This window comes from Solanum lycopersicum, chromosome 12 (genome assembly GCF_036512215.1).
Source record: "Solanum lycopersicum chromosome 12, SLM_r2.1".
In the NCBI taxonomy this organism is placed as follows: domain Eukaryota; kingdom Viridiplantae; phylum Streptophyta; class Magnoliopsida; order Solanales; family Solanaceae; genus Solanum; species Solanum lycopersicum.
The window spans coordinates 38,346,140-38,418,228 of record NC_090811.1 but is presented as its reverse complement, the minus strand read 5'-3'; the positions used below and the strand labels follow the sequence as shown (position 1 = coordinate 38,418,228).

The 72,089-nt window shown below is 35.5% G+C and overlaps 1 protein-coding gene across 1 annotated transcript; it reads right to left on the bottom strand.

Annotated features, from left to right (window-relative positions):
- Positions 1–29,366: 29,366 nt before the first annotated feature.
- LOC101247795 (CBS domain-containing protein CBSCBSPB3) lies at positions 29,367–54,923 on the bottom strand. The gene is made up of 14 exons (XM_004252159.5): positions 54,549–54,923; positions 54,021–54,189; positions 53,296–53,428; positions 52,684–52,854; positions 42,801–42,879; positions 42,596–42,709; positions 42,404–42,470; positions 34,739–34,844; positions 34,582–34,640; positions 31,746–31,852; positions 31,528–31,664; positions 30,490–30,572; positions 30,294–30,383; positions 29,367–29,971 (listed from the first exon to the last, which is right to left on the bottom strand). The coding sequence occupies exons 1-14, from the start codon at positions 54,692–54,694 to the stop codon at positions 29,801–29,803; spliced, it is 1,632 nt and encodes a 543-aa protein (XP_004252207.1). The 5' UTR covers positions 54,695–54,923; the 3' UTR covers positions 29,367–29,800.
- Between the last annotated feature and the right edge of the window lie 17,166 nt (positions 54,924–72,089).

The following is a 72,089-nucleotide window of genomic DNA, read 5'->3' as shown; positions in this document are numbered from 1 at the left end:
ATGAAAAGATGCATATTTCTAATAAATGCCCATTTTCATGATTTTTATTCATTGTGTCATACTTAGTACACGTGGTTGTACTAATCCATGTTTATCTATCTCTATATTTGTTGGTAGATGAGGAGCATTTGGGAAGTGAAAACTTAGACTGTAGTATCGTTCAAGAGAAGTTGATGTATGTCCTAATTTGACTCGAGGGCATATATGTCTTTTATGTTTTCATTTGAAGTATTTCAATAGACTAAGTATTTCTATATCTTGAAGTATGGGCCGTGTCCCAAGTATTCTTGTGTCTTTAGATGATGAGATTGAGACTTAGTATTTCCTATTTCTTTATATGAAAGAGTTTTTAAAAACAATAATATGTTTTGTGAAAAGTTTTAATTTTTCACTAGTTTTCACTATGTTTATGCGATGAATGATATTTAAGGGATTTTACAAGACCTCCGAGAGGTCAAGTACGCCAGCTGCAATCCGAAATTACCCCTAACTTCTAGGGTGTGATTTCGGGATGTGACAAACAAGGAACACATTCTAGCAATACTATACAGAATCTGAAGAATGATGGACTGGTGGAAACTGCATGGCAGTTACTACTAGGAACTAGATAATTCACTGAACTACAATAATCAGTTGATGTCCAACGCTAATAGAGTGATGTGAAGAAGTACTTGTTATATGATCTCTTCCTACATTTTTTGTAGATTAAATGTAGATTAAGTTGTGTCTTTCTCATTTATTTTACTAAGACTATTTAGGTTCGATGATTTGTTGTGTATAAGGGTTTTTCAAGATTATATTTTCTCATTTTTGTGTGATGAATATAAATGTTAGTTTGACTAAAATTAACATCTTTGTAATTATAAAAACTTACCAATATTTCAGTCTCAATATTCTTAACAAAGTACCTTACAGTTTTGAGTTTGGTATGTTGTTTAAATTTACGGAAAAGGGCCTAAAATACCCTTTAAGTTTCATAAGTGGTACAAAACTACCCTCCATCCACCTATTGGCTCCAAAATACCCTTCTAATCCACCTTTTGGCTCCAAAATACCCTTGTCATCCACCTTTGGGTTAAAAATTGACCACTTATTTAACGATTTTAAATTTAAACTATTTAAATATTATTTTAATACATGGTTCTCAACTATTTGTTATACTTTAACTTATTAATATACTTTATAAATAAATCTACTATCCACTCATTACTAATTAAACCACACCCGATTAATAAACCTGCCCCATTACTAATACAACAATAGAAAAGCTATTGCCAATGAGTGTTTCAAAATATTTGAGGCGAAAATGTCTATAGGAAAAGATTATCATACATTCAAGTCCTCAATCAAAACATATTATAATTCAAGTGTCTAGTTAAAAACTATCGATAAACTTAAAAGTCTGATTATGTTCATCTTAATTATTCATTAGTCTCAATTATGTGATATTACTTAATGCACAACTTTTCTTAAAAATAATATTTTAAAGTTTTAATTTTTCAAACAAATAATAAATATTTAAAAAATTATATTAAAAAGTGCATGAATTAATTCGGAATGTACTACTTCTTTACCTTTAATCATAAAATTTGAATTCAAACTTGAAAGAGAATCTTATTAAATATATCCTCCTAAATAAGAGGCTCAACCTTAATTTAATTGGGGTTTCAATTCGTACTCGAATAATTTTGAGTGTCATCTTCAGAAATCTGTAATTTCATCATGTTTAGTAGTGTTAAGGGTGATTTTCATTTAGAATTGGTCTATTAATTGGATGAGGTTTAATAAGTAATGGGTGGGTGGTAAGTTGGTTTTAAAATGATGGTAATAAATTAAATTATATCCAATAGTTGAGCGTCAAGTATTTTAAAAAATATTTAAATGACTTAAATTTGAAACCATTAAATAAGTGGTCAATTTTGAACCCTAAGGTGGATGACAAAGGGTAATTTGAAGCCAATAGATGGGTGCAAAGGGTATTTTCAAGCCAATAGGTGGATGGAGGGTAGTTTTTTAACATTTTCAATACTTCAAGGATATTTTAGGTTCTTCTCCGTTAAATTTATTTATCATATCTAATGTTTTTTCAATTAATCCAAGGTGATTTCAATGTTCTACTTTGATCGATTTATAATCTCTTGAATTTTTTTACTTGTAGGATTGGTAACATTTCTTTCAATTTATTATTAGTCCATGTTGTGTAAAATTGGTTGTTTAAGGATGTTAAATAGTTGAACATTAGGATGTTAAATAGTTGATTTTGAATACTCACAATTCAATATTTTGCTTTACTTGGATGGATCCTCGAAATTTATTGTTCATATGATTGTTTAAATAAGGCAACTTAACCTTCCAGACAAACTTGAGAATCATTCACATTATTTCATAGTTAATAGCTAAAATTCATGTTCAATGTGTTTGTGTGTAATAATTGACTCAAAATTTTCAACCTGGGTAAATTCTTAAGTTAGAATTATATTTTGATGCTTTAACATTTGAATTGTCTCATTACTTGAAATAATATTGTATAAGTATCAAAGGGTTCTATCCTAACAACTCAAAATCTACAATTAGTCAATGTATTTAGGGCATGTTTGGAAGGACACCCTGATAATTGGATTTGCTATAGTTGGGTGTAATTACATTGTCTGTCATGTTTGATTGGACAGGTAATTACTTGATTCTATTTATATTTTTTTGTTTTAATTTCTTTTAATTCGATTATTTTAAGTCCATTTTTTTATATTCAAAAAATTTGTAAAAGCTTGCTTTTTATTTTATGTTATTATATTTCATTTTCTTCTTGCTCTCAACTTTACTTTACATGATTTTATTCTATTTTTTTGTATTGTCTATTTCTTATTTCCTCATTAGCATAATTTTATTAGTATCTAATTTTTAAATTAAAATAGAAGTTATTGTTAAGTAAGGTTATAGACTTACATTTTTTTTTAGGAAAAAAATAAAAACAAATCATATTTATGCATGTTATGTTGAACTTTTGTATAAGAGTATTATGTTAAATTTTTTGTTTTCAATTTTATAACTTACGTTATATTTTCAAGAGATAAGTGTCAAAAACACACCTAAACTATACCTTATTTTTGAATTTCTTACCTAAACTATTGAAAGTTTGAGTTTCATACTTAAACTATCACTTTTTAGTTTGAGAAACACACCTCTCTCTTTTATACCACTCTCATCATGGTATGTGTAATACACTCTCTCTCTTTTATTTTAAAAATTTCCACGTCACACTTCACATGAACAAAATATTCAACCTTGATAATATATAAAAAAAAATATTAGTATTAGTTAAAATTAAAAATTCAAAAACTATAATAAAAAATTTAAAAACTATTATAAAAAAATATTTTTTATAAAATAAAATTTAAAATGTTTTTCTTACCCCATCCATTTTTAAAAGTTTTTTATTTTGTTTAAATTTCTTTTATAAAAGTATTTTATTTTTTACTTCATCTCCTCCCCCTCATCAAATACTAATTTAGATATAATTCTACCCATCCCACTTAACCCTCCTCTTTCAAATTTTTTTTTTAGTATTTAGATATACATATCGAAAATATTTTCTACTTGCTGCCACAAGACTTTTTATATTTATTAATTGTTTATATTATATTTGGTACAGTAGTAGAATTTTTTTTCTAAAAAGATATGTACGTGCATATCTAATACAAAATAAGAAAAACGTAAAAAAAAAAATCAGGAGCGAAAAATTAAATAGGATGGGGTAGATTTTTTTAAATAAAATAATATCAATTTCTATCGGGGGAAGGGGGGAGGGAAAGGGAGGGGGAGAATGAAAAATAAAATTTTTAAAAATATTTTATAAATGATTTTCTTTAGAAAAAAATATCGCGGGGGAGAAGGTGATGAAGTGAGATAAGAAAAATAATTTAATTTTTTATATGTATAGTATTTCTTAATTTTTTAATTATTTCATTTTTATCTAAATAAAATATTTTATATATGTGGAATGTCATGTGTCAAATTTTTCATATAAAAGAGAGAGTACACTACACTCACCACTGATGTGTGTTTCTCAAACAAAAAAATTATAGTTTAGGTATGAAACTCAAACTTTTAATAGTTTAGGTATGAAACTCAAAAAAAAAAGTGAATAGTTTAGGTGTGTTTTTGACACCTATCTCGATTTTCAATTTCATTTGTTTTAGTAAGATTGAATTCACATTGCAAGTCATTTTTTAACTAGACTTGATGCATTATATTTTTGTCAAACATTTGATAATTTATGACATTTTATTTATATATTAATCTTTTTATCAAACATGTTTTTCACGATGTTGATAGAAACTTCACACTTTTAGTTTTTACAATCAATTCAGTTGAAATATATTAATTTGAAACAATGTAAAGCAATTATTTTTTTCATAAAATTAGTTAAAGAAAATATGTTTATTAACTAATATATTTTCAAAAAAGAATAAATATCTTAAATATTTAATTTCATGTCATTTATAAAGTTTTTTGTTTGTCTAGTATAAATTATATATAATTAATTATTATTTTAAAATTTAATATAATTTTATGATTGCAATTGTGCATCCAAACAGATATGAGGTTTCTACAATAGGAATCGGGAGAGGGAAGAATTTGAGTGAACGCTAGGGTTTTTTTAAAAGAACTTTTTCTTTTCTTTTATAACTACACCGTTTTCTTCAATTCATTAAATAGGTTTCAGTACTACATTAAATCGGTTTCAATACTATTTTCAGTTTAATTTTTTAAAATTATTTTTTTAATTTAATTGTCAGATGTCATCATTTTCTATGTCATCATAAGTGTATTGCACATTTTATTTTTTGATTGATTGTCAAAAATATGTATCAATTTTAAACAATAGATATTTTAAATATAAAAATATTTAAGTGTTTAAGTGAATTCTAAAGAAAATTTTTAAAGCTACAAATGATTTAGGCCTTTCAACAATATAAAGTAGTTTTTCTTTTGGAAAAAATACATGTATACACATTTTTATTTTCCTTAATTTTCATTATTACCTACTATTTTAAAATATTTCTAAAATCGATTGTTTTTTTCAATTCTTAAGTTATCAGATACATTTCTCCTAACACAATAAAACCACGTTTTCCTTCCTATTTTTGCTCCTTAAATTCCTTCCTTATTTCACTCCCATAATCAGATCAGTTAGAATACTTCTAATTTGAATTTTAAAAGGTTTCTCTCTCTAGTTACAGTAAATTTCAAATCACGTTCTCATCTTCTCCATTCTATTGTTGTTCAATTTCCTTTGAAGTTTTCATCTTCTTCATCTTACATTGATTGAATTAGATTCATCTAAGATTAATAATGCTAGTGCTTATGAGAACGTTGTCGTTTCTAATCAATTTTTCTGTCATTGCTGATTACAATCCCTAATATTAATCTTATTTTTTCGTTGAGGTAGAAATTTTTTTTATGCGGGTGTTCTTGAATATTCTTCCAATAGTATAGAAGTGACAGAAAAGACTGATGGTCAATTCAAGATAAACAATATTAGTTCATCAAGTTGTAATGAGTATATATATAATTTTTGATAGATGTCTGATATTTTCCTTTGTTAGATGTTTCAAAAATTTAATATCTTAATGAGAAATTGTTGTTCTCGTATTGTCATGTATCATAAGTTATATTGTTATATAGATACATAAAATTCTAATTTTGTTTTCTTTTGAATAGGTGTTATGAATGTATGGCTACAATTTGTAGAATCTTGTATCATATAAAATATAATTATATATGATACATATGTGAAGTTTAATTCGTATCATATATAAGTTTTTGATATATTTACACTTTATCAAGTTATAATGAGTATCTATATAAGATACACAACTAAAATACTTTATATTTGTTATTATGTATCATATACTTAAATTTTAATAAGTATAAAATTCAAAAATTTGTTCAAATGTATCACATTCACATATAAGATACATTACAAGTTACTAGTTTAACTGTTCTTCATTTTGCTTAGATAATATGCGTACACGAAATACAATCCTATTATAAAAAAAATGATACTGAAAAGGCTAATGCAATATATGTAAGTGAAAATGAGATACACCAAGGCCTAAGAGTGAATTCACAGTACTAGCTCTAGACGATTTGGTTAATGCTGAATAAAAATTATCTAGCAGTTGTTAGACATTTTTTTTACAGTGTTATTATATTTTAGATACATTAACTCTATTTTTAGAGTTTTTGTTTTTATATATTGTTTTAAGATACTCGCATTCAAGTTTTAGAGTATATGTATAATTTATTTATTGACTTTAACTTTCATTATTTTTAGTTGTTATTTACAGTATGGATTGCCATGCACATTTGTCTTATATACACAAAATTTAGATAAAATCAAGTACAAGATTCATTAATGCATAAACACCTAATATTATTTCTTCTATTAGTTTTAGTAAATTATTGATACATCGTGACAAGTAACCTATGTAATGCAATTTATAACTTCATTTACGATTCAATTATGTATTTAATTGATAATTTTGTTTTACTTAGTTGCGTATTGATTTGTGTTGATACATTGATTAATTAGTTGTAGTTAGTTCTTGATTCATTCATGTATCTAATTGACAAATTAATTCATATTTATTGTGATACATTTTGTTTTATTTTTGTAACGACCTGTTTAGTCGTTTTGAGCAGCAGACTTTATTTCTGGAAAAACTGGCAGAAGCGACGGACCACACGACGGACCGTCATGGGCACGACGGACCGTCGCAGGGTCTCGTTTCAAAACACTTAAAAAATCTGAAATTGGGTACTGAAAATCGACTCTCTGAACTTCGTGACGGAATGGCAGGACGGACCGTCACAGGCGTGACGGACCGTCATAGATTGTTCAGTGGAAATTGACTCTCTGACTCTTGCGACGACCTGCAGGATGGACCGTCGCAGGCACGACGGCCCGTCACAGGTTGCGCAAATTCCAGGCAGAATCGGATTTCCTTACACGTTTTAAGGGACGTTTTTGGACTATTCCTTCCTTAATTATAGATTTTGTGGGTTTATATTAATAACTCAAATTCTTGGGGGTTAAAGGAGGTAACCCTAAGTTAATTAGTGGGGTATTATTGCCATCTTTTACACTTAATTATATGTTAACTAGGGTAAAAGAAAGAGGGTTTGAATAAAGAAAATAGAGAGAACAAGGAGAGAGAGAAATTGATCGATCAAGAGGCAGAGGGAATATCAAAGCTTGGGAAATTGCTTGTTGATTCCAATTCTTCGGTGAAGGTAGGTTATGGTTTTCATGCTTCATAAGTAAACTCTTAATAGTGAATGATATGTATTGGTAGTATTGTAAACCCTACTATATGCTTAATTGTATGTTTGCATGAATATGATTATGTGATTGTGATAAGATAAGCATGATGAAAATATTGAATCCCAAATCTTGAAAAGAAACTTTAATATACATTATTAATGATGATGCCTTGGTATAGAAGAAGGCTTGATGAATTAAAGTAATGGGATTGAGGATGCCTTGGTATAGAGAAGGCTTGATGATTTACAGAATGATATTAGTGGATCGGAGTGTCACGTTCCGACACATAGATTTAGTGGATCGGAGTGTCACGTTCCGACACATAGATTTAGTGGATCGGAGTGTCACGTTCCGACACATAGTATTAGTGGATCGGAGTGTCACGTACCGACACATGTAGGGGATCGGAGTGTCACGTTCCGACACATGTAGGGGATCGGAGTGTCACGTCCCGACACATAGAATTAGGGGATCGGAGTGTCACGTTCCGACACATGTAGGGGATCGGAGTGTCACGTACCGACACATGTAGGGGATCGGAGTGTCACGTTCCGACACATGTAGGGGATCGGAGTGTCACGTTCCGACACATAGAATTAGGGGATCGGAGTGTCACGTATCGACACATAGTAGTAGGGGATCGGAGTGTCACGTACCGACACAAGAGGAAAAAAGATAATGAATCTTGAAAGATGATAATATATTCAATCTAATGAACTAAATTCCCAAATGAGTATGGTATTGAGGTTTGAGCCCTCATGGATGAACTTGATGGTACTTACTGATGATTATAGTACTTGTTGTTGCTACATGTTGAGTTTTATAGTTGATTTATGATATTACTTGATATATACTGTTCTCTATTTTGAGTTGGCCGATGATATCTACTCAGTACCCGTGTTTGTACTGACCCCTACTTTTATGTTTTTCCTTCTTGTTATTTGTGGAGTGCAGCAAACGTGCCGTCATCTTCGACTCAACAGTAACTCAAGCCAGTCTTCGTCACACCGGATCTTCAGGGTGAGCTAACGCTTCTAGCTTGGACTGGATCTTCTCCTTCATGTCTTGATGCCTTGAACTTCCGGCATGGACAAGCTTCTTATGTATTTTTAGCTTCTTAGAAACTCTTAGCATTAGTAGTTTAAAGTAGATGTTCTTGTGATGATGACTTCCAGGTTTTGGGAATAATAGATGTTGAATAATAATAGTTATTGATTTTATTAATGAGTTTAAGTCTTCCGCATTACTTTCTGTTTATATTATATTGAAATGTTAAGGTTAGATTGGTTGGTTCGCTCACATAGGAGGGAAAGTGTGGGTGCCAGTCGCAACCCGGTTTGGGTCGTGACAAAACTTGGTATCAGAGCATTAGGTTCGTTGGTCTCATCACACAAGAACAGGTCTAGTAGAGTCTTAAGGAACGGTAGGGGGACGCCTTTACTTTTCTTTGAGAGGCTATAAGACTTTAGGAAAAATTTCACTCTTTCATTCTTTCTTTCGTGCTACTACTTGAGTCCAATTGGTATCTAGGCGATACGAATTGGTATCTGACCATCTTCACTCTCTTTCGATGATGGTTAGAACTAGAGCAACGACTACGTCAACACCAACACCGGCCAGACAAGAAACAACTGAGCCAGCCACTGGGGCTGTGGCTCGAGGAAGAACAGCGGCAAGGGGCCGTGGTAGAGGTCGTGGAAGGACGTCCTCTAGGGGAAGAGGACGAGCACCTAGCCCATCTGATACTAGGGCAGTGACTCCTCCACCGACTGAGGAAGTAATAAGAGAAGGGGAGGATGGGGAAACTGAACAAGTGCAGAATGAGGGATTGCCACCCCAATCTACCCCAGAGATGATCAATCAGGTTCTGGCTTATCTTAGCGGGTTATCTGATATGGGCCAGACACCCCCAGTGTTTTCTGCACCAGCACCTCAGGCTCCGGAGGTACAACATGCGGCTACTATGGCTCCCCGCATGGATGTTCCATTGGAAATAGGCATATTTCCTCGTCTGACTACAGGGCCTGTAATGACAAGTGATCAGCATGAACTTTTCAGTAAGTTCTTGAAATTGAAACCTCCGGTCTTCAAGGGTGCTGAATCGGAGAATGCTTATGATTTTCTGGTTGACTGTCACGAGCTACTACACAAGATGGGTATAGTATAACGGTTTGGTGTGGAGTTTGTGACTTATCAGTTTCAAGGGAACGCCAAAATGTGGTGGCGGTCACATATTGAGTGTCAACCAATAGAGGCACCACCTATGACTTGGGCCTCGTTCTCTAGCTTGTTTATGGAGAAGTATATCCCCCGGACTTTGAGGGATAGAAAAAGGGATGAGTTCCTGAGCCTAGAGCAAGGTAGGATGTCGGTTAATGCTTATGAGGCTAAGTTCCGTGCACTATCCAGATATGCCACTCAACTCTGTTTCAGTCCTCAAGAGCGGATTCGCCGGTTTGTGAAGGGGTTGAGGTCAGAATTGCAGATTTCGGCCTTACAGGTAGCGGCAACGGCAAAATCCTTCCAAGAAGTGGTAGACTTTGTGATAGAAGTGGAAGGAGTGAAGCCAGACGACTTCACCACAACATCGACATCAAAAAGGCTTCGAAAGGGAGGTGAGTTTAATGGTTCTTACACTAGAGGACAGGGTTCGGGAAGTTACTCAGTCCGACCAATTCAGTCTTCACTACAGACTGTAGTTGGGGGACCACCTCAGACCGGTCAACACTTCTCCGAGGGGCCTATGATTGACTCCAGAGAATGTTATGGATGTGGGGAGATTGGACATATTAGGAAAAATTGTCCCAGACAAAGTTATAGACCCCCAATAGCTAGAGGTAGAGGTGGACATGGTAGAGGCCGTTATTCTGGAGGACGTGGTGGTCGAGGTAATGGTGGTCACCAAAACGGCAGAGGTAATGGGAAAACTGGGGCCACTACATCACAACATGGTAGGGGAAACGGACAGACGAACGATAGGGCCCATTGTTACGCTTTCCCTGGGCGGTCTGAAGCGGAGGCATCTGATGCTGTCATCACAGGTAATCTTCTGGTTTGTGATTGCATGGCTTCTGTATTGTTTGATCCTGGATCCACGTTTTCTTATGTATCTTCCTCATTTGCTAATGGTCTAAATTTACATTGTGAATTACTTGATATGCCTATTCGTGTTTCTACTCCGGTGGGTGAGTCTGTGGTAATTGAAAAGGTGTATAGGTCTTGTTTGGTGAACTTTATGGGGAGCAACACCTATGTAGATTTGGTTATCTTAGAAATGGATGATTTTGATGTGATTCTGGGTATGACTTGGCTTTCTACGCAATTTGCAATCTTGGATTGTAATGCTAAAACGGTGACGTTAGACAAGCCTGGGACAGATCCGTTAGTTTGGGAGGGTGACTACACTTCCAATCCGGTGCGTATCATCTCCTTTCTTCGTGCTAAGAAAATGGTTAGTAAAGGGTGTTTATCTTTCTTGGCACATCTCAAGGATGACACTACCCAAGTACCTTCGATTGAGTCGGTTTCAGTAGTTCGTGAGTTTCTGGATGTGTTCCCTGCAGATCTTCCTGGTATGCCACCGGATAGGGATATTGACTTCTGTATTGATCTTGAACCCGGTACTTGCCCCATTTCTATACCCCCTTATAGAATGGCTCCCGCGGAGTTAAGAGAGTTAAAAGCACAACTTCAAGAGTTATTGAACAAAGGCTTCATTAGACCAAGTGCATCTCCTTGGGGTGCTCCGGTTTTGTTTGTAAAGAAGAAGGATGGGAGTTTTCGGATGTGCATAGACTACAGACAACTGAATAAAGTAACTATTAAGAACAAGTACCCTCTTCCTCGCATTGATGACTTGTTCGATCAGTTACAAGGTGCTTGTGTCTTCTCTAAGATTGACTTGAGATCCGATTATCATCAATTGAAAATACGGGCAACGGATGTGCCAAAGACTGCTTTTCAAACGAGGTATGGGCATTACGAATTTGTAGTGATGTCTTTTGGTCTTACGAATGCCCCTGCTGCGTTCATGAGCTTGATGAACGGGATTTTTAAGCCATATTTGGACCTCTTCATGATCGTATTTATTGAAGATATACTGGTATACTCGAAGAGCAAGAAAGAACATGAGGAGCACTTGAGAATGGTATTGGAAATGTTGAGGGAGAAAAAGCTTTATGCCAAATTCTCTAAGTGTGAGTTTTGGCTAGATTCAGTGTCCTTCTTGGGGCATGTGGTTTCTAAGGATGGAGTGATGGTGGATCCTTCTAAGATCGAAGCAGTGAAGAGTTGGGTAAGACCTACTAATGTTACAGAAGTAAGGAGCTTCGTTGGTTTAGCTAGCTACTATCGTCGATTTGTCAAGGGATTTTCTTCCGTTGCTTCCCAACTGACAAATTTGACTAAGCAGAATGTTCCATTTGTATGGTCGGACGAATGTGAAGAAAGTTTTCAGCAACTCAAGACCTTGTTGACTACTGCACCAATTCTTACTCTGCCAGTGAAAGGTAAGAATTTCATTGTTTATTGTGATGCATCCTATTCGGGTTTGGGTGCAGTGCTAATGCAAGAGAAGAATGTAATTGCTTATGCTTCGAGGCAATTAAAGGTGCATGAACATAATTATCCGACCCATGATTTGGAGTTGGCTGCAGTAGTGTTTGCATTAAAGCAATGGAGACATTATCTATATGGGGTTAAGTGTGAAGTCTATACAGATCATCGCAGTTTACAGTATGTCTTTACTCAGAAAGATTTGAATTTAAGACAGAGGAGGTGGATGGAACTACTGAAGGACTATGATATCACTATCTTGTATCATCCGGGAAAAGCTAATGTTGTGGCAGATGCTTTAAGTAGAAAGGCAGGGAGCATGGGAAGTCTAGCTCACTTGCAGGTTTCCAGACGCCCATTGGTTAGAGAGGTTCAGACCCTGGCTAATGACTTTATGAGGCTAGAAGTAAATGAGAAGGGAGGATTTTTGGCCTGTGTGGAATCAATATCTTCCTTTCTTGACAAGATTAAGGGAAGACAGTCTGATGATGAGAAACTGCGCAGAATTCATGATAAGGTATTGCGAGGAGAGGCTAAGGAAGCACAAATCGATGAGGAAGGTGTTTTGAGGATCAAGGGAGGTATGTGTACCCCGCGTCGATGATTTGATCAACACTATTCTGACAGAGGCTCATAGTTCGAGGTATTCGATACATCCGGGTGCAACCAAGATGTACCGTGACCTAAAGCAACACTTTTGGTGGAGTAGAATGAAGCGTGACATTGTGGATTTTATTGCCAAATGTCCAAACTGTCAACAAGTAAAGTATGAACACCAAAGGCCCGGAGGAACACTTCAGAGAATGCCCATTCCGGAATGGAAATGGGAAAGAATTGCAATGGATTTTGTGGTTGGTCTTCCGAAGACAATGGGTAAGTATGACTCCATTTGGGTGATTGTTGATAGGTTAACTAAATCTGCTCATTTCATTCCGGTCAAGGTGACTTACAATGCAGAAAAGTTAGCCAAACTTTACATCTCGGAAGTGGTGCGATTGCATGGGGTTCCACTATCCATCATATCAGATAGAGGTACGCAATTTACTTCTAAGTTTTGGAAAACATTGCATGCGGAATTGGGTACTAGGTTGGACCTTAGTACTGCGTTCCATCCTCAGACCGATGGTCAGTCTGAGCGAACGATTCAAGTGTTGGAGGATATGCTTCGTGCATGTGTGATAGAGTTTGGTGGTCATTGGGATAGCTTCCTACCCTTAGTGGAGTTTTCATACAATAATAGCTATCACTCAAGCATTGATATGGCTCCATTTGAAGCATTGTATGGTAGGAGATGTAGGTCTCCCATTGGTTGGTTTGATGCATTTGAGGTTAGGCCTTGGGGTACTGACCTTTTGAGGGATTCGATAGAGAAAGTTAAGTCTATTCAAGAAAAGCTTCTAGCGGCGCAAAGTAGACAAAAAGAATATGCAGATCGAAAGGTTAGAGACTTAGAGTTCATGGAGGGTGAACAAGTCTTGTTAAAAGTTTCACCAATGAAAGTGGTGATGCGGTTTGGTAAAAGGGGTAAACTAAGTCCAAGGTACATTGGACCATTTGAAGTACTTAAGCGAGTAGGAGAGGTGGCTTATGAGTTAGCCTTGCCTCCAGGGCTGTCCGGAGTGCATCCGGTATTCCATGTGTCGATGTTGAAAAGATACCATGGGGATGGAAACTACATTATCCGTTGGGATTCAATTTTGCTTGATGAGAACTTGTCTTATGAGGAGGAGCCTGTTGCTATTTTAGATAGAGAAGTTCGCAAGTTGAGGTCAAGAGAGATTGCATCAATCAAGGTGCAATGGAAGAATCGACCGGTTGAAGAAGCCACTTGGGAGAAGGAGGCAGATATGCAAGAAAGATACCCACATCTGTTTAAAGATTCAGGTACTCCTTCCCGCCCTTGTTTTTCTTCTTGTGATCGTTCGGGGACGAACGATGGGTAAATTGGTATCTATTGTAACGACCTATTTAGTCGTTTTGAGCAGCAGACTTTATTTCTGGAAAAACTGGCAGAAGCGACGGACCCTACGACGGACCGTCATGGGCACGACGGACCGTCGCAGGGTCTCGTTTCAAAACACTTAGAAAATCTGAAATTGGGTACTGAAAATCGACTCTCTAAACTTCGTGACGGAATGGCAGGACGGACCGTCACAGGCGTGACGGACCGTCATAGATTGTTCAGTGGAAATTGACTCTCTGACTCTTGCGACGACCTGCAGGACGGACCGTCGCAGGCACGACGGCCCGTCACAGGTTGCGCAAATCCCAGGCAGAATCGGATTTCCTTACACTTTTTAAGGGACGTTTTTGGACTATTCCTTCCTTAATTATAGATTTTGTGGGTTTATATTAATAACTCAAATTCTTGGGGGTTAAAGGAGGTAACCCTAAGTTAATTAGTGGGTATTATTGCCATCTTTTACACTTAATTATATGTTAACTAGGGTAAAAGAAAGAGGGTTTGAATAAAGAAAATAGAGAGAACAAGGAGAGAGAGAAATTGATCGATCAAGAGGCAGAGGGAATATCAAAGCATAGGAAATTGCTTGTTGATTCCAATTCTTCGGTGAAGGTAGGTTATGGTTTTCATGCTTCATAAGTAAACTCTTAATAGTGAATGATATGTATTGGTAGTATTGTAAACCCTACTATATGCTTAATTGTATGTTTGCATGAATATGATTATGTGATTGTGATAAGATAAGCATGATGAAAATATTGAATCCCAAATCTTGAAAAGAAACTTTAATATACATTATTAATGATGATGCCTTGGTATAGAAGAAGGCTTGATGAATTAAAGTAATGGGATTGAGGATGCCTTGGTATAGAGAAGGCTTGATCATTTACAGAATGATATTAGTGGATCGGAGTGTCACGTTCCGACACATAGATTTAGTGGATCGGAGTGTCACGTTCCGACACATAGATTTAGTGGATCGAAGTGTCACATTCGGACACATAGTATTAGTGGATCGGAGTGTCACGTACCGACACATGTAGGGGATCGGAGTGTCACGTTCCGACACATGTAGGGGATCGGAGTGTCACGTTCTGACACATAGAATTAGGGGATCGGAGTGTCACGTTCCGACACATGTAGGGGATCAGAGTGTTACGTACCGACACATGTAGGGGATCGGAGTGTCACGTTCCGACACATGTAGGGGATCGGAGTGTCACGTTCTGACACATAGAATTAGGAGATCGGAGTGTCACGTACCGACACATAGTAGTAGGCTTGAGCCCTCATGAATGAACTTGATGGTACTTACTGATGATTATAGTACTTGTTGTTGCTACATGTTGAGTTTTATAGTTGATTTATGATATTACTTGATATATACTGTTCTCTATTTTGAGTTGGCCGATGATATCTACTCAGTACCCGTGTTTGTACTTACCCCTACTTTTATGTTTTTCCTTCTTGTTATTTGTGGAGTGCAGCAAACGTGCCGTCATCTTCGACTCAACAGTAACTCAAGCCAGTCTTCGTCACACCGGATCTTCAGGGTGAGCTAACGCTTCTAGCTTGGACTGGATCTTCTCCTTCATGTCTTGATGTCTTGAACTTCCGGCATGGACTAGCTTCTCATGTATTTTTAGCTTCTTAGAAACTCTTAGAATTAGTAGTTTAAAGTAGATGTTCTTCTGATGATGACTTCCAGGTTTTGGGAATAATAGATGTTGAATAATAATAGTTATTGATTTTATTAATGAGTTTAAGTCTTCCGCATTACTTTCTGTTTATATTATATTGAAATGTTAAGGTTAGATTGGTTGGTTCGCTCACATAGGAGGGAAAGTGTGGGTGCCAGTCGCAACCCGGTTTGGGTCGTGACAATTTTACATACTACTTTTAAGCAATCTTATCGTATCAGATATATTTTCTACTAGATCAAATAAAATTTTATATATATCTGATACATTACAATTAGAACATACTAACTCACATCTATAATAATCCATTACATATACATCAAATTAGAATTGAATCAAGCTGAAATCAATAATGTATCATGATTTATATGTGCATATATAAATTCAAAAAGAAAAAAGAAATTCACATGTATGTGATACTTTATATAAACAGTACAATAACTCATACCTCTGCAAACTCATAACACATACATCAAAGTTTAAATGTATCAAGTTCTAATCAGTAATGTATCATGAATTATCCAATACACAAATTTATGAACGTCACATAATGATTAAATCATGTGAATATGTGTTGCATACTTATTGTTTATCAGATCTTTAACTCAAAAATTGAAGTTATGAAAAATAAACATAACTATTTTTGCCAAGTGAATTATAAAATAACAACTTTCAATTGCCTTCATATTTGAGATCTGCCACCACACAATAAAAGCAACCACCAATACAAAAATAAAGATACCAAGAAAGTTGAAAAAGAATAATTAAGTCTTGTCTGTACAGATAATATAGAAGTCATCTAATCTTCAAGTTGATAATAAGCTAACTAGACTTCATACAATTGCACAACGAACAAGAATTAGAGCAGAAACAAATAAGTAACAAACTGATCACCATCTCCAAATAGATATATCATTGGTATATTATAATATAAGTGGTCCCTGAGCCACAATTATGATTTACAAAGGCCTCAAATTCTTTTGTACCTCAGCTAAAGATGGATATAATGTTGGTTGAACTATGCAACAAAATGTAACATAAGAAACAAGTTGAAAATTCAACAATCCAGTAGTGACTTGAGACATCAACAATAGCCATACTTCATGGGGCTCTTCTCAAGACCTCGTCTTCACCTACCCTCAACATAGTTTCACCCCCTATTATACCTAATATCTGATCGTCGATAGTGAGATCATTGTAGAGTTCTTCGAACCCAAAAGCTATGTTATTTGATTTTTTCTTCCTTCGAGAGTGTTAATCAAAAATCAAATATTCATGATGTATCTTACATTCTACAAAAAATTTTGAATCTTACCCAAGAGTTTCTTCGTTGAAATAGAGACAAAGATGAGCATGAATTTTGAATTTTGAATTGATTTGTTATTTTAGGATATATATTTCTCTGATTGGCAGAGTAAAAAGGAATTGAATAGCATAAATTATAGGACTTCAATTTGATTTATATTCTGTTTACCCTTTTTAAGGGTAATAACCATATATATAATGTATCAGAATTAATCTATCCTGAAAATCAATTATGTATCCGGATGACTAATATTTTAAGGGATTTTTGTAAAATAGAAAAGAGTAGGGATAAGATGTAATTTAGATTTTATACTATGGAATTCATGTAAATCATATTCTTCTTTTTAATCAATAATCATAGAATAACTGCATGTATAGACGTCAAAATGGCTTAGCCCATGGGCCGACCCAATCCAATCCGTTTTTGTAATAAGGATGGAATAAGATTTTTCAAACCCATTTAACACTACGACTTATAAGGACAAGTCATATAAGTCTTTGTCCCTTGAGTCTTGATCGGGGTCGGATCGGGGTTGGTCCATAAAACTATTTATTTAATGGTAACTTACAATAATTTCTCTAGTATATGAGTTAATTATTTAAATACACATTATATTGTAATACTATAAAGCTTACTAGATTTTGGTATGTCCAGATACATCTATCTCGGGATACATGAACTCAAAAATTAGGTTATTTTATTCTAGATACCCTCTATTCCTGTTGATCAGCATGTATCTAGGATACATAGACAATCTCACGCCCTCGCCATCCTATCATTCCCTTGACACTCTCTTATCTCGCTAGCGCATCTGTGATGCATCACACCTGATACATGTATCTCGTATATCTAGTATCCTAGATCTATGTTAATTACACTAGATTTTTAATTTAGTGTTATTGAAACAACATCATTGTTTTCCATAGTTGATTTGAAAATCTACTCATTTTCTTGATGTTATAGAATTTAAGTTTGAAAAGAAAAAAAAAGACTAGTCCGCCCCACCCCTCGGTCTCTTTAGAGTTTTAGGGTTAGATTGAGTTAAGCATTTTTAGGCTTTTTCAAATGAAGGGTCAACCCGTCAAAGCCCTTCAAATTCCATGGCCCGTGACGCTTGGGCTAGGCGGGGCTGGGTCAGTCCTCTTTGATAACTCTAACTAGATGTATCTTTTCAAATGATATATATATATATATATATATATATATATATATATATATATATAAGCATGAACTCATAACTTGAATGTTAAATTACCATAGTACCTCTAATTTAAGTTGTGACTTTTTCGATGAGTTGTGAATTTTCTGATAAAGTTATGATTTTTTTTAAAAGGGTTGTAATTTTTTCGATAAGTTATGACTCTTTCAAAGATTTGTGACTTTTTTAAATGGTTGTGATTTCTCTGAAAAGTTACTTTTTCGATGAGTTATGACTTTTTCACAGGGTTGTGAGTTTTGGTGCGTAATGACTTTTTTTAAAGGGTTGTTACTTCTTGGAAGGTCATGACATTTCAGATAAGACACAAAAAACACTTGTCCATACTATCCTTATAAATAGAGGGGCTTCTGCTAATTTTTCAACTACATTTTTTTTTAATTTCCTACTCTTCTTATTTCATTTTTTAAAAAAAAAATTGTGTGATTTATTGTCATTAAGTGAGTTCAAAATTTAGCGAAATATGAGGTATCACTATTCTGATGAAGTAAAATCTTCTATCCTAAGATGTTACATTTCATAAGCTCGACTACTTGAGGAAACTAATTTTGATGATATATAAATTATTATTTTTTTGCTAAATATATACTTTAGTATAGAACGTTTCAATCTATGAAGTTAACAAGATATAGTCTAAATTCATTTATTTTCGTCAAATATTTTTAGTTGAACAATAACGAAGATAAATTTTCTCTCTAAGCATTCTCAAAAATCTTTTACTGATGCTAACACCGACATTTCATTAAATTATGGAGAAAACATTGTTATCTATGTCTTGATTGTTTATTTTAATTTGTAAAAGATTTAGTTTGTATACACTATTAATCTAATTGTTTAAAAATTTATTGCAAAAAAGAAAACCTTGCTCAGTTAAATATGGACAGTCAAATAACCATATTTGATTTATGTATATAACCAATGGAAAAGTAAAATATGAGAGTCAACAACTTAAGAATGACATCGATTATGGTATTACATATAAAATAAAAATTATTATACAAAGATTAGTTTTAAAAAATAGTATGTAATGGTTCTCTTTACATGTTCATATGACATCTAAATAGTTTAACGAGAAATACACGTGCAAAGCACATTTGTATATATGAATTAATTATTGTTTTCATTTTAATAACATAAAATATATAGTAAAATATATTTCATATATATTATTTGAATAGGATAAATATTTATTAGTTAACAAATTTATCATCACAAAAAGAATTGTATTTTTAAAATAATATTTATCACCATACTATATCATCATATATCATATATCATATATTATATTATTTTATTATAAGTTGGAAGCTCCTAACTTCAAAGTTGAATTATCATTTTGCCCTTATTTTATTCGTAAAATAAATTAAATATTAATATCTATTTATATAAGTAAATATTAAATAATAGTATATTTAAATTCATGCATCGAACAAAATCTTAATGCAATCATATATTCATGTACTAATTAAATGTGGGTAATGAAGAGTAATAACCTTCAATCTTAATATGTAAAATAAGAGAGGGTAATGAAGAGTCTATCAAACACACTCACATAATATTATTTATATTCTCTTCTCTTTGTTGAGAAATATGTAATTTATCATAGTTACAAGGCAAACAATAAGCACTTAAATAATATAATTCAAGTGTATCATCTTCTTTCTTATTTCGAGGAATAGGTGGGGAAGGAAAAGGAAACAACGGATATTCTTCAATATGAAGTTGTACGTGAATTTTTATTTTTCATATCTCATGTCTTTATTTACTTTTCTTTCTTTTCCATTTAAACTAATTTTTTCAATAAATCTAATGTTACACCACCTAGACATTTTCCAATATTTTCCTGTATGCATATCTTTTTTATAGTCGATTCCTTTTATTATTAAAACATACGTTTAGTAATTAAAATATAATTTCTTCTGATATAGTAAAAGATATTTTTATGAAGCATTGAAAATATAAACCTTCTATAACACGATATTATCTTGCAATAGTTTGTTAAGATTTGTATTCTCTTATGTCAAACATACATACATAAGAACTTAGCGATAAATTTATGTAGGCACCACTATGATTATATAATTAACTTTTCTAATGTCCATTAAGGAACAAATGTAACAACCTGTTAGTCGTTTTGAGCAGTAGAGTTTATTTCTGGTAATAACTGTCTGGGTCGACGGATCCCACGACGGACCGTCATGGGCACGACAGACCGTCGAGGGTGTCTCGTTCCAAAACACTTAGATTCTGAAAATTTGGGTACTGAGATCAACTCTCTGAACTTCGCGACGACATGGCAGGACGGACCGTCGTAGGCACGACAGACCGTCACAGGGTCTTAAGTGAAATTGAGTCTCTGAACTCTGTGACGACTTAGCAGGACGGACCGTCGCAGGCACGACGGACCGTCACAGGCTGCGTAACCCTGACCGGGTCGGATTTCTGTTAAAATTTTTAAGGGGTGTTTTGGACTATTCCTTCTTATGATTATAAAGTTAGTGGTTTAATGTTAATAATTCAATTACTTGGGGGTTAAAGGAGACAATCTTGGAATAAATAGTGGGTTACTTTTACCTTTCTTTTATACTTAATTATATGGTAATTAGGGTAAAAGAAAAGAGTTTGAATAAGGAAAAAATAGAAAGAACAGAAAGAAGAGGGGAGAACGAACGAGAGAAGGAGAAACGAAGAGGAAAGCAAAGCATTGGAGAAATAGATTGCTTGATCACGATTCTTCAGTGGAGGTAGGTTATGGTTTATGCTATTTCATAGTAAACTCTTAATAGCGAATGATATGTATTGGGTAGTATTGTAAAGTCTTCTATATGCTTAATTGTATGCTTGCATGATGTGATTATGTAATTGTAATGGGTTGGAAAGATGAGGTTGTGAAGCTTAAACCTAAAACCCTCCCTGTTAATGATGATGCTGGTATAAAAGAAGGCTTGATGAACTAAAAGAATGAGGTTAATGGATCGGGTGTCACGTTCCGACACCAAGATAGTAGTAGTGGATCGGGTGTCACGTTCCGACACCAGGATAGTAGTAGTGGATCGGGTGTCACGTTCCGACACGAGGATAGTGGAGGATCGGTTGTCACGTTCCGACACCAGGATAGTAGTAGAGGATCGGAGTGTCACGTTCCGACACCAGGATAGTAAAAAGAATGAATCTTGAATTATGTTAATATACTCAAATTTAAAGAACCTACCTCCCAAAACGAGTATGGTGTGGAGGCGTGCGTCCTCGTAGATGTGCTTGGGTTGTGGCCAATGGTTAGGGTACTTGTTGTTGTTATCTGTTGAGTATGGTAGTCGATTTTATGTTATTATCTGATATATATTGCTTTCTATTTTGAGTTGGCCAATGATACCTACTCGGTACTTGTGTCTTGTACAGGCCCCTACTTGTATTTGTTTTCTTGTTATTTGTGGAGTGCAGCAAACGTACCATCGACTTCAACTCGTCCTCAACTCTAGCCAGTCTTAAGCATATCAGATTTCAGGGTGAGCTATTATTCCTAGCTCGGACTGGATTCTTTCCTTCGCGTCTTGATGTCTTAAAGTTTGGACATGGACCATCTCTTTTACTTATTTTAGCTTCTTAGATACTCCTAGATTTAGTAATTTGAGGATAGATGTTCTTGTGATGATGACTTCCAGATTTTTGGGAATAAGAAGTATTGAGTTTTAGAAGTTATTTATTGGTTATATTAATGAGTTTTAAGTCTTCCGCATTATATTCTTTTTATTATGGTTGAAATGTTGGGGTTTAGATTGGTTGGTTCGCTCACATAGGAGGGTAAGTGTGGGTGCCACTCGCGGCTCGTTTTGGGTCGTGACAAACTTGGTATCAGAGCATTAGGTTCGTTTGTCTCATCACACAAGAACGAGTCTAGTAGAGTCTTGAGGAACGGTAGGGGGACGCCTTTACTTTTCTTTGAGAGGCTACAAGACTTTAGGAAAATTACATTCTTTCTTTCTTTCGTGTTATTACTTGGATCCAATTGGTATCTAGGTGATACAAATTGGTATCTGACCATCTTCACTCTATTTCACAGATGGTTAGAACTAGAGCAACAACTGCGCCAACACCAACACCGGCAAGACAAGATGCGTCTGAACCAGCCACTGAGGTTGTAGCTCGAAGAGGAGCAGTGGCAAGAGGCCGTGGTAGAGGTCACGGGAGGACGTCCTCTAGAGGAAGAGGACAAGCACCTGTCCCAGCTAGTACTAGGGTGGTGACTCCTCCACCGACTGAGGAAGTAGTAAGAGAGGGTGAGGAAGGGGAGAATGAGCAAGTGCAGAATGAAGAATTACAACCCCAACCTACCCCAGAGATGATTAACCAGGTTCTTGCTTATCTTAGCGGGTTATCTGATCAGAGCTAGACACCTCCAGTGTTTTCTGCACCAGCACCTCAGGTTCCGGGAGTACAGCATGCAGCAGCTGTGGCTCGCCGCATGGATGCCTCATTGGAAATAGGCACGTTTCCTCGGCTGACTACAGGGCCTATAATGACAAGTGATCAGCATGAACTTTTCAGTAAGTTCTTGAAATTGAAACCTCCAGTCTTCAAGGGTGCTGAATCTGAGGATGCCTATGATTTTCTGGTTGATTGTCATGGGTTGCTACATAAGATGGGCATAGTGGAACGATTTGGTGTTGAGTTTGTAACCTATCAGTTTCAGGGAAATGCCAAAATGTGGTGGCGATCATATGTTGAGTGTCAACCAGCACAGGCACCACCTATGACTTGGGCATCATTCTCTAGCTTGTTTATGGAGAAGTATATACCCCGGACTTTGAGGGATAGAAGGAGAAATGAGTTCCTGAGCCTAGAGCAAGGCAGGATGTCGGTTACTGCGTTTGAGGCTAAGTTTCGTGCATTATCTAGGTATGCCACCCAGCTTTGCTTCAGTCCACAAGAGCGGATTCGCCTTTTTGTAAAGGGATTGAGGTCAGATTTGCAGATTCCATCCTTACAGGTATCTACTGCAGCAAAATCCTTTCAGGAAGTGGTAGACTTTGTGATAGAGGTGGAGGGAGTGAAGCCAGATGACTTCACCATGGCATCAGCAACTAAGAAGTTTCGTAAGGGAGGTGTGTTTAGTGGTTCTTACTCTAGAGGGCAGAGTTCATGAGGTTATCCAGCCCGACCTATTCAGTCTTCACTACAGGCTGTAGCTGGGGGTCCACCGCAGACCGGTCAACATTTCTCGGAGTTTGGAGGTTATCCCCAGACTCCGTCGTTCTCACAGAGACCTATGCTTGAACTCAGAGAGTGTTATGGATGTGGGGAAATGGGACATATTAAGAGATATTGTCCAAAACAGAGTTACAGACCCCCAATAGTCAGAGGTAGAGGTGGTCATGGAAGAGGCCGCCATTTTGGAGGAAGTGGTGGTCAAGGTAATGGTGGTCACCAAACCAACCGGGGTGGCGGGCAAGTCGGAGCGACTGCAGCACAACATGGTAGGGGCAACGAACAGACAGGTAATAGGGCCCATTGTTATGCTTTCCCTGGGAGGTCCGAAGCGAAGACATCTGATGCTGTTATCACAGGTAATCTTTTGGTTTGTGATTGCATGGCTTCTGTATTATTTGATCCTGGATCCACATTTTCATATGTATCTTCCTCATTTTCTACTGGTCTTAATTTACATTGTGAATTGTTTGACATGCCTATTCGTGTTTCTACTCCGGTGGGTGAGTTTGTGATAGTTGAAAAGGTGTATAGGTCTTGTCTTGTGACTTTTGTGGGGAGCAGTACTCATGTAGACTTGGTTATCCTAGAAATGGTTGACTTCGATGTAATTCTGGGTATGACTTGGCTGTCTCCAAATTTTGCAATCTTAGATTGTAATGCTAAAACTGTAACGTTGGCCAAGCCTAGGACAGATCCGTTAATGTGGGAGGGTGACTACACTCCCACTCCATTTCGTATCATCTCCTTTCTTCGTGCTAAGAGAATGGTTAGTAAGGGTTGTTTAGCTTTCTTGGCACACCTCAGGGATGATACTACCTAAGTACCTCAATTGAGTCGGTTTCGATAGTCCGTGAGTTTCTGGATGTGTTTCCAGCAAACCTTCCCGGTATGCTACCAGATAGAGATATTGATTTCTGTATTGATCTGGAGCCGGGTACTCGCCCCATTTCTATACCCCCTTATAGAATGGCTCCCGCTGAGTTAAGGGAGTTAAAGGCCCAACTTCAAGAGTTGTTAGGGAAAGACTTTATTAGACCAAGTGCATCCCCTTGGGGTGCTCCTGTTTTGTTTGTGAAGAAAAAGGATGGAAGTTCTCGGATGTGCATTGACTACAGACAACTGAATAAGGTAACAGTTAAGAACAAGTATCCTCTTCCTCGCATCGATGATTTGTTCGATCAGTTACAAGGTGCTTGTACCTTCTCAAAAATCGATTTGAGATCTGGTTATCATCAATTGAAAATACAGGCAACGGATGTGCCCAAGACTGCTTTTCGGACCAGGTATGGGCATTATGAGTTCTTAGTAATGTCTTTTGCGATTACGAATGCCCCTGCTGCTTTCGTGAGCTTGATGAATGGGATTTTTAAGCCCTACCTGGATCTCTTTGTCATTGTATTCATTGAAGATATACTGGTATACTCGAAGAGCAAGAAAGAACATGAGGAGCACTTGAGAATGGTATTGGAAATGTTGAGGGAGAAAAAGCTTTATGCCAAATTCTCTAAGTGTGAGTTTTGGCTAGATTCAGTGTCCTTCTTGGGGCATGTGGTTTCTAAGGATGGAGTGATGGTGGATCCTTCTAAGATCGAAGCAGTGAAGAGTTGGGTAAGACCTACTAATGTTACAGAAGTAAGGAGCTTCGTTGGTTTAGCTAGCTACTATCGTCGATTTGTCAAGGGATTTTCTTCCGTTGCTTCCCAACTGACAAATTTGACTAAGCAGAATGTTCCATTTGTATGGTCGGACGAATGTGAAGAAAGTTTTCAGCAACTCAAGACCTTGTTGACTACTGCACCAATTCTTACTCTGCCAGTGAAAGGTAAGAATTTCATTGTTTATTGTGATGCATCCTATTCGGGTTTGGGTGCAGTGCTAATGCAAGAGAAGAATGTAATTGCTTATGCTTCGAGGCAATTAAAGGTGCATGAACATAATTATCCGACCCATGATTTGGAGTTGGCTGCAGTAGTGTTTGCATTAAAGCAATGGAGACATTATCTATATGGGGTTAAGTGTGAAGTCTATACAGATCATCGCAGTTTACAGTATGTCTTTACTCAGAAAGATTTGAATTTAAGACAGAGGAGGTGGATGGAACTACTGAAGGACTATGATATCACTATCTTGTATCATCCGGGAAAAGCTAATGTTGTGGCAGATGCTTTAAGTAGAAAGGCAGGGAGCATGGGAAGTCTAGCTCACTTGCAGGTTTCCAGACGCCCATTGGTTAGAGAGGTTCAGACCCTGGCTAATGACTTTATGAGGCTAGAAGTAAATGAGAAGGGAGGATTTTTGGCCTGTGTGGAGGCAAGATCTTCCTTTCTTGATAAGATTAAAGGAGAGCAGTTTATCGATGAGAAACTGATCCGGATCCGAGATAAGGTGTTGCGAGGAGAGGCTAAAGAAGCAAAAATCGATGAGGAAGGTGTTTTGAGAATTAAGGGAAGGATATGTGTACCCCACGTCGATGATTTGATTCCCACTATTCTTACAGAGGCTCATAGTTCAAGTTATTCTATACATCCTGGTGCAACCAAGATGTATCGTGATCTAAAGCAACATTTTTGGTGGAATAGGATGAAGCGTGATATTGTTGATTTTGTTGCTCAATGCCCAAATTGTCAGCAGGTAAAGTATGAACACCAGAGGCCTGGAGGGACACTTCAGAGAATGTCCATTCCTGAATGGAACTGGGAGAGAATTGCAATGGACTTCGTGGTTGGTCTTCCAAAGACAATGGGTAAGTATGACTCCATTTGGGTAATTGTTGACAGATTAACTAAGTCTGCTCATTTCATTCCGGTCAAGGTGACTTATAATGCAGAGAAGTTAGCCAAACTTTACATCTCAGAAATTGTTCGATTGCATGGAGTTCCACTTTCCATTATATCAGATAGAGGTACGCAGTTTACTTCTAAATTTTGGAGAACATTGCATGCCGAGTTAGGTACTAGGTTGGATCTTAGTATTGCATTTCACCCTCAGACCGATGGTCAGTCCGAGTGAACGGTTCAGGTTTTGGAGGATATGCTTCGTGCATGTGTAATAGAGTTCAATGGTCATACACAATAGCTATCACTCAAGTATTGATATGGCCCCATTGGGTGGTTTGATGCATTTGAGGTTAGACCATGGGGTACTGACCTTCTAAGGGAATCGTTAGATAAAGTGAAATGCATTCAGGAAAAGCTTTTAGCGGCTCAAAGTAGGCATAAAGAATATGCAGATCGAAAGGTTAGAGACTTGGAGTTTATGGAGGGTGAACAAGTCTTGCTGAAGGTTTCACCCATGAAAGGGGTGATGCGGTTCGGTAAGCGGGGTAAGCTTAGTCCGAGGTACATTGGTCCATTTGAAGTTCTGAAGCGCGTGGGGGAGGTAGCTTATGAATTAGAAGTATTTCTGTTAAAAGTTTTAAGGTCGGATTTCTGTTAAAAGTTTTAAGGGGTGTTTTGGACTATTCCTTCTTATGATTATAAAGTTAGTGGTTTAATGTTAATAATTCAATTACTTGGGGGTTAAAGGAGACAATCTTGGAATAAATAGTGGGTTACTTTTACCTTTCTTTTATACTTAATTATATGGTAATTAGGGTAAAAGAAAAAGAGTTTGAATAAGGAAAAAATAGAAAGAACAGAAAGAAGAGGGGAGAACGAACGAGAGAAGGAGAAACGAAGAGGAAAGCAAAGCATTGGAGAAATAGATTGCTTGATCACGATTTTTTGGTGGAGGTAGGTTATGGTTTATGCTATTTCATAGTAAACTCTTAATAGCGAATGATATGTATTGGGTAGTATTGTAAAGTCTTCTATATGCTTAATTGTATGCTTGCATGATGTGATTATGTAATTGTAATGGGTTGGAAAGATGAGGTTGTGAAGCTTAAACCTAAAACCCTCTCTGTTAATGATGATGCCTTGGTATAAAAAAAAGGCTTGATGAACTAAAAGAATGAGGTTAATGGATCGGGTGTCACGTTCCGACACCAGGATAGTAGTAGTGGATCGGGTGTCACGTTCCGACACCAGGATAGTAGTAGTGGATCGGGTGTCACGTTCCGACACCAGGATAGTAGTAGTGGATCGGGTGTCACGTTCCGACAACAGGATTGTAGAGGATCGGGTGTCACGTTCCGACACCAGGATAGTAGTAGAAGATCGGAGTGTCACGTTCCGACACCAGGATAGTAAAAAGAATGAATCTTGAATTATGTTAATATACTCAAATTTAAAGAACCTATCTCCCAAAACGAGTATGGTGTGTAGGCGTGAGTCCTCGTAGATGTTCTTGGGTTGTGGCCAATGGTTAGGGTACTTGTTGTTGTTATCTGTTGAGTATGGTAGTCGATTTTATGTTATTATCTGATATATATTGCTTTCTACTTTGAGTTGGCCGATGATACCTACTCAGTACTTGTGTCTTGTACTGGCCCCTACTTGTATTTGTTTTCTTGTTATTTGTAGAGTGCAGCAAACGTACCATCGACTTCAACTCGTCCTCAATTCTAGTCAGTCTTCAGCATATCAGATTTCAGGGTGAGCTATTATTCCTAGCTCGGACTGGATTCTTTCCTTCGCGTCTTGATGTCTTGAAGTTCGGACATGGACCATCTGTTTTACTTATTTTAGCTTCTTAGATACTCTTAGATTTAGTAATTTGAGGATAAATGTTCTTGTGATGATGACTTCCAGATTTTTGGGAATAAGAAGTATTGAGTTTTAGAAGTTATTTATTGGTTATATTTATGAGTTTTAAGTCTTCCGCATTATATTCTGTTTATTATGGTTGAAATGTTGGAGTTTAGATTGGTTGGTTCGCTCACATAGGAGGGTAAGTGTGGGTGCCACTCGCGGCTCGTTTTGGGTCGTGACAACAAACGTGCAAAACACTAATTTTTTAAAAATTCATTAATTAACAATAGGAAAATCTTAAAATCAAACTATTAACGATGGACATCTTTATGTTCATTTGTATTTGGCAAAATACATAAAAAAAAATCTAAACTTGGCAGCAGAACTTACTTTAACCTTTAAACTACACGGGTGTTTAAATACCCCTTAACATTTTTCAAGTGATCTAAACACCCCCTTAGGAATGATGTGGCAGGGGCCAGGGAGAGTGAGTGTACTCTCCTTAAAGCGTGAAAAAAGAAAAAAAATTGAATCTTTTGAAGTCTTACACATGATCTTTTTTTATTGGTCAATATATAATTAATATTTTATAAACTTTTTATTGATACATTAACTATCTAAAAATATGTAAAAAAAAAAAAATTACGTAAAGGTATATAGAATTACTAGGTCCCCTTTTAATTTCTTTAATTTTTTTCTTTTCATCTTGTTGTCTTTCACAATGCACTTTTTTTCTCCATTGAAACACGTCCTCCATCTTCCTCCCACTTCAAAAAAAATTCATTTTACTAGTCCGTAAAATTCAATATCAAAGTCATTTTGACGTTTATTTCGCTCTATATTATTGGTGTCAATTTTGTAAATGTGAACTTTCGTAATTTTGAGTGACCCATTTTTATTTCTAGATCTATTCAAATATTTCTCATAGAATTTATATTTTTTATCAACTTTTTCATGTAATCTTCATTCTTATTTGAGTTGACAACAAAAAAGATTCTTCATCCAAAAGGGTAAACGCATGGAGTGGATTCGAAGAAGAGAATGTGAATATTATAGGGGAAATGCGTGGGGTGGATTCGAAGAAAGATAATGTGAATATTATAGTGAATAATTTCATTCTAGTTATTTAAAGAAATTGTTGAATAGTGTAGAAAAAAGTAAGTATTGAAGGTTGAAATGGTGAATAACAAGAAAGATGAAAGAGAGGGGCTGGAGGTGTGCATTTATAAATTAATTAATTGATATAATTAATATTAAAAGTAATTAATAGAAAATAGTGAATAAGTAAGAAAGAACTAAAAATCAATGATGTACCTACATAGTTATGATGTGTCGCTTACGTGGATATGATGTGGCGGGTGAGAGTGGTGTTACAGTCTCAAGTCTCACGATGAAAAAAAAACACTTCAAAGATGATAACGGGATATTTAAATGCCCGTGTAGTTTAAGTACTAAAATGAGTTTTACTGCCAAGTTTAGGGTTTTTTTTTATGTATATTCCCTTTGAATTTTAAAAGGGTTCAAATATATGATGAGCAGCATGATACGCATATGCTGTTATTTACATCCCCTGGAACTTGGAAGAATTCACAAGCTCCAGCAAAAGTCAGATGAAATGGTTAAATATTCGATCAAAATTGATTGATCTTACAACAGGCATCGTATTGTCAGATTACTGCTGTAACATAAGACTGATAAATTCTGCTTTTCTTTTTTATTTTACCCCTCTTCTCAACCAGTTGGCATTAGAGAGGGAGAAAATTCATCCTTTATAGCTACTGTTATGTATCAGCTGCCCTCCTCGACCAATAATAAAAGCCAGGCCACCAAAATATCACACCAATCAACGGGATCTTTATCGCCTTTTTAGCATAATAGAATCCTTAAAATTTGGCTTACCATGTATTGGTGCGCTTCAAATAGGCCAATACACCAACACTAGTTAGCACAACAGCACCTGCAAAAATCCCCATGCGCACTGAACCCCATCCATCATTCTCTACAGAGGGACTACTCAATCCTTGCACTGCTTTTACATCAGAATAATCTAGATGCAATCTTAAGACCTACAAAATAAATGTAGCAGTCATGAAAGTTGACAAATCCACGGACCAAAATAGATAGAGTTGGAAATTTGTCATGATCCCCGACTTTTGATGCTTTTTTTCCGGACGAATTAAACACATACAGATTGTTAAATTATTGGTTTCATTTCTGTGCCTTGTACAGCTAATTATCAAACTCCCTCATGCATTATGATCACAAATTCATTCTTCAACAAGGTGATGTAATTGCTTGTACCATCATCCTCAAAATTGACAACTCTAACTTAAAATGTATTGAAGTCAACACAAGAGGAAAAGCATAAACAAGGAGGCATCAGCATACCTTTAGTCCTAGTGATCTGGCGTGGCTAATTGCACCTACAAGATCACTATCAGTTGTCAGCAGAACTTTATCGCCTTCATCATCTTCATACTACAATAAGAACATAAAAAGTTTCATACCACCTTCATCTCCATATACTACATGAAAAACAGAACATAATTCATCAAGGTGGCACAAGATTCCTCTCAACACCTACCAAAAGTTGAGGACGATTTTGTTCATCTACTGCACCTAACCTTTGCACAACCGCAGTGACAAGCTCCAGTAAGCTCTCTGAGCCTGAGAAAGAAGAAGCGGAGTGTCAAATGCATGCTCTAGAATTAAGTTAAACTGGCGCATGAATAGAACCTCGTAAGATTTTAGAGGGAATTCCTATGCAGTAAGAGACTTAAATCTTTGGTGTAAAAGCTTGTCTAATATGCACCAAAACCAGCATAAGACATGTGCTTCAATCAGACATTTTAACCTTATTCAAGGAAATCTGTCCTGTTCAGCCAAAATTTACAGCGCTTTAATAATTGAAGTTCCAGTCTCTTCAGCTTGCACACTTCAAGGCTTAGTCAGACTCTAGTCTTTTAGTACAAAACTTCAGCAAAACAAAAACCTCAGAAATTCTCCACTTTTGGACTCTTGCAATGAACCACAAACTACATTCTCCAACCGCTAGGGAGGACATTCTCATGATAAAATGAAAAAATATTATCAAATACAGTTGCTGGAAGATATCTAAATGAGCTTCATAGCACCTCAGATGCTAAAAGTGATCATTATCTATCGCAAAACACAGTTGTTCACAACAAAAACATACATTCAGCAAAGTATTTCTAATAATGAAACGATAACAAGTAGAAACAAACAAACTATTCCCTTTGTTTCATTTTATGCATCTTAGTTTGACTAACCACAAAATTGAAGAATGTAAGAAGACTTTTGAATCATATGGTTCTAAGCTAAAAGTGTTATAACATGTCAAAGAATACTCTTTGAATCTTGTGAACTTAACATGTCATATCATCCCTGTCGAAAGCGTTTATTAGTCAAATGGCAATGTTGGTATTTAAGACCTACTCTATATAGAAAAGTGGCATATATTATTGGACAAAAGGTAAGGTCTGGTGCAAATTTAAATGGAGGGAGTATATCTTCTTGTCAAGGAAAATCAAGTAAATTCAATGATACAGAAGGTTGAATAATGTTCCTAGTGCACTATTGCAATAAAGTCTGCAGCACTCACCAAAATTAAATCTGTTGACACGACCTTTAAGGTCAACAAATTTGAAAGCAAATGTATTTCCAAGACCCAATAATGGATATCCAGATTTTCCTGCTTCTGCCCCTTCTGACATCATCAATTGAGACATAGACATCTCACTGTATTTTAAGGAATGAACAAAGCACGGTTAGCTTTTATATGCCCAGGTCATGAAAGCAACATCTAGGAAGCATAATTACCTGAGAGAATCATAATCGTCAGGTGGCTCCAGGTTAAGTGCCGAATCCCAAAACTTCTGCATCATAGTATTGGCCATTTCATTGACAGCACCTGAGCTGTTCTCCACCTTTAGAAAAACAGCAAATGTTAGACAAGCTTCTCGGGATTGCACTCCTTCCTCAAAAAACTATTATACGCTCCTTTAGATTGAAGTCCTTTGTCAATCTGGACGTTGAATTAATCGTCTTTTTTTGGGCAAAATCTTTTTAAATGTTAAAACTTACCCCACACTTTTATTAATTTATTAAAAGAACTATCTATAATGACTCCAGCAAATTCTATCTACCCTTTTTGGTCCTTTGATCTGGACATGCAAGCTCGCCAGAAGAGATTGTTCATAGAATATGGAAAGATTATATTAAAGAATAACTAGTTAGTACCGTCTTCATTATTTATTTTCCACTGATGAATCTTCGTATCAAAGGCGCATTTAAGCTTTGAAGCGAGGCTCAAAACGTGTTGAGTGTTTCGTCTCACTTTATGTGCGCTTCAGTGCCTTCATCAAGGTTCTAAGACAAACTCTTCCTTGCCAATGAGCCTCTTATGAAGAAGCGACACTAAATAATTGATATTTCACTTCATCGCAAGAAACAATTAAATTCTTTGGTCATATATTTATAATCAAATGCTAGCTTAGAAACATAGGAAGGAATACAACAAGTGTTGCCTTCTTTAAGAATACAACATGACTCTTCTACCCATTTCAAAATCGATCCCTCCATTGAGTTGATACATTCTAGTAGAAGCCTAATGCAGAAAATATAACCACGACAGGCTTAAAAAAATATAAAACTTTAAGGATCACCAACTAATGAAACGATATAATATAGAACATCTAAATGCTCAATACTATTGAATATGGTCTGCATGTCATATTAATCAAAAAACACTTGGACAGAGCTCTAAAGGGAATCTATGTAGCTCGTATCCTTCAAAATCCTAGCCGTAGTTTGTCGACCTGACATGATTTATGTATGTATGCAGTGTTGTGAAAAGCACAGAAAAGCGCGCTTAAAGCGCTTCAAGGTGAAGCGCTACTGATGCGCTTCTTTCTCCTAAGGCGATGCGGTCTAAAAAAGGTGTACGCTTCAGATAAAGAAGCGAGAAGCGACACTATGGAAATAGCAATAAAGCGCGCTTTTTATAAAAAGAACGACAATTAGGGTTTTTAAAAAAAATATAGGTTTTTTTTATAAAAAAAAAATCTAAAATAGATACAACTTAATTTTCTTTCACGACTTTACTCTTCTTTCGCTGCTTCTCTTCTTCACGACCGCGAGTGCGTCTCTCTTAACCAGCTTCATCTAATCGGTGAGTTTCTTTTCTCTTCGACCTGCTTTTCCTCTTGCTGCTCTATTTTCCCTTTGCTCCTCTTTGGATAATGCAAACAAGACTCTTCTCTTCTCTGATGTAGTTTTTTCTTCTTCTCTTCTTCTCTGCTGCGATTGGCTACTGTTTCTTTTCACAATTACTGACCTGTTTTTTTTGTTAATATTACTGCCTGCTCTATTTTTTCCAATTCTTTTGGGGGGTTTTTTCGTTTTTTTTCTGTACACTGGCTGTGATCAGTGTGTATGCTTGCTGCTCTGTTTTTTATTTTTTGACACTTCATTTTTGCTTATAGAGTTTGAGGATCTTGTTGAAGAATAGGAGTTTGAGTCTTCGTGATTTAATTATGTTTTTGATTTTTTGTTGTATATGTTATGACTTATGAGTATTATTGACTATCTATTTTCATTTAATCTGAGAGTATATTACCTCTATTCAGTTATTCAATATTATTTTATTTTTATACTAAATGTCGCTTTTTAAAAAAAAAAGTGTGCGCTTCACTTCACGCTTCTCGCTTCTGTAAAGCGAGCCCTCGTCGCTATTTTCTGCCCTCGCTTCCCAAAACGCTTCTAGGTGTGGGATTCACACTAGATTTAGTCAGTCAACCTAATTTGTTCTCTTTGAATACACTATGGCTAAAGAAGTATAGATTGACAAGGTAATTGGTCTGATTTCAGTTTATGTGATATAAGTGTCTACAAAGAATTTAATTGTACTAGCTTTATATCCTGTTTGGCCGAACTTGTAAAATCATCTTATTTTGAGAATTACTCTTTCCAAAAGTGTTTTTCAAAAAAATACTTTTGGTGAGAAGAAGTTTGCATATCCCATAAATTCAAGAAAACACTTTTGAGCAACAATTATTGTTTGATCAATCTTTTTAGAAGTGCTTCTAAGTATAATTTTTTCAACCGTGCTTTAAAGAAAATATTTTCGGGAAAAAGCTACTTCTATTAGATTCTGAAAGACAACTTCTGCCACTTCCTATAAGCACTTGTTTTCTCTTAAAAGCATGGACAAAACCTCTCTTTTTTCTCTTAAAAGCTTGGACAAACACCTCTCTTTTTTAAATAAGCACTATTTGGAAAACAATGTACTTTTGGCCTCTGAAAAATTTGGCCGAAGTCCAAACAAGCTATTAGTTAACTTAAGTAAAACGTTAATTAATCATCAAAATATTTACTTATATATGCCATAATGTACATTTATTCTCTATATCTCAACAATCGTACCTATAAACCTATATTCCCGAATTTCTTTTAAAAAAATAAAAATTTAGGTGATGATGAATGTAACTGCTAGATCCTCACCCGTGTCAGGTGCCCACACGCATATTAGAGCAACAGTGTGCCAAACCATACATGAGAAACAGGTCATTACGATGATCAAATTCACTTCATATAAGACAAATTACAAAATAGGAATTCATCTGTGATCACACATAAGAAATGATTAGATGTTTACCATAGATATAGCTGCATGAGTTATCTGCAATACATCTATGCAGGCGACAACACATCCATCTGCAACAATATAGGTTAAACTTAACAGCAAAAATCACTTTTCACAATTAATATCAGAGCTACAAAAATAAACAAAATGTCAAGAAGCAAATACTCACCTCTATCTATAATAGGAAGGTGTAGAAACTTCCCATCATGCATTATATGCAGAGCTTCAAGTATCGTTGTCTCTAGTGTTGCGCATTCAGGGTTTGAGGTCATTACCTGAAAACATGACTAAGTCTCAGTAGAACTATTCTTCCTTGGATAAGAGAGATACGACAAAGGAAAACCAAAACAGAATTTTTTGTGTACAATCCTGCATATTCTTGAGTCCTATCAGTTCCAAGCTATAGACTAAAAGAATCCTTTCCTCTCCCAAGCTATTCAAGTTAAGAAGATATGATGGCATGCATTCTCTATAAGAAAAGTGTGTTCCAAGTGTGAAGTGGGACAAAAGGAATATCACAATTGTTCTTCTAATAAAAACTTTTGACCAGAACAGCACCACAAGACCGGAACAAACCGATACCGGATGGCAACGGAAACGAGTTGACCGGTTCGTTGACCGGTACTGGGATGAATCGTACCGAAATTACCGAGACGGATACTCGGTTCCGTCCCGTACCACTATATACCAAGATGGAATCGGAACGGACTTGAATGGAACAGGATGAGATAAACGGGATGACACATCTAGTTATTTCAAAAACTAATTTTTTTGAATTACGAAAATATAAATAATTTTTATTTTTCTAAGTTCAAATTAATATTTTTTAAATTTATAATATAATTTTTTAGTCAAGTTATTTTATGGATATTTTTTATAAAAATTTTACTTATTAAATTTGCAAGTTAAGTCTAATTAAGTTTTCAAGATTTAAATCTATTGAAGTTTATAAGTTATTACATATTATTTATTAATATGTTATAATTTATAAGTAATATTTATACCTTGTAATTAAAATAAATTAAATTTGTAATTTAAAAATAAAATAAAAATAAGGATAAAAAAATTACACAAATTAAAATATATCAATTTAATTTATTTAAATTTGTAGTATAAATTACAATTTCAATTTACAACTACTAGTAGAATGCATAGTTTACACAACCACATTCTAGGAAGGGTTCTGTTTCAACTAAGTCTCGAATGTAATACTAATAGGGGAAGTTGGGTTACTTGGGTGGTACTTATTTAATATAAAATATAAATTATAATTTATAAATATATCATATATAATATAAATTAATTAATAAATATTATTTAATCGGAATCGGACCATAACCAAAATAAATCGGTACCAGTACACCGGTACCAAACTTCGGTTTCGTTCCGTTCCGTGTCCCGATTCAGGATGTCCCATTTCGTCTCGTAGGCAACCGAATCGGGACGAACCGAAACAAATCGGAAGGTACTGGACCGGTACCGGTACATCCCGTTCCGTTGCCCAACCTTAATGCTGGGAGAATCCTACATCTCTCCTCCTCTTTTCCTGCATTTCCATCAATGTTCCAGCATTTTAGAACTTCTGTGATTCTCCCTGGTTTTGTCCACTTGATCTTCCTTTTGTGAATGAACGTTTGCCATAATTGATCTGTCCATTTGCAGTGTAAAAAGAGATGGTTGACTCTCTCCACCTGTTCTTTGCATAAATAACATCTAGAGCAAAGGTTGTGTTTCCTCTTGTTCAAGTTTACATGTGTCAAGACTTCCTCTTTTGCCAAAAGCCATGTGAAATAATACACCTTATATGGGATTTTTGTTCTCCAGATCATCCTCCAAGGCCATCCTACTTGTTGCTCTTCAATGGGTCTCAATTCTCGATATGCAAATTTTACAGTGAACTCTCCCCTTCCCATATCTATCTATCTTGCTCTTCTGTTAGATTAGTAGCCCTAACCATTGTCATGAAATCTGGCTATGGATGCTATTTCCCAGTCATTTAAGTTTCTTCTCAGATGTAAATTCCACCCTTGTCCTGTCCATAAGTCTGCCACTAATGTTTCATGTGCTCGACTTAGACTATGTAGCTCAAGGAATGCTTGTTTGGGTATCTCCTGTCCGCACCAAATGTCATTCCAGAAGGCCACTTTCTCTCCATTACCAACCTTACATTTTGTTCTATCTTTGACCAGTAGCCATAAATTCCTGATTGATCTCCACACACTACAATCATAAGGGCTGGTCACCCCTTCTATCATCCACATGTCCTCCATGCCATATTTTGCCGTTATTACTTCCTTCTATAGAGATTTTTGGTGATGCACTAGCAACTCCTCCCATTTGACCAAATAATACTTCTTATCTTCACTGTCTTTCCATAGAAAGTTCCTCCTAATTGCATCTAACCTGTTGGTTACTTTGGTTGGTATAGGGAATATAGACATCATGTATGATGGCAAGGCATCTCTGTTGACTAGAATTAGTCTACCACCAGAGGATAGATATTGACACTTCCAATTCACGAGCTTCATTTCACACTTTTCAATTACACCACTCCATATTCTACTTCATTTGCTCTTAGCCCCCAAAGGCATTCCCAAGTAGGTTGTTGGTAGTTCACCTACTTTTCCTCCAAGCTTGTAATCTAAGTCCTCAATATTTGGTACTGTGTTCACATGATAAATGAAACTCTTGTTCCAGTTCATGTGCAAACCTGACACAACCTCAAAAATATTTCAAATGACTCTCAAAATTAGCATGTGCTTCATTACAGCTCCACGGAATACTAAAGTGTCATCTGCATATTGTAGGTGAGTGATCTCTAGATTGTTTCTCGAATTCTCCCCTACTTCGAAACCTCTAATCCAACTATTTACTCTTGCAGTCTGGAATAGGTTGCTCAACCCTTTCATAGCCAATATAAAAAGAAAAGGAGATAGGGGGTCCCCTTGTCTCAAAACCCTGGTTGATGGGAAAAACCCACATGGGTTTCTATTGATCAGGATAGAGAATATCACTGAGCTTATGCAATGTCTGATCCACTTTAACCATCTTTGACCAAAACCCATCCTCTACATCATCTTCATCAAAAAGTTCCAATTCATGTGATCATATGCCTTCTGGATATCCAGCTTGTATAGGATTCCAGGTTGTTTGTCCTTTTTCTTGGAATCAACACATTCATTGGCTATCAACACAGCATCCATGATCTGCCTGCTCTTGATAAAAGGCAATTTGTTGCTTGTTCACAAAGCTTATGCATCACCTTCTTTAGTCTTTCAGCCAAAAGTTTTTGCAATTATCTTGTAAACTCCCCCATAAACTTATTGGTCTGAAGTCATTAAGTTCTTCTGCCCCTATCTTCTTAGGTATCAAAGTCACAAAAGTAGCATCTATACTCTTCTCAAATACTCCTTTCACATAGAAGAAGTTTTGTACTGCTACAACCAATTCTATTTTGATGATATCCCAACACAGTCTAAAAAAAACGATTGAACAGCCATCCAGTCCAGAGGCTTTATCCCCCGCACATGCTTTGATGCATTCTAAAATTTCCTGAGCTTTAAAAGGGGCATCAGTTGGTTGTTGTCATTTTCAGCAATCATAGGACAGTGCCTCATTTCCAATTTTGGCCTTCAATCCTCAGTTTCAGAGTATAGATTCTCATAGTACTCAGTGATCTCTCTTTGAATTTCAGCAGGTTCAGTAACTCTTCCCTGACTTTGATTTTATCAATAGTATTGACTATTCTGTGTGAATTTGCTACCTTGTGGAAGAATTGGTGTTCTTGCCCCCATGTCTGAGCCAAACTGCCCTAGATCTCCGTCTTCATGTTGTTTCTTCATTTTTGACTATTTCTTCCAAATCAGTAGTAAGAGCTAATCTGAGCTAATGTGGAAGCTATCTCCCCTTCCTCCAAAATTCTTTGATCCTGTATCATTTCAATTGCTGCCAATTGATTGAGTACAAGTTGTTTTCGTTGTTTCAAATTCCCCTGACTGGTCTTGCTCCATTCTTTCAACTTTTCTTTCAATGCCCTCAGCTTTGCTACCAGTACAAAATCTAGTTTTCCTTGGAAATTAAAAGACCCCCTCTATACCTTTAATCTGTCATTGAAACCTTCTGTAGTCATCCACCAATTTTCAAACTTGAAATATAATTTGGTTGACCCCCATTCTCCACATTGTAGCATCAATGGGAAATGATCAGAGACAATTCTCTAGAGAGTAGACTGCTTGATATTCCTGAATTTTGTATCCCAATCTTCAGAGATCATGAACCTGTCTAGTCTTTGCTGCTGAGGAATGTCTTTCACCTTTTTTCCATGTGAACTCTCCCCCTGCTAAGTCCAAGTCCATTAATTCTATGTCTTCAATGAACTCTGAAAGATCTGTCATTGACCTGCTGATTCTACTGCCGTTGATCTTCTCAGAGGGATATCTCACTGTATTGAAATCTCCGCATAAGACCCAAGGACCTATAAATAGACCTCTAGGTGCCCCCACTTCCCACCAAGTTTCTTCCCTTTCAACTTTGTCATTTGGGGCATAAACTCCTGTTAGGTGCCATTTAAAATCCTGGTTTTTGCCAGAGAAACAACATGAAAGTGAGTATGCTCCACCACTACTTACTTCCCCTTTCCATATTCTTTATCCCACACAATTAGTATGCCTCCCCTAGTCCCACTAACTTATAGTTGGACATAATCTGCAAATCTACTACCCCAAATTTCTTTAACTATGTTTGCAGTCCCCCAATCCCCCCCCCCCCAGTTTTCTCTTGAAAACACACATCTGCTTTCCAGATTCTTAACATATTCCTGATCATACACCTTTTCTTCCCACAATGCAGTCCCCTCACGTTCCAGGAAACAATGTTTAAATTCATTGATTCATGATGGACAAATACCCCCCATTACTTCTAGTGCCATTACTGTGAAACTTAGAATCTAGTTGCAGGTTCTTTAGTTCCAATTGCCCTTTCTTCTTGCATGTTGGTCGTTCACTATGCTTCCCCTTACTTTCTCGCTTATTACTGTCAATTTTCATCAATAATTCCTTCCCCCTCTCCTCACTCCTTCGAAATTAACCCAAATTCTGAGCTCAATTTGATTATATTTTATTGTATCCATTCTAAGGTGCTCAGTGTGTTATACTCTTCCTCTGGGAATCGGATGCCCAGTGGGATAACATCCTCTGGTCCTCCAATTGTATTCTCCTCTGCCAGTGCTTGTACCATTATCCCTGTACTTTTCTCTCCCAATTCTTCTTTATTTTTTACAATCATGTCCACCATGTCTCGCAACTTCCAATTCCCCTTCGTCCCTATTCCATGGTGTTATCTGATTTTGAGCTTTATTGTCCTTCCTTTGATTCGTTGCTATCTCAACGTTAAAAATGTCTTCTGAATAGATTTGTAAGGCTTTGGCTCTAGCCTTTTCTCCAGCAATTGGGTCCAAAAGAATTGTGCCCAAATTTGGGCCCAGTTTCCTTTGACCTAGTTTTTGTCAGCTATAAACATTATATTCTCCCCTTTTAAATCTACCTACTTGCATGAGAGACCCCTCACTGGAAGACTTGACATGCCCATCCACTTTTTAGCTGTTATTATCTCTTTTGTTATATGCAAAAGTAGATCTTGGTTATTGACTACTGAGTATTTTTCCTTCTCCTCTCTCCTCTTCTTGAGAATTTCATTGTGACTGGAGCTTCACACCACACCAGAATGGTGTAAGTGAAATCATCGCAAATTATTTCTACTTCTCTAGGAATCCATTCGCCGTCACCTTGTACTTTTATTCTAGCCTAGTGAAGATGATTTTGAGAGAGGTCTCCTCCTCCGTCTCGATATAGCCTCAACATAGGTTACCAATCTCTTTGAAAACCTTCTTCAACCATAGATTCATAGGTAAACCTAGCAGTCTGATCCATACCCAATCTCTCGTTACCTCTTCCAGCCAACACCCAGTTGTTGGTTTCCACCATTCAAGTTCCAACTTCATCTTCTTCTAGGTCTATTGGCCTGTTAAGACATGCTCTGATGCTAGTCTTGACGCTAGTTCAAACATAAAATGGTCGTCGTTCATGACATACACTTCGACTTCTATCGCCAACTTCCAAGAGTTACCGACACATCTACTTACATCATTCAAGTTAGGGTTTTCATTTGTTTGGTATTGGAATTTCCCTACTAAGCATCTATACAAGAGGTCCTTTTATGATTGCGATTTGCCTCCTGTGATCCTTAGTCTGTTTGTTGTGATTTGTATATCTGCCTTCTCCGTTGCCTCCGTCACCCATCTATCACGAAAAAGAGCTTCTTTGTAGGACTTGTGGAATTGTTTGTTTTCCTTTACTGTTAACCCCTGTGTTTCTTTTGGTTCATAAATAAACCCAACAATCTTGTGAGCTATATTTCCCCAACCTTCTTTGAATGTAGATTCTGGAGTAACTATGACAGATTTTTTTTGACCTTGTAATTCTATAAAACTGATGTATCTTCCGCTACTATTGTATTTGAGAGTGCAATCGAACTCTGCAAAGTGGTCCTTCATGTTCCACCTCTTAATTGTCCTCCCTTGCACTTTGGATGGTTCAATAAATACTGCAACCAATCATTTCAAGACTTTAATGCTAATTTCCACTCCTCATCCAACGTTGGTTGCTTTCCACCCATACGAACCAACTCCCAACATTGTCTTTACATCTCGTAATGTCTTAGGACTTGAAACCTGCGTTGTATGTAAAAGATGTTATCTTCCCCTATTGGATGTGTTCTGGCGAGCTTGCCGGATCCACCCATCTGAAACCTAAAGGTAAAACACTTTAAACTAAAAATTGACAGGCCTCGATATCTGTGTCGGAGAGCATATATAATGCATTGACGTTAATGCATGTTCCCCATATTCAGTACATCCAAAGTACTGATGCATATTGTACCTACATTTTTTTTTATAATATAGGATCTAACGCTCCTCCGGTAGAGAGCTCATGCTCCGAGGGCAAGTCGTCGTCATTTTGTTGCTTTTAATGTCTTATCAATTTTTCAAACTTTCTACAAGGTTTAGGGTTTGTTCCTAACCACAACAATTGTCGTAAAAGGCTTTGTCAGACATAGTTGGTTTTCGCATTATGTTAAGTCATGTACTCTTTTGATATTTCCTTACGAGTGGAAAGAGTTTTGAGACTTATATCTCACCTTATGTTAAAATCTCTTTATTTGATATTCATAGCGTCATGCTTATGGCAAGTGGCTTGTTTACAAGGTCTCATTTGTCATGTCACATCTAGGGTGTACTTTGTATAGTGACAGTGAGACTAGTGTTTCTCAACCTTTTTTTTATTTACTTTTTCTTTTCTCAATGAAATGACTCATTCTTTCTTTTCTTCTAGTATGCAAGTCCTCTTAAATAGCCACGTCTTATCTTTATAAGCTTCTCTTTTCTACTTTCCTAGTATAATTACTAAAGTAATCAAAGCTACAATTTAATATTGTACATTAATTATATTTCGGGTTGATTAATTGTAAATGAAAAATTATTTTTTGTGATTGAAGCTATCGTTTAGTGGTTTCCGTTTGAAACTTTATTCTAATAATATCATCATTATTATACACTAGATAATAAGACAAGTAATTTTTATTGCAGTTGATTATTACAAGTCCTTTAATCTATTTACAGTCAGTAGTATCTAACTTCCGGTAAGAATTATGTGCTTCACTTCTCACTTATGAAGGTTTTGTATGTTTTTGCACTTTGTGCTGTCAAAAACAGTAGAGTACAGAAAATATTTGGAACTCAATGGAATTAAGATAGCTAGAGATGAGGAGAAAACAAAACCTTTTCCACCAGTGTCAGCTCAGGGGATAGATTTTGTGCTACAACACGCATAAGAATATCTTTTGAGCTGCATCACAATACCAGCAGACATCTATTAGCTATCCACTACGTAATTGCCAAGCAGTTGGCATGAGAAGATAATAACATTAGTAGATATACATAGAATTAGAGCTTGTTAAGAAAAGTAAATACGTTAATATCCCTTGAATTTTGTTTCCAACAGTAATTAAAGCTGAGTTGACCCGTAATTCTCGCATCTTCTTAGCAGCAACATACACAGGATCTGAGGGGCATACTATTGCTACCCTGATGACACATAGCAAGATCAAAATCAGGCACTAAAAGTCAATCTGAACACGTTCTCAAATTTAAGAGGTGGAGGGAAGTTGAACTATACTTGGTATTTTCAGAAACAATGGCTGACAAAGAGGGCTTGAATATCAGCTCCCGCAGGGTTTCTATAAATGCAGATGGAGCTGAAACAGAGTGCAGAAACCATAAGGCGGCAGATTACCATACTTCAGACATATAAGTGTAGTAGGAGCTTAAAGTAATCAGGAGCAATCTGCTGTAAGCAACAAATTGAGATGAATGCAAAATGACAAGCATCAAGATAGAGAGTTTATATTGCTTGTATATGTTCGCTAAGCAAACTTGGGTCCATGCCTACCTAATCATCAACTTTGTTTCAAAGTAGAACATTCAACTCAACATATCCATTCACTGGTAATGGCCTTTCTAAGGCCAAAAAGTCCATGAAAAGCATATCAAAAGCATTGATCTAGCATTTGGTTGCAGACCTGCTGTTAAAAGATGTATAAATCATAACTCTCTAACAAATAGCACTTCGAATACAATGGCAATTCTAGCCTACTTACTTTTAAAAAAATTAAGATCATTTTTGTAAAAGTTAATATACACAGTATGTTCCTAAATTACGCTCTCTTAAGTGGGCCTAGGGGTTGAATTGATCTCAACCAAGCTGTCAAAGTGTCTTTGATGTTCAGTTCTACGTAGTGCTACTCCATTAAAGTATATATATAACAATTGATTGGTTAAGAAAAATATAAGTATTAGTAGTTTAATTTAATACATTCAAGTTTGATTGAATTACATATTATTAGTTTAAATTAGAACTTAAATTTAAATAGCATTAACACATAATATTGAACACAACATAGAACTTTACTTACAGGCAAAAATCTAAAATTACAAAAAAATTAAAATTAAATTCAAGAAATTTGTACAATATTACATTTCTTTTATGTTTGAGTGCTTAAATTTAACATGTTAACTACATTTTTATTTTAAACATGTAACTTTGTATATTACTACAACCAGTACTGTACATAGTACTGAGCCATATTTACAATAAGATCATCAAATCCAGCTATCTGAACCTAAATTGAGTTCAGTACATCAATTCTTTGGCACCTTTGCATTTAAGGAAGAATCCCATAGTGAAAGTATCAGGGCCAGGGGCTTTATCGATTGCACACATCTTCAAACAGTCTAGAACTTCACTTTCCTCAAAATTTCTTCTTAAATGCATTTTCTCCTCACCATTAAGTGTGGGGCAATTGTTGTTCCTGAATGCTGAATGCAGGCCCAACTGTTTGTTTCAGTGTACAACTTCTTGCAAAACTTTACAATTTCCCCTTCTATTCTTGAAGGATCCTGAGAAGGGGTTCTATTACAAGTTGATCGATGTTATTGTATCTTTTGTGAGCATTGGCCATTTTGTGGAAGAACTTGGTGTTCCTATCCCCTTCTTTGAGCCATAGTGATCTGGATTTTTGCCTCCATGAGATTTCCTAATTTTTTATAGTAACTCCTCATATTCTAGTAAAGTTGAATTCTTGCTTGAAATCTCCCATTCTGATAATCCTAATCCTCTGCCCTTTATAATCTGATCAAACTCAGTTTTTTGAGAACTCTCTTTTTTGATCCTAGATTCCCTTGTTCACTAATGCTCAATCCTTAAGTTTGGTTTTTAGAGCCTTAAGTTTTAAAACAAGAATAAAGTCACGTCTCCCGGAGAAGTTGAAAGAATGCCACCAGCTATTGATTCTATCAGTGAACCCTTCTATGCCATCTATGCCAAGCCACCAATTTTCAAATTTAAAGTGCTTCTTCTTTTTGTTCCATACATCCCCTTGTAATGCTACAGGACTATGGTCTGATATGAGTCTCTGTAGAACACTTTGCCTTATGTTATTGAAGTTGTCATCCCATTTTTCTGATATCAAAATTCCATCAATTCTAGAGGTTGCCTCGAGATTGTCCCCTTTGAACCACATGTAATTGTTGTCTTCTAGCTGTAGGTTTACCAAATTTAGGTCTTCAATAACATCTGAAGATTCCTTCATGACTCTGGTTCTTCTCTCACAATTTCTTCTCTCCGAGATAAACCTTACTACATTAAAATCACCACATACAGCCCAAGGTCCTTTTATTATACCCCTTATAGCCCCCAATTCCTCCCAAACAGACCTCCTTTTTATATAAAAATTAGGGCCATACACCCCTGTGATATGGCAAGAGTAGTTGTACAATTGAGACTCAAATTTACAAGTCAAAGTGTACAATCCAGTTTCCACAATGTTGCCTTTCAAGGCCCTATTGTCCCATAACATTAAAATTCCCCCTCTAGCTCCACTAGCCTCCAAACTTGCATATTTGATCCACTACCTCCCCATATTTGTCCAACTTTTTCTTCCACATTCCCCTCTAATTTGGTTTCTTGCCGACAAATGATATCTAAATTTCACTCCTCCATCACACTTTTAACCAATCTTCTTTAGTCCTTGTCATTCAGTCCCCTTACATGCCATGTAACTAACTTGAATTTCATCAATGACATAGTCATATTTCTCCCCTTACTCCTATTCTAACTATTTCTTAACGACTTAACATCAAAATTCACTAGGCTTTTCAATTCTTGGGAGCCTCGAAGTCTTGTTTACATGCACACTATTTCTGGTTCCATTCTCCTTGCTTGTCTCGCGCTATCCACTTGTAATAGCCTCTTCTTCATGACCCCAGAATCTTCCCCAACTTGATTAAGTTTTGTTGTACCCATACTGATGTCTCCCTTTCTTTATTACTGACCACTTCTTGTTGTTGAGTCTGTAGTGGTTCTGCCTCTTCTATCTCTCACTCTCCCACTTCAGTGATCGATATTTGGTCTCCTATTTTGGAAGTTCTGATGTCCTCCACTTCTGTATCTATCATGTTTGTAAGAATAAAAATAAGTATTTCCTACTTAAAATAGGAATAGGAATAGGAATAAAAATTAGAATAGGATTCCTAATTGGAAAAGAATTCTAATGTAGTGTCTATAAACAGGGTATCAATATAACAATTTAGACAAAAAATTCAATAATATTTTTTCCTATATATTTCTTATATGGTATCAGAGCATTGGTGAGAACTTCAAGTCACTAGTGTCAAATTTCGGTGAGGACGGTGGGACTGATTTGTGTCATCTTTCATTCTGAAGTTGTTGTGCAAAAGACAACACCGTCACGAGGCTCGGGAAGCCCAAGTGACCAAACCCCAACTAGACCCACCAAAAAATACCCATCCACGCGCCCCCACGCGCCAATCGGAGGTGGAAATTTTCCGACGAGATTTGTTCACGTGCCGGCGCGTGAGTGCTGCTCCTTTCACTTTTTTGAGTTTTTTTTCTTCTGTTGGGGTCGTCTAGTGTTTCTGATCAAAACCCATATAGTTTTTTCCAGATTCGATCACCAAAATCAGGGTTCCAGTGATTTTAAGGGCATTTTACGGCAATATCCTGGCAAAATTAGAATTTTCATGCCAATGTGGGCAGATTTCGGCAGCTTCCAAATTTTCAGACCAGTGTAATAGCTTCCGACAGTTTCCCACGTACATACCAGTCTATGGAGAATAGATTGGGGAGAGTACGTTTTGAAAAATCTCGATCCAAGTGTAGTCATTGTCATAAACCTGGACGCACTCGTGACATATGTTATATTTTGCATGGTCCCTCACCTAGTTATGATCCTATGGTTATAAAGGAATATACTGAGCTCCTTTGAAATCGCGCAAATACACAACATTTTGTAAAACCTCGATCCAAGTGTAGTCATTGTCATAAACTTGGACACACTCGAGAAATATGTTATATTTTACATGGTCCACCACCCAATTATGATCATGTTGTTCTAAAGGAATATAGAGAGTTCCTTCGGTATCGTCCAAATAAACAAACATTTCCACAAGTAGTTTCGGTTGCATAGCATGATGTTTCTGTTGCGAGTAATTCGTTTACTTGTGTGTCGCAGTCTAGCAACCTTGGATCATGGAACATAGACTCAGGGGCTTCTGATCATAACTCGGGTAATAAATCACTTTTTTTTATATTGTTTATTCACAATCTCTCCCAGCTATTACTTAAGCCAATGGGATTCAAGCAAAACCAAAAGGGGTTGGAAAAGCCAAACCCGTATCGTTTGTCACCCTAGACTTTGTTCTTTATGTCCCTGGTTTCCCTTTTAATCTAGCATCGACTAGTCGTTTGACGAAAGCCCTACATTGTAGCATAACTTTTTTTATGATTATTTTCTCATGCAGGACCGTAGTACGGGACAAACGATTAGAAAAAGACATGAACCACAAGGCCTTTACTATCTTACCTCTTCTAATTCCTTAACAGCATGCTCTGTTATAGATTCCCTAGATCTAATTCACAAACATTTGGAACATCCAAGTCTATTCAAACTGCAAAAGAATAGGTATGATCCTATGTACTCCAACAACAGTAGTGAATAATGCCCATACTTGTGTTGTAACTTCACAATGCAAGAATAGGTGTTTGTTGGTTTCTGATACCTCCTTGCATATCAAGCATCTAGAGGCTATATTGATCCCCCACTTTCGTAGTGCCTCATGTGTCAAGCATGCTTTCCTAGCAAGGATAGGAGTTCGGCTACCCATGCCACTTCCTTGTCATTTAAGAACTTTCTAAAGATCAAGTTCACACCTTGTGGTGACCACTTCTTGTATGTTGAAGTTAGGATTCAGGCTAATTAAAAACAAGCTATGAAAGAAAGATTGATAATTCCCATGACCACTCCAATTCTCTTTCGAGAACAGAAACTTGTCTCCCCTTCCAATTTTTACTCTTAGGCTTGAGAGAATCAGGAATGACAACCAGAGATTCCCGATTGACTTCCAAACCCCCACACCACAGGTGTGGGACACCTCATTTGTGTACAACTGGCGGTTCTGACCATAGTTATGCAAAATTACCTACTTCCATAAGGAATGCTCCTATTGGGCAAATTTCCAAAGGCATTTTTTGAGCAAATTCACCAAATTAAACTTTTCTCAATCTTGTTTCCTTGCCTCAAGATGTTCCTCGACAGATTGTCCAATATTTTCACCACCTTGTCAAGGATGGGAAATAAGGACATCACATAGGTTGGCGATGAGTCTAGGACTACATTTATCAATACAACTCTACCACCCAAAAAGAGGTACTGTGATTTCTAGAGAGCTAGTTTCTTTTATGTTTTCTCTATTATTCCATCACATATATTCATTGCTTAGTGTTTGGCACCCAGTGTCATTCCCAAATAGAGTGTGGTTATCTCCCCAACCTTCACTTCAAATATCTGAATTTGTTGTACATCTTTAACTGGGAAAATGTTATTTTTCCTCTAGTTAATATTCAAACCAAAGGAAGCTTCAAAGACTACTATGATTAGCCTTAGGTAGCAAATTTGTTCTTGTTTAGCTTCACTATTAAACTACTATGCCAGTAGCATATAGTGGATGAGTCACCTCCAAAGTTTCATTGTTTCTGTTCTTAATGGTGAAACCCCTTATCCAGTTATTTGTTGCAGCCTTCCTCATCAGATTGTCCAACCCCTCCATAGCTATAATGAATAGAAAAGGGAGTGGGTATCCTCTTGTCTAAGGCGCTGGAAAAAAAACCTGCAGATTTTCATTTATCAAAATGGAGAACCTGGTAGTTTTAATACACAATGCTATCCACTTAAGCCACCTGTTCCCCAATCTCAGTTTCCTAATTGTATTCAACATGAAATTTCAGTTAATGTGATCAAAAGCCTTTTCTATTACTAGCACTCTAGCTTGCACATAATTCCTAGAACTTCTTTAATCCTAGTGTCAATGCACTCACTAGCAATAGAATCAGCATCCATTATTTGCATCCCTTTAATGAAAGCCATCTTATTGTTGTTTATAACCCTGTTGATTACTTTCTTTAGTCTCTCCTCCAACACCATTGCTATGACTTAATAGACACCAAAGAGCCAGTTGATGAGTCTGAAGTCTCTTAGATCATTTGCCCCTACACTCTTAGGGATCAAAGCTATAAAAGTGGCATTGAAGCTCTTCTCAAACTTCTGGTGTGAGTGGAATCTAGGAAGTGTCTACATCAGTTTCCCCTTTGATGTTTCCCAAAGGGATTGGAAGAAAGCCATAATCAAGCCATCTGGGCCAATAGCTTTATCAGCAACACACATCTTAAAACCTGCAAGTACCTCTTCTTCCTTAAAAACTCCTTCCAAACTCTCTTTTTACTTTGTTGAGATTCTTTGTACTTCATGTATGTTCAAAGGTCTCTAGATTTCTGTTTCTTTGTAAAGATTTGGGCAGAAATCCACAATAGATCCTCTGATGGCCACAGGGTCATTTGATTGTTCCCCATTGATCATCATGGAGACAATTGTGTTGAGCCTTCTACGTGAAGTAGTCATTCTGTGAAAAAACTAAGTGTTCTTATCCCCACTATTGATCCACTGAACTCTATCTCTAAGAGATCTCTTCATTTCTAGCCACTTCATCATATTCCATAGCGAGACGAGCCTTTATTAGCTGCTCATCATCAATTAAGGGTCTTCTCTCCCCGATGGTTTCCAAGTCCCCTATTTGATCTAAAATATAATTTTTCCTTGTCCTCTGGTTCCTTGTGCTCCTTGCATTCTATGAGTTTTGCCTTTAACAAAATTAAATTTTTTTGCGAGAATGTAGCCAAAAGTGCAAAAAGAAAGAAACACCACCATTCTTAGACTTTTTCTTCATAACCTTCTACATTCAGCCACCACCTTTAAAATTTGAAGTACAATTTTCTGAATGTTTCACCCATACAAGTCAAAAGGATGGGATTGTGATTAGATCCACGTCTAGGAAGAGAACTTTGACCAATCTTAGTGAACATTTCATCCAAAGGGAAGGAGTACAACAACCTACCTATTTTGGAGGCATTGAGGTGAGTCCCCCCCCCCAAGTGAAAGACCCCGAGAATCTATGAGTTCTAACTCGTTGATGCAGTTGGAGAAGTCCAAAGGGAATCCTTGTGTTAAAATCTCCTCAAACAACCCACGATTCCCCCCACACACATACTCCTCATTGCTCCTAACTTTTCCCATAAATCCTTTCTTTCATTCAAGCAGCAGGATGCATAAACAGCTGTGAAAAACCAATCGAGATCCTGATTTACTCTGCCTAATTTATAGGTAATCATTTGGCTACCACTCTCTAATACTTCCCTCCTTCAAGCCCATTTATCCCACATGATCACCATTCCTCCCTTAGTCCCTATTGCTTTCCGTCCATATTCCCCCATCCATCTATTTCCTTCCAGTTGTTGTATATAACTTCCCACTGTCCCATTTAGCTTTATCTCCACCATGACTGTGATATATGCTCCCACCGATTGAATTTTGTTCCTAACTAGTTCTCTTATCTCCTTCGTGTTTAACCCCCCAACATTCCAGGCTAGAATTTTCAACTTCATCACAACTGAGCAGTTTGTTTACTCTCTACTTTTTTATTTACTCCTTGGATACGTATCCTAGAATTTAACATCAAAGACAATTTTTTCATCTGCTTAAAAATCAATTGCTTATCCAAATTTTATGTTGATATCATAGTTGGAGAAGTCACCTTCTCTCTCCTTTGATCAATCTTTAACAAAAGTGAAGTAGCCTCATTTAAGTTCGAGAATATTGCTTTGGACCCACAGATTTATTTTTTTTCCTTTGCGTCTTTGTTGAAAGGCATCTACATTTATAGGAGTTGGGCCACCCAATGAATTTCTTTTTCAAATTGCCTATGTCATCCGTCTCTCCTTCACTTCACTGCATTCCTCACTTTTTTTATTCAAATTTCTCTTTTCTGCATATAGTTGGGTTTTGGCTCCCAAAAGATCTATTCTTTATGGAACTATTATTTTTTCAATTTCAATATCAGGCTTTGGTTAACATAAGGTAGATAGTTGTCTTGAACTTATATGGTGATGGGCCATAAGTTAATTTCATTCATAAAAGGTTCAATATTCTTTTGAATAGAGGATCGATCCATAAGCTTTGGCCCAAGAGTGCTTAGCTGATCAAAATTCTTGGTAGGCTTTTTCATTAAACCCTTATGCCCTTTCTCATTTGAATGAGAGGAAGGCCCACTTTCTTTTAAATGAAGAAAAGGCCCCCAACATAGCTAGGGCAAAAATGGTCCACTAGCCCTACTCCTTTTGAATAATTGCATACAGCCACATGCCCTTTATCTATGTCCATTATGTAAAAACCAAGATCCTTTCCATTATCCAGCAAATCTTCTCTTTCCCCTTACTCTATGTTTTCCCTTTCTCCACAGTTGATTGACACAAGATGTCATCACTTTCTTCATGAAAAATTTTATCCTCTATGGTTCAACAACCCAAATTTTTTCAAATTTTGTCGGCACCTCTACCGATACCGATAACTTGAATCTCCACTCCAATCTTTAGCTTTAACCGATGTCGGAATATTTTCTAGCGGAACCTTTACTTTAATTTGAGCCCATCTCAAATGATTTTTGAGCTCCGTCTCCAACCATCAACCCCATTTTTCCCGATCTGCTTTATAACCCTTAACATAGTTGAAGTGGTAGACCAAGAACCTAATTCAACACCAGTTGAAATTCGTAGAATTGAGTATGCTCCAACTATGGGCGACCACCAATCTAGCTTTGAGTTTTCTACCCTGTTTTCTCCAAGATCCTTCTATGAAGTGTTTTATGTCCTTCACACTTTGGAATGCAAATAAGAATTGACTATTTTTTTATTTGGCTAAAGATAATGATAATCTAATCAAGGCGAGGAAACGAAGAATGCACTGTTAGAAATGAATAATAATTGCATTTAAAGAAGAAACAAACAAAATTTCAAAAAAGTATTTTATGCAGTTGACCAAAAAAAAAAGAACACCCAATTGAAATAAACAGTCTTTGCTTGAAAAAATGCACATTCTTTTTCCTTTGTGTAGAAAATTCCAATTTGAACTTCATTATTTCGGCTAAAACAAATAAAGTTCCAACTAAATTTTGTAAATATGGATCCAGAAAGAGAAAAAAATGTATATAGTTGAAATAAATTATCACTACATCTGTAAGAATAAAAAGCACATTCGAATAAAATGTGCAATGTATATTTAGAAAAAATATAGAGAAATAAAATTGATTATGTGACAATTAATAGTTGAAAACACCCACTTGAAAGCTGACTTTTTCAATTTTTCTTTGCTCCCACGCACCTAAATGAGAGTACATTCACTCTCTTTGCCACATCAGCATGTCAAGACTATCAAATTACCAAATTAAGAGAGAGGTCAATGCAAAGTTCAAGTGTGAACCAAATAAAAACTCGACAAGTCTATGGGGCTCTCGATCTATTCTGACTAAAATTAATGAAAGATGTACATGATTATTAATTTATTATAATAAAATAACAATCATTGAATTGACATTTTGCTAGCTTAATTAAGATTAATGGATGAATTTTTACATCACCAAATGTGCCAAGCCAGCTTTAACCGAGGCAAGCTAAATTGTTGAGCTAAATATAGTGAGCCAATCCCCGAGCTAGCTCAGTTCGTTGCCCAGGCCTACTCTAAAGCATCCCTTGCTATCTACTACATAGCAACTCTCCTGCAATAAATATTAAATCTGAACAACAGAAACAAATTTGTTTGACATGCACCCAAATCTTGCTTTCATGTAGAAGCTAGAATTTTCAGCTAAGCTCTTCAATAGAAATCGTAATTACCCAACCATGACAAGTAACTAGTTAGCAGTGGAACTTATGGGTCTGGTAAGAGCTGACATACCACAGGGGAGTACTGAAAAGTTTCACTATAGATAGAGAAAATAAATAGAGGTCTCAATAGATAACACATAATATTAATTTTGGTACATGATCGCAGCAACTAACTCTTTCACGAAGCAGTATTATAAAATGGAGCACAACTAACCCGAGAAGTTGTTCCCCCACTGTCGTTCAACTCCTTCAACAGCTGCAGCAATTGCACTTCCCTGTTCTGCAGCCTTCTCCATCCTTGATATAGCATCAAAAAGGCATTTTGTGATATCCAGCAATGCTATAACTTCACCATTTTCCACAACAGGAAGGTGGCGGAATTTACCTGTTGATATGAGCAAAACAAGACAACACAAAAATCATAATAAAGAAATAAGACTCTTATCAGATTACTTCAAGGTAGAAATTTGTAAATACACACTGAATGTAGGATATAAAAGTTCTATTAGAAAAAAGAAACACTAGTATTAATAATCTAGCAAGTTTAACACCAGATCAACGTGTATCTCAAGTACAAGACAAGCACATTAACAAGCAGCTTCCAACTTCATAAACTAAAGCAATATGCCATGTCTTCTGCCAGTTTCAATTGCTACTTTTTCATGCTAGTTACAGGAATGGAAAAGGAAAAACTAATCTTGCTATATTAATTGTAAAGTAATTCCTTGATGAAACTAGGTCTAGGTCTATGAACATTTGTTATGATCTCCGCTCTTTTTTAATGGGGGGGAGAGAAAATCTGAATATAATATGTCAAAAAAGACACCTTGCACCATCTTCTGAAGGGCTTCAATAGCCGATGAATCTGCAGCCACAAAAATGGGGTTCCTGGTCATGACCTTCGAAATAATTGTTTGCTCAGGCCTCAACTCCTCAGCTATAACCCTAGTTGCAATATCCTACACAAAAATCCGAAAGTAAAAAATCAACAAGGCAATAAAACGAGAAAGAACTAATTCTCAATGCTTCTATAGATGTCTTTAGTTTTACTTTTGTAAATGTACCTTCCATATTTCATTTAATAGTCTAACAACTCTCTAGTCTACTCATAGATAAGGGAGGAATAACCTTGCCATGAAGTTGGGGGTTCTTGTCACCAAGGGAAAAGCTGGAAAAAGACACAATTGGGCTTCTGTGGATTTGGGGAGAAGTGTTGGGTTTTACCATATCTAGAAGAAAATACTAAAAGAAAATGAAAAAATACAGCCTCCTGATCCACTTATCTATTTGATTGGTCTCACTGACCACTATCAAGTTCATTGAATGTTAATTATACAGAACTCTATAATTATTTTTTTTGATTAAGGTGTCGCTCAATAATTGATAGAATGGATATTTTTGTTCTTCTTGAACAAACTAAGTTCTACAGAGATGCATAAACCCTGGAGTTTAAAAAAAAGTTTACAAAAAGCAGTACAACAAACATGTGAATGCATTCATCAAAGCAATCACATAAAATGAAAAAAGAAAAAGGGAGCATTTTCAGAAGACCTTGTCAGTTACTATGCCAGAGAGTAAGGCGTTTGCATCAGTCAGTAGAACGGCATCAATTCGTCTGGCTGCCATCCGCCGACATGCCTCGGACACAGTGGTGCCCTCCGGAATTGTCAGTGCCTTGGATAACCTTAGCTTTTTCACTGTTCTCTCCCCAGCAACGGACCTAAAAGAAGACATGTGAGCATCGAAATGCACAAAACGTGCCCACTACCATGCATAAACATTATCACAAAAGTAAGGTAAAATATACGGTTCCCCTACAAGCAAGTGTTTTTTTGTCAAACTTAGTGAATCTTTTTGTGAAGGTAAAGGTAATACTATTAGAACAGTAGCCAGAAGGTAGTAGAAAAAGATGATAAATTGCGGTTTCCCTAAGATTTCCCGAAATTGTGTCTGAACATTTAATAAAGAATTTAGAAAAGAAGTACTTCATGTTCCACATCTCATGAAAAGCAAATAGAGGTTGACTTCCATATAATAGAACATAAAAAAGATTGGATTGATATCTTATTGATATCTTACGAGTGAGGTGGAGAAGAAGGCTTGCTCTGGCTCTGGCTAGTAGGAGGATTTGTGTCAGATTGATTGACAGATTTCTTCAAAGTTGAAATGTTTCGTTTCTGTACCAAACTATTGCGCCTGGGCGCTGGAGGCACTTGACTACTCATAGTTTTTTCCAGAATTTTCAGAGAATATGTCTAAGGCATCAACACATCGAGAGAGAATTCAATGGGGTTTAGGAGGTGGCTGGGAAGATGCCGTGCGCTAACCCAAACCCTCTCCTCTGCAAATCTTTTTCTTTGCCCCTGCTCTCTCTCCCACCTCTTCATTTTCTCGTCATTTAATTAATGCTAAACTTCTCTTTTCTTACCCTACGTGGATGGTTTTGTTGCACTCAAAATTTTACATCTCATAACTGTTATTATATGTTATTGAATCCTTCACTTTTATTTATCGTGTTTTTTTAAAAAATTAATTTGATATTATCATAGTTAAATTAAATCATTTTCTTATTTTCACAAAGAATGATCTCGTTTGACTTCACACGGAGTTTAGAAGTATGAAGAAAATTTTTGAATTTCGTGATCCTAAATTAAAGTTAGGTCAAATGTACAAAATTGTCCTTTGATCTTGTGATCTTAAATATGTCACGTGGAAAACTGAAATTAAAATATTATCAAAACAGGAAGAAATCATTCTTTTTGAAACAGACTAAAGAGGAAAGAACACCATTCTTTTTTAAACGAAAGGAGTATATATTAATTCGATATCTTCAACAAAAAAAAAATAGATATTCAAAAAACTGTACAAGTATTATAAATTGCAATTTCTTGCTTGTCAATATGATGAAAAATACATCGTTAAATATTTTTCAAATTTCTTATAGTTTGAATCTAAGAGAAGAAACCACCACAACTAAAAATGGAAGAACGAAGTACATGTTTTAACCTTGTTGTTTTGTGATGGTCAGACATTAATGCTATTTTTTCAGTAATTGATCATATCTACATTATTCTTTCGCAATTATTTGTTTATAACTTTCCTTGAATTGCCTATGTGTTTTTTTAATCGATATGCTAGTTGTAACTGTCTTTCATAACTGTCATTTTGTTCATGAAAGTCTCACTTTCAATCAATACATACGTGATGTTGGGACCTTAGGTTTGTCACAAATTCTTTTCAAAATCTCCATTTTCGGAAGTTGTCATACATGTGTTCGAGCGCATAGTTTTTCTACCATGGGACCATGTACCTTCTTGAATAAGAATATTTTTAGTCCGTATCTATCCAATTCTTAGAAACTTGAGATCATGTTATATCCACCTTATAATTAGGTCAACATGATCAAACATAGGTGGTTTGATCCTTTGTATCAATCCACATTATTAGACGTCATCTTATTGTCCTAGGGGTCCGACACCCACTAGACCAATGCATAATTATGTGTAAGTGTTATCATTGATAAATTAAAATTTCTTTTTGTTGTTTTATTTGTGGATTAACAATGGCATCACCAAAATTTGTCAATACTCGAATGGTGGTGGAAGTGTCACATAAGCTTAAGAAATGGTGGGAGAACATTAAATGAGATCATGCTAAGGAGGTTCGTCAACTATTGAGTTTCTTAACATTGCTCATTTATGTTACCCCTGATCGATATCTGATCAAAGCTTTGATAAAGTGTCGGGATCCTATAAGAATGGTATTTTGATTTTACGATTTTCATGAGTTATTGTATCACTCCGAAAAGTTAAGAACTAATCTAGAGCCTAAAATGAGTGTCCAAGGTTTAGATACTGTTTTATGACCTAAAATAATGTTTAGAAGTCATCCGAGAAGTTTTAGAGCCAACACGTCAAAGGGCGTTCATGAAGTCCGGAAACTAGCCTAGTTGAACTAGTTCGAAGGGTCAAATGAAGTCTACAACTTGTAAAGAGACTTTGGTTAGTTAGAGTGTAGTATAAAGAGTCTAAACGTCCAATAACGAAGCCCCAAGAACCACCTGAAGGGTCATAGAGGAGGACCGCAACATGGGTAGGCAGGCCGCCAAAGCAGCTTGCGAAAGTCAGAATTAGTGGGATGCTGCGTGACACAGCCCACACGAACCTCACTATCCCAAAAATTATTTTTTGGAAATAAAATATGTGTTGGCTCCGGGATGTGGAGCCACTTCCCATATTCGGTAAAATCGTATTTTTTATATTTAGACTTCACAAAATGACCAATTTAACTGAGGGGTATTTTGGGTAATTTAGGGGGTGATTATATATAGACTAAGGGTCATTTTAAGTCAATTATCACTCACCCAAACCCAAATTCCCAAAACAAAATCCAAAAGCTCTCACCTCTCTCTACTTTCTCTCTTCCCAAATCCTCCATTGAAGAATGAACAAAGCTTGAGGAAGAAGGTCAATTTCTCTAGGATTTCACTTCAATTTCGTGGATTAATCTTCATTAAGGTATGGTTCTTCACTCTTGGGATTCCTTTCCCCAAAAGGTCCTTTCAAAGTTGATTTCTAAATTACCCAATTCCATTGGGTTTTCTAGTTCTAATGAGTTTTCTTCTAAACTTCAAATTGATGATTAATTGTGACTTCCTATGACTAATTTAGTTAGATTGTTGATTAATTGGTGTTAATTGATACAATTTCATATTGATCATGTATCATTCCCTAAATTTTTTATCTCGGTCATGAATTGATGGGATTTGAAGAATGAATTGATTATTAGACTTGTTTTATCTATTCTAATTCATGTATGGATTTACTAAGGTAATGTATGGTTGGAGTTGGATCTAATTCTTGATGAACCCTAATTATCTTAACCCTAGATTATGGATGTTAATTTGGATAGTGATGTGCAATTGACCTAGTTCTTGTGTTAATTACTATTGATTGATGTTGATACACCTATTATTGGATATAATTGGTTGGTTGATGGTAAGACCATGATGATGGCTTTTGAAGGAGATTTAGTAAGTCTTCATGATCATAACCTTTACTTCAACTATGATGGTTTGTGATTGGTGATATAGTTCAATTGAAGTATACCTTGTGAATTGCCTACATAGGTGTTGGTTTGATGTTGAATTGAAATGTCTTTGACTATGATTTGTGAGGTGTTGGTTAAGATGTAAATGTTATAAGGATGATGAATGATTTATCAATGTGCTTTATTATGAAGTGATATGTCAATGTGCTAACCTCACTTATATGAATTGTAATGAAAGAACTATACTCATTCAATTCTTATTGAGCTATGATGATGATGATGATTATACAAGGGTTAGACCCTATGACCTACAATAAGCTATTATGATTAGTAAAGACATTAAAGAAATTTCAAACGAGACTTAAGCTTAGCACCGAGTGAACTTGACAATGGGAGGTCATGAAATTTTATAGAGGAAGATTCACCCTACAGTTCCACATGTAGTGTTGACTCCCCAATGAGGGATACTCATCTAATGTATTCCCATGAGAGGAGGCCCCAATTTCCAAGTGGTATGTAGAGGTATTATACCTGTCTCTTAGTTCTTGAACTATGTTGCCCCCATAGGAAGACTAGCTAGTGGATCCACCTAGAAAGCTACGTTTATGTTTGGTTTTACTTTGGCCGGTAGACCACCTTTCATCGGTGTAAGGTTTTACAACACCGGATTCCATACTTAGCTCTTGTGATCTCGTTTAATTAAGGCAAGTGCTCCCTAAACTAAAAATGAAGTAATGAAGTACAAACCAACTAAAGGGACTTGAGAGGTTTGACATATCCTAGGTAGTATGAGACTCTACCTATGTCTTGCACTAGTTTACCTTGAAGGTAACTTTAGGAGGTTGTTTCTATGTATGTATATGCTTATAATGGTACATGATAGGTATATAATGAAATTGCACATTTTTGATACTATATGTTGAGTAGTTTCACTTATGAACATGTGTTGGTCTATATTGTTAAAGTATGATGATATGTACTCTTAAATACCATGTTATGTGAAGTGGGAGGTTGGTCTTGATTCTTTTTGGGTTACTTGATTGAGTAAGGTTATGGGGCTTTATTTGGTCATTGCACTTGTTAACTTGATAGGGTTCATGGGTGATTGTCTTGCTTTGGTTATGCTATAATGTACTCTTATTCATTCTTGTTGAAGTTATAACTTAATGATTAGAGTGGTCTCGATATTATATTCAAGCATGTTGATATGATCATTAACTTTACTATGCTTTGTTTTATTGGTCTTGTGATGTACATGCCTATGACTTCATTAATATGTCTTTTTGATTGGTATGGTCTTCTTGAATGTGCATAAGGCTTTCAAATGGTAGAATAACATATTTTCAAGAAAGGTCCCTTTTTAGCATGATTTGATAATATATGTGCATATGGTCTCATACTTAATACAAGTGGTGTACTAACCCCATTTCTTCCTTTTGGGGGGATCATTTTAGGTTTCGATTGTTGAAGGACTTTTGAAAATGACTTTGAAGAGGACTTGGAATTCTTAATCATCCAAGTTGGGTAGGTTCTCACTTTCCTAGGGAATGCCACTATCAAGCTATGAAGTTGGTTTTAGTGTTAAGACTCTTATATTTCTTTCATTATCATTTGGATAGTAATCATTGTATGACCTATATGTGGTCGTATTGTATTGATGTATGGGATAAATCTAATTTGATATACTCTTATTAGATGGTTATGAGATGAGACGACTATTTTAAGACTATGTTATATTCTATATATCTATGTGCAATAGAAGTAGAAGACTAAGAAATCTTTCAATACGAATGGTCTATGTATACTTGATATATATCTATTATGTGTATGTAGAGGTCAATATAAACCTCAATGTAGAAGTAGTAAAAAGTTTCAAAAATTTCCGCTAATTTTGACCTATGAATGTAATGATGTAAGCTAAGAGGCTAGTCTTAGTCCTCAAAGAGGACACCGACGCAGGTTACATCTAAGAGGTATACCCGGATGTGAGAGATATCCCCACTATAGAGGAAATTAGTGGGTTCATTGATTTGCTATACCGTAAGAAGATCATTATTGTATCTCACAGACAATATGCAAACAAGTTCTTAAGTTTTCTAGTATTAAAAGAAAATATCATATTGGAATATTTGGAAATTTCTGTATGAAATCTTTAATTGCAAAGACGACTATAAAACATTCAACAAAAAAATTCCTGCTCGACTGAAAAGTGGGAGAAGAAGTGTTAGAATGTCTATGAGACATAATGAATGGAAAATGATCCATTACACATAACTAGAGTAATCAAAGACCTCGAAATGCAAGAGAACACTTGGAGTTTGAACAACCGTAGAATTTTCCTTGAGTGCTTTGGAGATAATTTAGAGGAGATGACATTTCGGGGAATTTGATGGCTTTGAGTGAATGAGAGGAAATTAGGTTGATTTGAAGAATAAAAGTAGTTATGATCCTTAAAATACTCTAAAATGACGTAACTTAGGTGTTAGAAGGGTAGAAAAAGGACAAATCCCCTAAATAAAAATTGATAGACATCTCTTAAGTATTGACCTTTGGTCCATAAAAAGCTCTACGAACTATCCTGGTAGTCCATAGAACAAGGTATAAATACCAATGATTTAATATAAAAACCACAAAACCCTTTCTACGGGTCGGGGGAACTTCTATGTCTTGTCCCCTCTCATGGAACCCTAGATCAAAAAATTCCTTAAGTTGGTCCACATTGTTAATGAGTTTCTGTAAGTGTTTCCTAATGATATATCAAACGTTCCCCCTAAAAGAGAAAGACTTATGCTTTGACCTTCTCCAGGTACGCAACCTATCTCCATTCCTCCTTATCGTATGGCCCAGAAGAACTCAATGAGTTAAATGAGCAATCAAAAGATTTGTTGGAAAAGGATTTAACTTTACAAAGTATATCTCCATGGGGTGCTCCAGTATTTTTTGTTCGAAATAAATATAATTCGTATGTGTATCAACTATTGATAATTGAAAAAAATTGTCATTAAGAACAACTATCTTCTTCCATGGATGGATAATTTGTCCAATTAACAACAAGTAACAAACTACTTATCTAATATTAGACTTCAGTTGAGTAACCACCAATTGAGGCTGAAGGAAGATGACATTTCGATGACGACATTTTAAACTTGATATGATATTTATGAGATTTTGGTGATGTCCTTTGACTTGACTAGTCGTCACTTATTGATTTGATGAATAGGGTGTTTAGACAATACCTTGATATGTTTGTTATTGTATTTATCAATGATATCTTGACTTACTCACTCTGTCATCACTTATAAATTTGATGAATATGGTGTTTAGACAATACCTTGATATGTTTGTGATTGTATTTATCAATAATATCTTGACTTACTCAAAGAGTGAGGATGAGCATACCGATCATTTGAGGATTGTATTGCAAGTTATCAAGGACCAACAACTCTTTACAAAATTCAGCAAACATGTATTTTGGTTAAGATACGCGGCTCTTCTTGGTCACATTGTTTCCGCTAATGATATTGATGTAGATCCTAAGAAAATAGTTGTTGTTAAGAGATGGTCTAGACCTCTATCCACTTCGGATATTCAAAGTTTCTTGGGTTTGGTTGATTACCAGAGAATGTTTGTTGAAGGGTTTTTCTTGATTGCCTCTCCATTGATGACATTGACCCAAAAGAGGTTAAGTTCACTGAAGCGTGTGAAAGAGTTATCAAGAATTGAAAAATAGGCTTACATCTGCTCTGGTGTTGACTTTATCAAAAGGATATGATGGATTTTTAGTTCATATTGGTGCTTCAAGAGTTGGGTTAGGGTGTGTTCATAAGCGAAATGGGAAATTTACTGCTTATTCTTTACGAAAAAATAAAATTAACAAAAAGACCTATCTTACCCATGATTTGGAACTAGTAACAACTATTTTTCCCTTACAGATTTGGATGCGTTACTTATATGGTGTTCATGTTGATGAATTTACCGACCAAAACAAAATAGAATTAAGGTGTATGGGAAAATAAAATAAGATAATAGTCGGGTGTAAATATATAGAAGTATGGTGAAAAATGAAGTTTGATAAAATAAATAATAATGATACTAAAAGTTAAGAGATTATATCAATTTTGTGATCTTAAATTATCTAATATGAAGTATAGTATAAGCATGTATGTTGTCTAAAACATATGAAATTTATTATCTTATTTACATGTAGGGAAGATGATGATAAGTACATATATATAAAAAATAACATATATATTAAAGTGTAGGATTTATAAAAAGAAAAGAGTACATAATATCCGTAAAACGAATAATAGATGTGAGAAAAAAAATATCATATATAACAAAAAAATAAGTTATAGAGAAACTGTAAAAAATAATTATAAAAAAAGTAATACCTTAAATGCATGGCAAATATATGTGTGTACCTTGTATTTCTTGAACCTGTTGTCATATCCGAAATCTTGATGTAGCGTGTTAACAAATTAAAGTATTTTAGCAATATTGATTTGAAAATTGGTAGTAGCAAATATATTTTCATAGAGGAGCGATGTAAAGAATATGAAATAGGCCTAACTATTGGTAAGCCTCCCCAAAATCATCACTCTTCAAACTTTAGTTTTCAATGGTCTAAAGATCGCCTAATTTTTTCAAATTTGAAGAATTAGGACATCTAAATATTAGACTAAATAATATTAAAGTTAACTCCTGGGTCTACTTAACTTATTTAATTCTAGGCAAGAGATTTGATTGTCCTAAAGAAAAATGTTAATCATCCTTTAAAAAATTACTAAAACAACTATCATTAAACTTACGATAATAAAAATAACTAAATGAACAAATTTATATGGTTTATTTATTTATTTTATAAATAAAACATGTTATGAGATTTATAATAGCGTGAGGAGCGAGTGTGCAAAAACAAAATAATGAAAATGAGTAGCAATAAATATGTATAAATGATTTTTTTTTTTGCAAATTGGAACTCAAAATATTTTGTTCCTACTAAAAATAAATAAGTTAAGCATCATTTAAGACAAAAAAAATAATAATTCTAACAAAACTTATAACATTTGTTTTGGCCTATTCAAATAATATTTTTTAAAAGTAGTATTTTAGAAGCACTTTTGGATTCAAACTATTGCACTTTAAACACAAAAAATCATAATGGTTAGTTCCAAATAAATGTACTTTTAAATCTGAAAAATTGACGTTTTAAACTAAAGAAAACAAACTACATTTTTTACACTAAAAATCAGTTTTGTGTTTTTCCTACTAAAATTCTAAGTATATTTGTGCTTCGGTTTAATGAAGATTGCTGAAATTCTTAAAGATCGACCATCATGGTTTTGTGACTGCTGAGCAGTGTATGTGCTCAATGTGATGTCCACCGGAACCATTGATTCGCTATACATGCAAGTTGGTATTAAAAAAATATTCCCGTACCTTTTGTTGGTGTAACAGAAATTTTCACTAAATATAGTATTCTGACTTTTTTCCAGCTCTAGCACCTACTACATTGGCACCAACTCATTACTTTTTGTTAATGTGATATACATTTGTTATGTAAGATTGTAGCCTTGTGGTGTGTATATAAAATCATTGTGTCCTTAGTAAAATTATCAAATAAAAGGTGTTGCCTTATTCCAATTGAAAGTCACAGATACGAAGTAACAATTTCATTTTCCCTAGCTATTATGTTGATGCAATACATGCATTTCTATTGTAAATAAGTGAAAGATCCCTAAACAACACTCAACATGGTCCTAGCATGCCACCGGTTCAGAGTTTTATGAGAGAAAATATACTTCAGAGTGGATCTAATATGACCGTGTGAAAGGGTGGTTCAATCATTCACATAATTGACCATATGGATTTAGAGGTGTGTTAACTTGTTAATTAAATGATTGTGCTTCTCCCTATTAATTTTCTAACAAATGACAGTTTCAATCTCTCAAAATCTGTGTGTTTAAGGCTAAAACATGCATTTCAAAGCTCACAAAAAGAGTTGAATTTCAAGACTCAGAAACATGTATTTTTTTACACTCAAATTTTGCACAGGTTATGTTCAAAATTTTGAATCTTTTGGGTTCAAAACGCTGCACTTGAGACTCAATACCAACACCTATAAACTCTAAAAAAGTGATATCTTTAACCTTAAAATATGCACTTCTTTCAACTTCAAAATCTGCACTTTGAACTACAAAAATCTGCACTTTATGCTACCAAAAACCGCACTTAAAAATCTATTTATGACAAAAAAAAAATCTGAAAATAGGTTCACAACATTTGAAACCATTATTCCTAAGTTGAATTTCTTTAGGAGGTCATTCCTTCATCTATATCTATGTCTTCTGTATATATTATATTATATTATATTATATTATATTATATTACCTTAAAAGCATAAACTCCTAAATTGAATGTTAAATTCATATAATATCCCTAACCTACGTTGTGATATTTTCGATGAGTTGTGGCTTTTTCGATAAATTGTGACTTTTCGATGAATTGTGACGTTTTTTTCAAAGGGTTGTTATTATTCAATCAGTTGTGACTTTTCATAAAAATTTTTGACTTTTTTTAAATAATTGTGACTTTTTCAATACGGTATGACTTCTCGGAATGGTCATGAATTTTCAGATTAAACACAAAAAATGCTTTTTCATACTCTTCTTCTTCTTCTTGCATTTAAAAAATTTCGTGTGTTTTATTGTCGTTGAGTGAGTTCGAAGTTTAGCGGAATATGAGGTACCACTGTTCTGATAAAGTGAATCGTTCTATCCTAAGTAGATATATTCTTTAACCATGGATACTTGAAGAAAATAATTTTTATGATCTAATAATAATATTTTTTTTACTTAATGTATACATTAGTATGTAATGTTCCAATATATGATGCTAGCATGATGTAGTCTATATACATTTATTTTTGTTAATGATTTCTCTTGTGATGCAGATATACGCTTCTAAATAATTATTTCCAAAATTATTAGACTTCTTAAAATAGTTAGATACTTGTCATGAGTTGTTCTTTTATGCTCAAGACAACAAGATGACTATATTTATTAATTCTACTTCTGTGATTTTGATTGTGACAACAAGATGACTATATTTATTAATTCTACTTTTGTGATTTAGATTGTCAGGAAGTTTGGTTCAAAATAGTTATTACTGTATAAACATATTATGTCTTAGTTTATTTTAATTATTTATATATTAGTTTGTTTTAATTTTTATGATATAGATATTTTCATTAATGCAAATATATGTGTATATGTGTGTTTGCACATGTGTGTGCGTGTGTGTTTAAATAAGGCTTTGCCTGGTCATTGCACTTGTTGACTTGCTAGGGGTTCATGGATGATTGTCTTTCTTTGGTTATGTTATAATGAACTCTTATTCGTGATTTTTGAAGTTATAACTTGATGATTAGAATGACCTCGGTATTATATTCAAGTATGTTGATATGATCATTAACTTGACTATGCTTTGTATTGTTGGTCTATTAATGTACATGCCTATGACTTAAGGAATATGTCTTTCTGATTGGTATGGTCTTCTTGAATGTGCATAAGGTTTTCAAATGGTAAAATAATATGTTTTCAAGACAGGTCCCTTTTTAGAATGATTTGATAATATGTGTGCATTGGTCTCATACTTCGTACAAGTGGTGTACTAACCCCATGTCTTCCTTTTGGGGGATCATTTTAGGTTTCGATCGTTGAAGGACTTTTGAAGACGACTTTGAAGAAGACTTGGAATTCTTAATCATCCAAGTTCGGTAGGTTCTCACTTTTCGAGGGCAATGCCACTATCAAGCTATGAAGTTGTTTTTAGTTTTAAGACTCTTATGTTTCTTTCATTTTCCTTCAGATAGTAATCATTATGTGATCTATATGTGGTCTTATTTTATTGATGTATGGGATAAACCCAATTTTATATACTCTTATTAGATGATTATGAGATGAGACGACTATTTTGAGACCATGTTATATTCTATATATCTATGTGTAATAAAAGTAGAAGACTAAGTAATCTTCCTATACGAAGGGCTATGTATACTCGATATATATCTATTATGTGTATGTAGAGGTCAATGTAAATCTCAATGTAGAAGTAGATTTTTTTTTTTAAAATTTCCGCTAATTTTGACCTATGAATGTAATGATGTAAGCTAAGAGGCTAGTCTTAAACCTCAAAGAAAACGCCGACGTCGATTACCTCTAGGGGGTATATTCGGATGTGACAATTCTCACCCACTATATAGGAAATTGTTGGGTTCATTGATTTGCAATACCGTGAGAAAATCATTATTGTATCTCACAGACAATATGCAAACAAGTTCTTAAGTTTTCTAGTATTAGAAGAGAATGCCATATTGGCATATTTGGAAATTTCTGTATGAACTCTTTATTTGCAAGGATGACTATAAAATATTCAACAAAAAAATTCATGCTCGACTGAGAAGTGCGTGAAGAAGTGTTTGAATGTCTATGGACTTAATGGATGGAAAATGATCTATTAATGTCCCCGCATACCTTGAGTAATCAAAGACCTAGAAATGCAAGAGAACACTTGGAGTTTGAACAACCGTAGAATCTTCCTTGAGTGCTTTGAAGAGAATTTAGAGGAGATGGCATTTGAGGGAATTTGATGGCTTTGAGTGAATGAGAGGAAATTAGGTTGATTTGAAGAATAAAAGTACTTATGATCCTTAGAATACTCTAAAATGACGTAACTTAGGTGTTAAAAGGGTAGAAAAAGGACAAATCCCCTAAATAAAAATTGATAGACATCTCTTAAGTATTGGCCTTTGGTCCATATAAACCTCTACGAACTATCTTGGTAGTCCAAAGAACAAGGTATAAATACCAATGATTTAATATAAAAAACCACAAAACCCTTTCTACGGGTCGGGGAAACTTCTATGTCTTGTAGGGCCCTCTCATGGTAACCTAGATCAAAAAATTCCTTAAGTTGGTCCACATTGTTAATGAGTTTCTGTAAGTGTTTCCTAATGATATATCAAATGTTCCCCTAAAAGAGAAAGACTTACTTTTTGACTTTCTGCAGGTACACAACTATCTCCATTCTTCCTTATCGTATGGCCCAGAAGAACTCAATGAGTTAAATGAGCAATCAAAAGATTTGTTGGAAAAGGGTTTAACTTTACAAAGTATATCTCCATGGGGTGCCCCAATATTTATTGTTCGAAATAAATATAATTCGTATGTGTAACAACAATTGATAATTGAACAAAATTGTCATTAAGAACAACTATCTTCTTCCATGGATGGATAATTTGTCCAATCAACAACAAGTAACAAACTACTTATCTAATATTAGTCTTTAGTCGAGTAACCACCAATTGAGGGTGAAGGAAGATGACATTTTGATGACGACATTTTAAACTTGGTATGATAATTACGAGATTTTAGTGATGTCCTTTGACTTGACTAGTCATCACTTATAGATTTGATTAATATGGTGTTTAGACAATACCTTGATTGTTTGATATTATATTTATCAATGATATCTTGACTTACTCACTCTGTCATCACTTATACATTTGATGAATATGGTGTTTAGACAATACCTTGATATGTTTGTGATTGTATTTATCAATTATATCTTGACTTACTCAAAGAGTGAGGATGAGCATACCAATCATTTGAGGATTGTATTGCAAGTTCTCAAGGACCAACAACTCTTTGCGAAATTCAGCAAACATGTATTTTGGTTGAGATATGCGGCTCTTCTTGGTCACATTGTTTCCACTAAAGGTATTGAAGTAGATCTTAAGAAAAAGTTGTGGTTAAGAGATGGCCTAGACCTCTATCCCCTTCGAATATTCAAAGTTTCTTGGGTTTGGTTGAATACTAGAGAATGTTTGTTGAAGGGTTTTCCTTGATTGCCTCTCCATTAATGACATTGACCCAAAAAGAGGTTAAGTTCACTGAAGCGTGTGAAAGATTTATCAAGAATTGAAAGATATGTTTACCTCTACTTTGGTGTTGATTTTATCAAAATGATCTGATGGATTTGTAGTTCATATTGGTGCTTCAAGAGTTGGGTTAGGGTGTGTTCTTAAGCAAAATGGGAATGTTACTGCTTACTTCACGAAAAATTAAGATCAACAAATAGACCTATCTTACACATGATTTGGAACTAGGTACAATTATTTTTCCCTTACAAATTTGGATGCATTACTTATATGGTGTTCATGTTGATGAATTTACCAACCAAAACAAAATAGAATTAAGGTGTACGGGAAAATAACATAAGATAATAGTCGGGTGTAAATATATAGAACTATGGTGAAAAATGACGTTTGATAAGATACTAAAAATTAAGATATTATATAAAGTGTGTGATCTGACATTATTTATTATGAAGTATATTATAAGCATGTATGTTGTCTAAAACATATTAAATTTATTATCTTATTAACATGTACGGAAGATGATGATAGGTACATATGTAACAAAAATTAACATATATATTAAAGTGTAGGATTTATAAAATGAAAAGAGTTAATAATATGCATAAAAAGAATAGTAGATGTGAGAAAAATAAATTATATCATATATAATAAAATAATAAGTCATGTATAGAGAAAAATCTAAAAAAATATTTATAAAAAAAGTAATACCTTATATGCATGGCAAATATATGTATGTACCTTGTATTTTTTAAACCTGTTATCATATCCGAAATCTTGAAGTAGCGTGTTATGAAATTAAAGTATTTTAGCAATATTGATTTGAAAATTGTATGGGTCTTTGCTTTGTTTTATTGATCAAAATGAGTTTTTCTTAGCTTTATTAGATAATTTTAATGTCAAAACCCCAATGGAATCATGCCTATTCAGTTTATAAACTTTTGGCTTATGAAATAGATTATATGAGCATGACTAGATAATGTTAAAGTTATTGTTTCTTGGTAGTTTTATTGAGTTTTAGCTAGCGATCTAAGGGCTATTTATTATGGATTATTGTATAAATTGTGAATAGGTGGTAAAGGCTTGGATGGAGGGTAAATTATTCTATCTTGGCTAAGTTATGTTGAAGTAAATCTTGTTTGGTATGGTCCTCCTTTTGTGGCGGTGTGTACTTGAAATATATGAAGTTATATGTTTATTTTGAGAATGGCCTTGAAGGCATGATATGTTAAGTGAAGTGATAATTTTGATATGTATATGTATGGTATGTGTTGGAATGTTGAAATGAGTATCTTGAAGGTATTATGTCTACATGAAGTATGCATTTGATATGTGAAGTATGATGATGTGTAAATTGTGATAAATGTGAGTTGAGAATATCTAGGAGTCAATGTTATGAATAGTGGTCAATATGTGAAAGATGTGCTCACACACACACTTGAATGCATGAATGAAGTCAATGAATGAAAATGGGGGATTGTAGGGTGGACACTCTTTGTGAGTAAAGTTGAAGTGTCTAGACCATCCTTGCTATTCCTAAGTATGAAAAAGGGGGATTTTGGGGTGAACTCTCTTCGTGAGTAGAGATGAAGTATTTAGTAGCAACCTTACTATTCCCATTGAGCTTTCCAAGATAGGTTGGATACCCTTATGAGTTAAGATGGGGCGTTCAATAGTTATCTTCCAACCTATTGTCAATGAATGTTTAAGACTCTGTGGGGGAATTATGCTTAGCACCGAGAGGATTTAAAGTAGGGGTGGGTACACTTCGTGAGTAGAGATGTTGTTCCAATGTACCTGTCTAGATGGGTGCTCCTCGTTAGTAGAGAGTGAGTTACTTAGTATCAATATCCTTATCCCTTAACTATGCGCCAACGTAGGTGTAGCTATTGGAGAACCCATGTAAAGTCTAACGAATATGACCCTACCTTAGGCAAGTAGGGATCCCTCATCTGGTAAGGGTAGTACAGGATTCCAAGTAAAGCTCTCATGGTCTATGTCGGTTAGGCTAGCCCCCACAAATGTATGTAAATGAACTAAGTCTTCTTAACGGTGTACTACTTAGGGTAGATGGTGGAATGGGACGCTACCTATCCATTGCACAAATACACATTTGGAGGGAGTCTTGGTGTGTCCTTATATGAAATGTATGAATGGATCATGATATGATGTTAGTGAAAGTAATGTGACTTTATGTTAAATGTTAAGGAAGCATGTTGATGTTTATAATTGTATGATGAAAGCTTAGTATGTGATGAATGTGATGTGCCTATTCTAAGGTTATTCCTAAGGATCACAAAGTGGAAGTGGTAGTATGGGATGCGACTTTGACATTACACCAAGTGTATATTGAAGGTTTCTTTGGAGGATGGTTCTTATGTGAAGTTCCTAAGTATATATATTTTTCTACAGTGTCTTGATATTGAGTGGTGATTTGTGTAAATAAAAAGAACTACGCTTATCCATAGTAATCTCTAGGATCTCCTAAGTAGGTATTGAGGAGATTGTATGGGCAATTTCCTTATATCATACTTTGTGGAGCCTTAGGATAACTTAGGATAGGAGTAGTTCATGTGTAATTTTTGGCTTCGCTGTAAGTATGCTCTTATGTTAAAAAAAATTGAAGTTTCTCCTTATGTGTTAAATGATGACCTTATGATGCTTTGTAACTTAATTCATGAAGTCTTTTTTTATCAAAATAACATGACTTGTATGTTTCTTCAAATTGTCCCTTTTTGCATGAGTTTTCATAATGCCATATTTAGTACAATGTTTGTACTAACCCCATACTTTTCTATACTCTATAACTATAGGTTTGAAGCAAGTGGATGTTTTGAAGTCAAGCTTGGGAATCGACTCTCTCAAGACTAAGTATGTCCTCATTTATTTGAGGGCGTAGTCTTTATTTCTTTAAGTTCTTCTTTAAGACTTATTATGTATTTAATTAAATATAAAGGGCTATGTCCCTAAAATAATTATGTCATGTCTTAAGTTGGCTTGTGACGATGAGACTATCCTTAGTAGTTATAAAAGATGTTTTCATTATTATATTCGTGAAAAGTTTTAGTTTCTCCACTACTTTTCATGTCTTATGTAATGAATGATAGCTAAGAGGCTTGTGCAAGACCTTCGAAAGGTCGAGCACGGCTTGTTCCGACTCAAAAGTACTCCTTTCTTCTAGGGTGTACTTGCGGGTCGTCACAAACTTGGTATCTAAGCATAAGGTTTGAGAAATAGTTCAGGGTCCAAAGTCTCATAAACCAGGTCTAGTAGAGTCTTGTCCATTGGTGTGAGTCATGATATATCTATGGGCAAAAGCTATAGGGCGATAGAAGTTTCAGTTTTCTTCATTTCTCTAGTGTCATGCCTTAAAGTTGAGTTTTATAAGCTCCTTTTTTTAACCTCTTCTCTTGTGTTTATAAGGACATGAATACAATAAGGGCACCTTCTAGAAGGGAGGAGGGAGAAGTAGATAACGAGAGGATTCCTTTTCGGAATGATCAAGTTCCTATAGTTGACCAAGAGGAGGTGAATGAAGAGGTTCCCCCCTCCGGAACCTCAATGCCCCAAGGTTCTCAAGATCCCTATGTTGAAGGTATATGACTAATGCGGAGATAAGGGTTGCTCTTAGGGTCTTGACCCAAGTTACGACGACTCAATCTCAAGTCGTCACTAATCACGTGGTTGCCAAAGCTAACCTAGGAGTTGGACCTCAATCTCAACCAAATGCAAGTACTCCCGCTTCTAGAATCCAGGATTTCATGAGGATAAACCCCTCTACTTTCCATGGCACTAAGGTGGATAAATATCCACAAGACTTCATAGATGAGGTGCTCAAATTGGTGGATGCTATGGGTGTGACTCGTAGAGAGAAAGCGGAATTAGCCGCTTACTAACTTAAAGATGTGGCACAAGTGTAGTTTGAGCAATGGAGAGATGAGAGACCCTTAAGAAAAAGTTTGATAGATTGGGAAGTGTTCAAAAAACCTTTCTTGATAGGTTCTTTTCCATAGAGTTGAGAGAGAGGATGTTAGTGGCATTCATGAACCTTCGTCAAGGGGGAATGAATGTGAAGGAGTATCCTCTCAAGTTCACCCAACTCTCTAAATATTTCCTAATTTTGATAGCCAACTCTAGGGATGGGATGAATAAGTTTGTGATGGGGGTATCTAATATGTATGAGAGAGAATGTCGTATGACAATGCTCCTTAATGATATGGATATCTCTAGGCTCATGGTGTACGCTCAACAAATTGAGGAGTCAAAGCTTAGAGAGATGACTAGAGATGGAAAGAGGCCTAGATCGGATGAATCAAGTCAACCTATGTCTAAGAAGAGGTTTTTTTAATCAAGACTCTTCCATGGGGAACAAGGATAGAGTTTCCAACCAATATGCTCAAGGAGGTGGTTATGCTTTTGAGAGGCCAAAGTAAACTAGTTATGGGAAGCAACACTTGGGTAGGTGTCTTGGCGGCACAGATGGTTGCTTTGGATGTAGCTACAGGCGCCATAAGATGAGATATTTCTCTAATCTCAAGGGAAAAGGGAAATAGGTCAACCAATCCCCTCGTGATGGTTTGGATCCAAATACTTCTAAGAGGAATCAGTTCTATGCTCTCGGAGCTAAAGAAGTG

Bases quoted from the DNA above. Each gene is read 5' to 3' on its own strand.
- LOC101247795 (XM_004252159.5), bottom strand. From the start codon at position 54,694: ATGAGTAGTCAAGTGCCTCCAGCGCCCAGGCGCAATAGTTTGGTACAG. The intron at 42,471-42,595 runs GTATTTACTTTT...ATTGTGATGCAG, and splicing joins AAAATTCAAGGGATATTAAC to CTCAAAAGATATTCTTATGC. The intron at 29,972-30,293 runs GTATGCTGATGC...TTTATTTTGTAG, and splicing joins CCAGATCACTAGGACTAAAG to GTCTTAAGATTGCATCTAGA.